The 54,543-nt window shown below is 48.2% G+C and overlaps 1 long non-coding RNA gene and 1 pseudogene across 2 annotated transcripts; one reads left to right on the forward strand and one right to left on the reverse strand.

Annotated features, from left to right (window-relative positions):
* Positions 1–4,769, forward strand: part of LOC119508854 — a 7,070-nt pseudogene extending 2,301 nt beyond the window's left edge.
* A 22,554-nt stretch (positions 4,770–27,323) lies between these two features.
* Positions 27,324–51,062, reverse strand: LOC119509224. Of its 2 annotated transcripts, XR_005211653.1 has the most exons (5): positions 50,660–51,062; positions 42,854–42,987; positions 41,585–41,644; positions 32,724–32,780; positions 27,324–29,557 (listed from the first exon to the last, which is right to left on the reverse strand). It is a non-coding gene; the product is annotated as an uncharacterized LOC119509224 (long non-coding RNA). The 2 variants fall into 2 exon arrangements; XR_005211652.1 differs by lacking the exons at positions 27,324–29,557; positions 32,724–32,780 and adding an exon at positions 37,226–38,012 and having other exon boundaries at positions 50,660–51,057.
* Positions 51,063–54,543: the final 3,481 nt, after the last annotated feature.

Raw genomic sequence — 54,543 nt, forward strand, 5'->3', positions numbered from 1 at the left:
ATAGAGCCTGGGGTAAATTAGAGGGTTCCAGAATGATAGAAAAATGAAGGGCTGTAATCAGAGGGTCTTATAAGCCATGTTAAAGAATTTGGGCTTTATCTTGAGGGCAAGGAGGAACCATAGGAAGGTGATGATATTGGCTCAGGTGGGGAATGAATCAGAAGAGAAGGGGTAGGCCCTTCTACCAGCCTGCAGTGACGTGGTAAGGGGAAGCACTGACGAGGATTCAGGGTCCTGCTTTGTGGGCTTGGGCCAGGACCTTGGATTCTTTTAAAATACCTATCTACTTGGGGAGGTGGTGAAGACTAAACAAGATGAGGTTTAAATGAAATGGGTTTGAAACTTCTCTGAGGGGTTCTGTATGAGGGTTGTCCTTTTGTGCATGAATGTTTGGGCTGCAGCTGCCTCCAGCACTAAAGTTTCTGGGTTGCATTTGGAATTCTGGAGGTGAGGAGGGGAAGGGGAAACCAAACCAGTTTCTGCCAGAGGACCGAACCCCAACCAGCCTATCAGAATAACCATTCCACCGGTTTCTTTCCCCATCCAGGCTGGTCAGAACGCCAGACAAGATGACTAGATAGCCAGGCTAGGACACGGGGAGACTGGGTATCAGTCTGAATACTTTTGGCTGTAAATAACAGAAAAACCCAATCGACTGGCTTTAGCACAAAAAACCACATCTCCCTTCACCATTTGCTCACTTCATCTCACTCTTGATCTAGGGACTCAAATGATATTGTCATCTCTTTTTTCAGCTTTTAGCTCCACTTCTGGCTTTGATCTATTCTCAAACAGCTCATCGGCCTCATACCCTCCCAAGTTTAAATCCGACAGAAAAGAACCCGCCTCTCTCAGCTGCCTCAACTTGAGCCTCACCACGTCTCCTTGTCTCTGATTGGGTCATCTGCCCCTTCTGAACAATTGCTGCAGCCGGGAAAACACCACCCTCTGGTTGGCCAGTTGGCCACCAGCCCCAACAAAGCTCAGGGAGCAAAGAAGAGGGGGATGAGACCCCCAAAATCAAAATCATAGTGCCCTGCCAGACAAAGGGGAATGGCCACTGGGAGGCAGAAGCCAAGGGCAGAGGTAGGGTGGGGGCTGTGGTTCAGTGCTCGTCCTTTCCTAACCCACACTCAGGCCCCTGGACATGCTGCCCTCGGCTGCAGCCCTATCCAGTTCCTAACTGGAACCCCACTGGCCCATGTGAATGGCACATACGCCTAGACCTGGTGCTGCCTTTGAGCTCTCAGAGAATGTTCCAGAAAAACATTGGGTCTGACTGCAACTACACGGGTAGCCTGGGTCCCCAGGAAACTCAGAGCTGGTCCTTTGGTCATTTTGATGGTTAAGTTCATGTGTCAACTTGGCTGGTAATGATGTCCAGTTGTCTACTCAAGCACTGGCCTGATTGTTACTGTGAGGGTATTTACTGGATTTAAATCATTAGTCAGTTCATGGCATCTACAGTTGGTTGATTATATTTACAATCAACTAAGGAGACTGCCTTCAGCAATGAGAGAAATCTCATCCAATTACTTGAAGGCATTCAAGAGAGAATTGATGATTTCAGCAGTCAGAAAAACTTCCATCTCTGCTTCAGTCAGCCAGTTTCTCCTGGGGAAGTCAAGGTGTTAATAATAGGCAGTGGTGGTGGTGGGGTGGGTGGTGTATATGGGAACTCTGTATTTTTTGCATGATTTTTCTGTAAACCTATAACTTCTCTAACAAAAAAAATTATATTAAAAACAAAACCCTACATTGGAGTTCCCAACCTACAGAATCTAGACTTGCCAATCCCCCCTGATGTGTGAGCCAATTTCTGTAATAAATATCATAATATCTGCATACATATATATCCCGTGGGTGCTGTTTCTCTGGAGAACCCTGACTAATACAGTCATCTTGAGCTCTGTGAGGACTTCCTGGCCTTTAGTCGACAGGACTGCACAGGCCAGCTCTGCCATATCCAGCCATGGGACTAGTCATTGAAGCTGGCTGAGCCTCAATTTTCTCATCTATTAAATGGGATTAATGATACCTCCCTCAGTGTTAAATGAAGTAACATGTGGAAGTGCTTAACACAGTTACTGGGGCTTAGACCAGTGCTTTTCAAACTATCAGCTGTGAAGAAGGAATGGGTTTTGTTTGTTTTTTCCCCCTAATCTGTCATGGACTGCCACTTGTATGAAATACAATAAAAATGAAGTATTAGGAAAATAAAAATTTAAAAAGACACAACATACAAGCCCCAATTTTTTACTATTAGATAAAATTATAATTATAAAATTATTATAAATAAAATTATTCAGTCAAATGGCTATGAAAGTTTCTAAATGCCCACTTTTATTTTATTTTTTTTTACAGTTCTCTCTTTTTTTATCTTCATTTTATTGAGATATATTCACATACCACACAGTCATACAAAACAAATCGTACTTTCGATTGTTTACAGTACCATTACATAGTTGTACATTCATCACCTAAATCAATCCCTGACACCTTCATTAGCACACACACAAAAATAACAAGAATAATAATTAGAGTGAAAAAGAGCAATTGTAAATGCCCACTTTTAAGTTTTGTATTTTTCTCATGGACAGCTGGTAACAGACCATTCCAAAACCAGCATCGATTTGTGGCTCACACTGTGAACAGCACTGACATAGAAGGCTCTGCACAAATGGCTGTGACTTTTCCATAATCAGCTCTTGTTAATGTGATCATTATCTGAAAATTGACTTTTCTCCTTCCCCTTTCACAATTCCAGGTTTCACTGGAGCATGGACTAGGCTTGTTGCCTAGCTGAACGGTATAAACAGGCAATTGTGTGCCAGGCCAGGAGGGGTTCAGCACTGCCTGCACCCAGGATCCTATGAGGAGCTGCAGCAGAAACACAGACTCTCTGATCTCACCAGGGTTTAATACCCTTTTGTGGCAGAGACTTCTAGTTGTTTTCCAACATCCATTCTTCCCTTCTTTCATAATAATAATAGAGTTTTAGCCAGGAACATGGTTGTCCATCTAAAGACTACATTTCCCAGCCTCCCTTGCAGCTATATGGGACCATGTGACCAAATTTGGCCAATGGAATATAAGCAGAAGTGATTTCCAGTCTCCTGATTGGGTGAGTGCTCTCCTGGCTCCCTTTCCATCCTCCCCAACACCTGGGAGATCCAGGGAGCTAAAGCAACTGCTTTGGAGCCAGATAGAAGCTGTGTGAGAACAGTGGAGTGAGTCACCATAAAAGCCCTAGATCACCTACCTGCGGGCAAATAAACTTCTATTTTGTCTAAGCCACTGTATTTGGAGGTTGTTCTGTTACAATAACCCCACCTGGATCCTAACCAATACTGAAATGAGCAGTGGCTGCAGATACCAGTGGCTCTCTGATTTCACCCTGATTCTGCTCCCTTTCCTAGGAAGGATCTTGTTCTCACAGTGACTAGGATGGTTATAAGGTCTAAAATGAGAGAGAAGTACAGAAATAATAAATACAATCCTCTAACATCCTTTAAGAACTAATGTGTCTGATACGATCGCATCCTCACAATTGCCCTCTGAAGGAGGGAGTTTCCATGCCCAGCCCCTGAGTTGTTCCCCAAGGTCTCCTCTGCCTGATGGGGAGCCAGGCCAAGTGGAACCTGGGATGGCTGTGGAAGTAGAACATCAGTAGAAAAATGGGATTGGGACACAGAGCTGGAGCCATTCACCTCACTCATACAGCAACTATTTATTGAGTGCCTACTGTTTGCCAGGCTCTGAGCAAGGCTCTGGAGATATGCTGTTGAGTAAAAAGATTAATGCCTGCCTCCTAAAGCTTGCTGCCTGTGTTGGGGGAGACCTAGGTTCAACATAGAATTACACAGGCAATAACTTAAAGTTGGAATAAAAGTTAGGAAGGCAAAGATGTCATAGCCAAAGTTCCCAAGATGGTTCAGGCACAGGGTAAGAAGTCCAGTAGGCAGGAGGGGTGTAACAGGGATGGGGGCTGGACTTCTCAGGGGTGGGGAGGTTGAGTTGGATCCCTCAACATGGGAGCTCAGCTGTCTCAGAGAAGGGGAAGCTGTCTGCATGTTTGTCATGACACACTGTAAACATGGCGCCTTTGCCCACAGCAGTCCCTACCCTCTGTCCCAAAAATCTGAGATAAAGAATCCCTCACTCCTCCTTGGTGTTATTCCAAGATCATTATTTTCAAAACGCGTTTTAAAAAGAAACATCCGTGACTTCAGCTATTAACGAAATAAAATTCCATATTTTTTCTCATGAAAAAAGTCACTCAACGGAAACGGAAGTGAGCAGTGGTTGGCTGAGTACCGGGGCTGAGAGGCGGAGCAGACAGCGGCTGAAGAAATGCCCGAGGACTTGCATCTCAGCTGAAGCACCGTATTCTGGTTACTGACCTTTCAGCAAGTGGTTCTTCTGAAGATCTTCTTTGGGAAGGATTTCCTTGTGTGAAAAAATGAACTTTTGCCCAGTCATCCTCTTGAATTCTCAGAGAAGAATTTCCAGCTCAACCAAGATAAAATGAATTTTTCCACGCTAAGAAACATCCAGGGTCTGTCTGCTCCACTAAAATTTCAGACGAATTCAAGGCAGTGCAGCAGGCTCAGTGGCTTCCATTTCTTCTGAGCCCAAACCTTTCACTGGAAATTTTGAGGGGTAATGATGAGACCACTGAATTTGAAGATATTCTTAGTGATCCATCACAAAGTGAAGTAATGGGAGAACCTCACTTGATGGTTGAATATAAACTTGGCTTACTGTAATACAGTTGTGCTGTTAATGAAAATAATGACTGCATCTTGTTTATAGTTGTCTTTCTACTATAATTTGATATACACATTAAAAGTACTGACACATGAGAATTTTTGCCTAAATAGTATCAATGATCCTTTGAAATTATTCGTTTCTTTGGTTTATGGCCACAAGACAACTAAAGGGAGATGAATTTTAAAGCTGGTTTATATTAAAAACCCGTGATCTTTAAAAAAATCATTGTTAATGAATATTATAAATCTGCCTGCAGGCTCCAACAAAACCCATTTTCTAGGTATTCTATACATTTTATTTTGAGTAGTCAGTATCAATATTTGAATGTTCAGCCTTCATAGTAGCATCTTTCAGAATAAATATTTGTCACTGATTTCACTGGCAACTTCAAATTAAGAATAAAATATGATTTTTATACTTTATCCTTTTTTCAGTATCAGCCATTAATAGTCATAAGAATATTTGCTTTATTGATACTACTTTAAGTTACAACCATTCTTTGATTCTTTCAAGTTGAAAACTTAAGTTCAGAGGTTTTGATTTGGGTCTTGTCTTTAAAGTGAAAAAATTTAAAGTAATCAGTAGAAGTACATTAACCTGTGGTTCTTCATAGATTTGATATTAATATATATTTAATATGTTACTAAGTAATACTGTTAAAGGAAAGTAAATCTCATCTTTCCTTGTTCTTGCTTTATATATCACAAGATGCCTAGATTTAAAAAATTACAACTTTCATACATACACAATAATCTCTTTAAAATTTTTTACCATGCTTGTTCTTTCTTATAAGGCATTCTTTATGAACCTGGTACACAAAAATTAAAGATTCTTAGAACATTTAAAAAAAAAAGTCACTCAGAGCTCACTTGTCAAACGGTTAAGGGAGTCAGAATTGGGAGTTGGACCCCTTTTCTTTGTGCCTATCCATCTAGCATAATGGGCTGAGAACTCACTGGAAATGAGTTCTCATTAGGGATGGATTTGTCTGGGAGTTTCCCACTGATAAATCTAACTCCTGAGGCCTGGCATGTTGTCTTCTCTTAGTTAGGGTTGCTATGCTTGTTTTTGCATTTTTCTTATTTAAAAGGGAATAAATAGCAGGGATCTGTATCTTATGAAAGGATTAGCTGTTTAAATGTTAAACCAGCAAGAATCAGTCTGTCCTGCTATCAGTTCAAGAGTGAACTGCCAGCTTTGGGGGCTTCTTCTGCATAACAGTTGTTAGCTGAGCCCTCGGGTTTGAGTCTCTGTAAAGGTATCACCTTCTGCCCTGTGTGTATAGTTCCAGGGAGCTGAGGGGCTGAGGTAAGGCTCCCCTTGTGGTTTCTCAGTGGGCACGTGCTGCCACTTTCCTCTTCCACAGATATCTGGCGTCCATACCTAGGCCTAGGGGAAGGGGCAGCACACCTGGAGCACACAGACCTGTCCGGCAGCTGTGGGTGAGGTGAGTGAGGCCGAGAGGGAGAAACGTCAGGTGGCTGAGGGAGAGAGGCTGCAGGAGTCACCTGGAGTGAGGTTCTGGGGACCCCCTAGGCACACTGTCTCTACTCTGCATAGAGCCACTGGGAAGTGGTTCCCGGGCTCCAGCCCCAGGGTTCCTCGCAGTCAGAGAGAATGGGCTAGTTGCCCGCGGATGGGAGCCAGCCTCAGGCCTGTCTGACTCCCTTTGGTCCAGGAACAGAGAAGCAAAGGCCTAGAGGGGAGACAGCGAGCTGGGGCAGAGCTCCAAATCCCGGCACCTCTAAGCCTCCTCACTGACTCCTCCCGGCTCTCCCCAGGCTGGCACCACCTCCAGTCTCCCGGCAGCCAAGACGATCAGAGGAGTCTCCAACTGAACCTGCCTAGGAGCTGCTCAGCCCCCAGGAAAACCAAGAACGTCTCACCAAGCAGCAGTACTGAGAGAACCACACCACCACAGTGCATGCGCGCGCGCACGCACACACACACAACCTGCACGCTGCAAAATAAGAGATCTAACCATTGCCTGAGGTGGGGAAACTTTCTTCATGGGTTGCTGACCCCTGAGGGGATTAACAGGGCACACACACATGAAATTTACTTGAGGGTTTGGGTCTTTCTTTTCTTTTAAGATTAATATAATAAATTCTACCCATGTGCTTTCAAAGCAGGGACTTAATAGCTGTTCAATAAATGTTTGTCAATTGCATAATACAAGTGTCAGCAGAAGAGAAGTAGTGGTCATTTCCCAGCTAAAGGAAAGGGAAGAGAGAATCCAAGAAGGGAAAAAAGAAAAGGGTCACTGTACCCTGGCCTCCTTTCTTATGATAACAGAGCACCTAGTATCTGTAGGCTCCTTCCTCCTGTCATTCATTTACACCTTCACAACAAACCTGGAAGGTAAATATGATTAGCCCCTTTTATGGAGGAAATCCCTGAGGCTCAGTGAGGTTAAATCACGCCAACAAGACCACACAGCCAGTGTGGATCCAGCCTGGAGGCCAGCTCTGCCTGCCCCCGCGCCTTTGCCCTCCGTCCCCAATCTCCCCTACCCCTGGCTCGGCTGTGAGTGCCTTAACGTCCTGTGTCTTACCTGGGTCTGAAATTCCCATTGCCTGTCAAAGTCCTCAGTAAGAGTGCACTGAATAAGAGAGCGGAGGGTGTGGAGGCATGGGGGGGTGCGGAGGGGTGGGTACTAAGATGGGAAGGAAAGGAAAGGAAAGCAGAGGAGACTGAGACAGGCACCCCACTTCCAGGCTGGGGTGGGTGAAACTGACCTTGTGCTGGCAACTTGGGTTAACACACAAATGTGGGTTACTCTCACACTTCTCAGCTTCTATGCAGACTTCATTGGAAACAAAGCACAGGAAGGAAATGGGGGTTGGGAAGGAGGCACAGCCGACGCAGGGGCCAGCCTGCACATGCGGGACCCAGCTGTGGTGGCAGCTGTGCCTCACCTCTGCCCACTGGCAGCTCTCTGGAATCACCTGGGGAGCTTTGAACACCACTGTAGCTTGGGCCCCACCCCCAGAGTTGCTGAGTTAATTGGCCTGGGGTGGGTGGGGTGGGGCCCTAAAGCTCCCCCAGGTGACTCTGATGTGCAGCAAAGTTGAGAAGCATGGCTGGCCCCACCTACCACTTAAGGGAGAAAGGAGACAACTAACCTTCCTCAAGCCCTTACTCTGGGCTGCTCACTGCCCCACGAGGTGGGCTTTCTATGCCCATCCTACAGATGGCAAATGGAGGCTCTGCAAGATTAGGACTTTTGTGAGCTATCACTAAAGGATGTAGCTGTGATGGGAATTCAGACATGACTTCAAAACTCAAGCTTTCCCCACCCAACAGAAGAGAAAGCCAGCCCAAGTTTGGGATGGCTCCTTACTGGGATTGTGTTTTAAAGGCTTTCGTTCTGGCTTCCTCAGTCCCCCTGAGTCCTCCTCTAGATTAAAAGGTGCCCCTGCCCTCCTTACCAGAGGGCCTAAACCTCTGATAAATGCGGGCTCCCCACCCAGAACTCTTCCCAGGGCCTCTAAGAGTTGGCACTATTCACGGAGAAGCTCTGATTCGTACAGCTATTAGCGCTTACTGAGGTTTTCCCACACATTAGCTCATTTGATCTTCATTCCTACACCACAGGGGGAGCTTGGAAAGAACGATCATTAAGTCCCCTTCACAGCAGAAGCAGCAAAAGCTCCGAGAAGCTAAGTGATTTGCCCAAGGTCATAGAGCTAATTTGTCGGCCCAGGGAAGACTCGAATCCAGCTGTCTGTAAGACCAGTGCCATTTTCTCCTTCATTCCTGATGAGCGTTTGGACAATCTGGCATTGCTAGAGGAAACCACAACTGGAGGCAAGACAGGCAACCGGCTTGGCACAGTCAGCGATGGAGCCGGCCTTTAAAGCCTAAAGCACTTAGAAAAGTGCCAGCATCTGAATGCTTACGTCAGCGTGGGTCATTATGGTTATTATTATTATGCTGCACAGAAGTTCTGTGGCGTCAAGAAGCTCCAAACTCTATCTAGTAAGTTCAAGTTTTTATGGCATAAAATATATAACTGAAATCAGCATTGAATTGGAGACCTGTCTGTGTTTATCAGTTTTGAAGCAACCCTCTCAAGCAGATGTCAGCGGCCGCCAAGAGCAGGCCTGTGCAGTGACCCCAGGGCCTTCCCACCTGGGGGAGAATGTTCTCTCTGACCTCCGGCGTGTCCAGTGACCTTGGCGAGACAAGTTCTGTCCTGTTGGAAGGAGTGTGGTTGGGAACTGGCTTGGGCTCTGCAGGTGAGCTCTCCGGACGAGGCTGGTGTTGGGCAGCAGTGACGCAGAGGGTGACTGCCACCCGCACAGGTCCCTGGGGACCTCTGACTCACCCTGTCTCCACCAGCTGGGATTATCAACAGGCCCAGAGAAAGAGGAAAAGTAAAGAGAGCCTGGTTGGGACAGAAGGAGGCAGATCCCCAGGACTTGGGAAGCAGCTCCCATGGTCCAACCTGGGGAAGTGCAAGGGGACCCCAGGGCCCCAGCATGTCTTCAGCTGACATCTGGGGCAGGCTGGCCCAGCCAGGAGCACAGGAGCACAGGCACAGGCTGGCCCCTCATCAGGGGCCCCAATTCTAGTCTTAACTGCTTGAATCCCTTGAGAGCTCAAGAGGAAGGAGAGCGACACGAGGGCAGGAGAAAGAGCTGAGCAGCCAACCACAGCCTTGTCCCCTCCTGGAGGGCTCTGAGCCCCACGCAGCCCCTGGGATCCCTCTGTCTGCATCTCCTCTCTTTGGTCTAAGCCAGAAGATTTTCCCAGTTTAAGAGGAGTATGGCCTGGAGGGAATTGGATCCATCCACTGGATTCAGTTTAATAAACTTTTATTGAGGGATTATGAGCTTGTTTGGGGTTGGGGGGAACAGAGGTGAGTATGACTCCACCTCTGCATCCGAGGCGCCCAGGCCCTCTGCCTTCTTCTGCTCCTTCTCTGCTTCTCCTCTGTGTGTGCCCCAGCCCCACACCAACTACTGAGGACGCCGCCCCACGGCCTGCCGAGGCCGTTTCAGCTGCTGTCCCAGAGGCTGGGCTGCTCTTCTGCCCTTCCCACCCCCACACCTGAAAGACACCCACACCTCAGGAAGGAGCACCACGAGTCATTCCTGTTAACCGAGGCCCTGCTCTGCACCAGGCTCCGTGCTAAGCACTGTCTGTGCGTTACTCCCTGTGAGGCGATACTTTGCAGACAAGGTAACGAAGGCTCACACGGCCTCTCTCACAGCTGGTAAGTATAAAAAGCAGGACCAGGCTCAAAACCTGGGCTCTTGACTTCATACCTGTGTCATTACCAAGCAGTCTCTGATGCCACCCAGGAGGTGACAAGTTCACTGCTCCCCAAGATGCAAGTAATTAATGGGCTCAAGCTCAGAATTTCCCCTGCCGCTCGTAAACACAGCAGTGCTGGTCCAGATCTCAGTCCTGTACAATTATTGTTCACAATTGTTTCTCCTCGCAGGACATGGACTTCTGCAGGGTTGGTGTTCTGCTTGATCGTTGGATTCCCAGGCATGATATACTCCATAAACGTTGACTAATGTTGAATGAATGACTGAAGATAAACAGATGACTGACAATAGACAAGTGAGAATGTGGCAAATACTAAAAGTGAAACCTGAGTAAAATGTGACAAAGTGTTCAGAGCAGGATGTGGTTGCCTCTGGGAGGGGAACCAGGAATGATTTTCTGAGGGAGGAAGGAGGTGGTGTCTGGTTTGAACCTTGCACATGGTTGGGTTTCAGGACTCTGTATGGGGCGGGAGGGAGGGAATCCAGCTGAGAGAACAGACAGACCAAGGCCTGGGGGAGTAGATTTGGGTGGGACACAGCAGCGTGCTGGGGAGCAGCTGGAGGAGAGGGTAGGTGGGGCCTACTGAGGAGGGTCTCCACTGCCCCGCTGCGGGTTTGGACCCTGGCAGCCGATGGGGAGACAGTGAACGCTTTTGAGCAGGGACTGTTCCACTCAGAAATGTGTCCCTCTGACTTACCACAAAGAAAGTAGATGATTCTCTGGAAAACTCAGTGACAGCCAGCTTGGCAACAGAGCCTGGCTAAAGGAAACTGCTCCATCATATGAATGGATCACTCACCTTTGACTCAGCCCTGCCCCAGGTGCTAAGAGTAAAAGTTATAGTGCCTGCATACCACTGCTCACAGCAGAGCTGAGGGGCAAGCAAATGTGCAGGAACAGCGGGCAGAGCATAGCTTAGCTGTGGCCTCTCAGAGACCCAGCATTCTGAGGAGTGGGCACCACCAGGGCTGGAGCAGGTGGGGTGGGTCATGGCAGCCGCAGACCTGCCCGGCTCTGTGTGTGTATGTGGGTGGGGTGGGGCTTGGGGAGTAGCTTATCAACTCAGCCTTTTTTGGTTCCAAACTACAAAATACAATCCTAACTTCAGCAACAACAAAAAGAAAAGAAACGAAAAAAGAGAGAGAGGAAGGAAGGAGGGAAAGAAAGAGGGAATGAATAAATGAATGAATGAATGAATTGGGGAATTATTGGATACACATAATCAATAAATATTGATTTATAGTGAATAAATTTTGAGTGAGTGGAGTTAAATTGGCAAATTATTCATAAGTCAGAAAATGACAAATACTAAAAGAAAGGAACAAAATGCTGCAAAGCAGGAAGTGGTCACATCTGTTGAGGGAATCAGGAACTGCCTCCTGAAGGAAACTCAGAAATGGAAGAAATGACTGCCCTGGGGAAGGTTAAAAGTAGGCAGCTCTCGTAATCCAATTAGGAACTCTGACGGTCTCCAGAGGGTGGCCATCCAATCAGTTCTAGAACCTTCTGAGTGTCTCCCTTCAAAAGTCACCTTCTCAGGAAGAAAACCTATTGGCTTCCCTTATGCCATGGCCCACCCCTGGGGGCAGGTGTCCTGTGATTGGCAGCTGTACTGGACCCTTGCAGAATGGGACTAGGTTCCCAAAGGAAAAGAAGAGGGGACCATTCCCCAGAGCAGGGTAGGGCAGTAAGGGATTCTAGAGAGGCAAGACACCAGGCATCCTGAGCAGGTAAGGAGGAAGGAGAGGGCTTGAAATTAGGGCTACACTCTCTGACTAAGGAAAAAGTTGGAATGAGTCATGAAGGAGACTCAGGCAGGGAGGAGACACGCCTGATTGGAGCCCAGGGCAGGTGACAGGGTAATGGACACCTATTGTTTCATCTGCCCGAAGTCACACTCTCCCCTCCTTCTGGGAACTGTCTCTCCCCCTGCATAGCTTTATGGTTCCCATGGAAGCTGATCTGACATCCTGTGCTAGCAGATCTGTACTGGGATGGCACAGGATGTGGGCTAAGACAACCATGGTTCTCAGCCCTTCCCTGCTAGGTCCTTAAGTGAGTTGGAATTGCATTTCTGTTGTTTGCAATTATCTAAAGAGTCCTATCTAATGCAAAGTTCCCCCCTTCAGGAGCTCAGAATAAAGCAGGGGAGGCAACGATTACAAAAATAGCTATGATATTGTTAACTCACACTTACTTGCTCTTGTAAGTAAATACATGAATGCACAGATAAATGCTAATACACGAGTACAAGTCATATGCATGCGTTTATGTACAAAGGGCATTGAAAATGGAGATGAGACTTCATAGGGGAGAGAAAACATCTTGAGCAAAGAATGGGGGTATGAAAGTGCTTGCCTGTTTTGGAGAATCTAGCCCAGGGTGATGGGAGCATAGGGTACACATGACGGGGAGTACATGGAGATGAGGCAGGCTGCTCGAGATGAGCTTCATATATGTTGTTAAAGAGTTCGGACTTCATTCTTAGGCCACAGGAGGAAATGGAGAGCCACCATGATTTTTACACCCATGAGCAACAGGGTGGGAACTGTGTTGTATGGACAGCACATTGGTGGTGATGTGAAGACAGAGAATCTGAAGTCTGGTGACCAAGTGGCCTTGCCTGTCAGGTAGATGCAGGGAGAACTCCAGAGCTAATGGACAAGTGTCTCAACAGCCAGAGGGCAGACACCGTGGTGGCATCTGGAGATGTTCAGGGAGTCAGAGCCAGTAGTTCCCAAACTTGGTCATCAGCCCGAGGGGCTGGTAAAAGGAGGTGGACAAGGAGCGGGGGACAAAACAGGGAGGGTGAGAGGGAGGTGAAGGTTTTAAGGAGCCAGGAATGCCAAAGGTAAGGAGTGGCAGAGCTGGCAGCTAGGAAGTGAGCAGAAATGATCTGGAGCCGTGGGGGACTCTTCATGGCTCTTCATGCCATCTTAAAGAGAGCCTGCAGGAGCTTGCCCGGTCCACTTAAAGGGGCCTGAGCTGGACAGGAGCAGACAGAGCAGCCAGGGGTTCTGAATAATTTAGGCAAGAGCTGACAAGGGCCTAGGGCAGTGGTGGTGGGGGTGCAGGGGAAGGGATGAGACAGAAGTATTTTTTTAATTTAATTTTTAATACAAAATACATTTTCATGGTTAAAAATTTTAAAAATAAAATAAAAAGGTATACCATGGAATGAGTCCCTTGCTCTCTCCCCTGTCCTCATCAACTCAGTTCCAAAACTCCTAGCAGTTTACCTTTATTATTAGTTTTTTGTGTGTTTTCCCAGTTTTTTTAAGCATAAATAAGCAAAAATGAGTATTCTTATTTTCCTCCTGTTTTATTTTTTACTCAATTCTACACACAAGATTTCATACATTGCTTTTTTTTCTCACTTAGCATTATATATTGGAGATCTTTACAATACATAGAAAACAGCAATGTCTTTTTTCATATTTGCACAATATTCCATTGGATGAATGTACAAAAACTATTTAACCAATCCCCTTTTAGTGAGTGGTTTCTGATCTATTTCTACTAGAGACACCACTGTAAAGAATAACTTGCAAATTTATCATTTCTCATGTGTGCAAGTATCTCTGTCAGATTTTGAGAGTTGGTGGTACTTTGATAGACTTGCCAAATTGTCCTACACATCGGTTGTACCAAGTTACACAACCACCAGCACTATATGAGTGTGCCTGTTTTCGCTGACTCACCGGTAGAGTATATTATCAAAGTTTTGGACTTTGCCAGCCTGATGGAGGAAAAAAATGTATTTCATAGTTCTAAATAGCATTTCTCTTATTATGAATGTGGTTGAGAAATTTCTTCATATATTTATGAGCCATTTTTATTTCCTTTTTGTGAACTATTTGTTCATTTTCTTTGCCTATTTTTCCTTGAATTGTTGGCCTTTTTATTTTTAATTCAATTTCAGCAGTTTTTGACACAGGGTACACATAAAATCTAGAGACATATGTGAATATATAGAATAATGGTTTGTTAATATTACGTTACAATATACATTATATTCAGTGACATTATATAATATGTTCAATGTGTTGTCCTTCATTAGCAATGCATAGTTAAATTGCTGTGCAAAATTGCAATGAATGTGATACACAAACACAGAATTTCTGCCAATTCCACAGAGGCTCATGCCTCTGATATGCACTGCCTCAGGTTATCTGTGTCTTTGATTTTCACTGAGTAAAGCTACACCTATAGCACACCACAGAGAACCACCAAGGAATTTTGTTTCCAGCCCTGTTAGAGTAACAGAGACAGATTTATCTTCCTGTTTTAAATGACCACAAATCTGAACAAAATATAAGAAACAATGGTATTAAGACATTGGACACCAGCTGGCATGGAGAAAGAAGACCAAGTGAACCCTGTGATTTCCTCATCTTTCTACCTGAAGAGAATTTTCAGGCTGCAGAACATAGAGGGGGTACCCAAACAGAGCATGGTGGGCTTCCTCAGTGGCAGAAACAGAGTTCAGGTTTGGAGAGGCCAAAATAGCTAGAATTTGTGGGGCATAGGACCAGAAAGGAGGGAGCTGCACAACAAGAAAGCTCCAGATTGCTGAGAGAGGCTCCCCTCAAGTCTCTAGCTGAGTACTGATCAGTGCATACATGTAAAGAAACTACTCAAGGCCTGGGAAAGTCCACTAGAAAGGATCAGCCAGAGCAATTCCCAGAGCTCACACAGGGGAGGAATAGTTCATGTTTCCACCAGCCAGGGTGAAAGACCTCTTAACACAAAAAACATCATGTAGAATCCTCAGAGGTAGGGCAAAGTTAGCCCTAGACTCAAGGCTGTTCTGGGCTCACCTAACAAAACTTAAAAGCAAGTCCGGAGAGGATCACCTATGTTCAAGTAAGTTAGCTCCAGCCAAGAACAAAGCCTAAAAATATTTAAAACAATACAAAAATCTCTAGCATCCAACAATTTAAAATTCACAATATCTAGCATCTAAAAAAATACCAGGCATGCAAGGAAGCAGAAAAATATGACCCCTAATATGTAAGGAAAAAAGTTGGACACAGAAATGACACAGTTGATAAGATTAGAAGACAAAGATGTTAAAACATCTAATAAACATATTTGCTCAAAGAAGGTAGAGGAAAGCAAGAGCATGATAGGAGAAAGAATGAAGATATTAAAAAGGCCCAAATCAAACTTCTAGAGATGAAAAATACAGTGTCTACGATGAAAAATACATTAGATTGGATTAACGGCATTAACTGCAGTAGAAAATATTAGTGAACTTGAAGAAATAGCAAATAGAAACTATCCAAAATGAAATGTAGTAAGACAAACAAAATGAACATCAGCATCAGTGAGCTGTGGGACAATAACAAGCAGTCAAATATGTGTGCAATTGGAGGCCCAGAAGGAGATGGAGGAAAGAACTGGGGCAGAAAAATATCTGAAGAAATAATGGTGAAAATTTTTCCAAATTTAATGAAAACTGTAAGCCCATAGATCCAAGAAGATTAACAAACCCTAAACAGAAGAAACCTGAAGGAATGCCAAGGAACATCATAATAGTGCCTAAAATCTGTGATAGAGAAAAGAATCTTAAAAGCTAAGCCACCTCAGCAGGTGATCTTGCTGCCCTCCCCTCTACATGGGACCTGACTCCCAGGGGTGTAAATCTCTCTGGCAACGCAGGATATGACTCCCAGGGATGAATCTGGACCCAGCATTGTGGAATTGAGGACATCTTCTTGACCAAAAGGGGATGTGAAATGAAACGAAATAAAGCTTCAGTGGCTGAGAGATTTCAAATGGAGTCGAGAGGTCACTCTGGTGGACATTCTTACACACTATATAGGTAACACTTTTTAGGTTTTAATGTACTGGAATACCTAGAAGTAAATACCTGAAACTCTCAAACTCCATCCCAGTGGCCTTGACTCTTGAAGACGGTTATATAACAGTGTAGCTTACAAGGGGTGACAGTGTGATTGTGAAAATGTTGTGGATCGCACTCCCTTTATCCAGTGTATGGATGGATGAGTAGAAGAATGGGGACAAAGACTGAATGAAAAATATGGTGAGATGGGGGGGGGCATGATTTGGGTGTTCTTTTTTACTTTCATTTCTTATTCTGATTCTGATTCTTTCTGGTGTAAGGAAAGGAATCAAAAATAGATTGGGGTGATGAAGGCATAACTATATCATGGTACCGTGAACAGCTGATTGTACACCATGGATGACTGTATGCTATGTGAATATATCTCAATTTTTAAAATGTACATAGGAAAAAAAAAACCAATGAGAGAAAAGAGAGACATTACCTAGAGAAACCAAGATAAGAATGACAACAGACATCTCATTAGAAACACAACAACCCAAAAAACAGCAAAGAAAAACCAAAAAAACCTGTCAACCTATACTCAGAGAAAATATATTTCAAAAATGAAGATGAAATAAAGACTTTTTTGGACACACAAAAGTTGAAAGAATTCATCACCAGCAAACTTGAACTACAAGAAGTGTTAAAGGAAGTCCTTCTGGCAGAAGGATAATGACAACTGGATGGAAATCTGCGTCTACATAGAGGAATAAAGAGCACTGGAAATGGTAAATATGCTGGTAGATATAAAAAATAAAACTTCCTTTTTCTTATTAAAAAACTTTTTAAAGAAATAATCAAAGGGGTTCAAACTGTAAAAAATAATATAGCCTATGTTTCAAGATGCTATTGCCTGTCTATGTATTAGGGAGATTAGTTCTTTGTCTTTAGTATTAGTTGTAATAGACTTTTCCCAATTAGTAGTTTATTAATGATGTTTGCTTGTTTGCTTGGTTTGGTTTGGTTTGGCTTGGTTTTATGGCATAACATAAAATAGTTTCTTTCTTTTTAAAGAAACTATTTTACAGAGTTGAATTTATCAATCTTTTCTTGCATGACTTCTGGATTTGGGGTCATAGTTAGTAAGACTTCCCCACGACAAGCTAAAAAGGAAATCTCCTAAGGATATCATGATATCTGAAAACACAGCAGGAGTAAGAGAGAATGAATCAGGTTGACTAAGGTCATTGGTTCAGATAGCATCAGAGCAGATGCTCACGCCACTGACTGAGTCAGGAAACTTGGAGCAGGAGCAGTTTGGGAATTAAAATAATGAGCTACATTTTGACAGGTTGAATGTGAAGTGCTACACAACAGTCGGGTGGAGATGTCCAGTGGGCATCTAGAAACACAAGTCTCGAGCTCCAAAGACAGGCTGGTCACGAGATGTATAACTGCGAGTCATCAACGTACTTTGATGCAGGAATGTGGTTGTGGATATATCTTGTCCACATAGAATGAAAATACAGGAAACATCAACATTTTCAAAATGGTAGGGGGAGGAAGAGGATCAAGGGATGGGTTCAAGTCTTAGCTCCCCCACTTGCTAACTAGTGATCTTGGGCAAGAAGCTTAACTTCTCTGTGCCTCAGTTTCCTCATCCGTATAAAGAGGGTGATAACAATGGGACCTACCTCCAGGGTGGTTGGAAGGATTAAATGATTTAGAATGTGTACAGAGTACAGGGCAGTGTCTGGAATATAGTGAATACTCAATATATGTCAGTGCTCCTGTCATTCTCTGAGTGTTGAGTGTATGTGTGTGCATAATCATGTGCTATGGAAGAGTATGAAATAAGATAATGCATGTAAAATTCTTTGAATGGTATACAGCAAAAAAGAAAGTGCTCAACAAGGTACAATTGTTTTTGGTCTTCATTGTTTAGCAGTATAGCCAATCAACTGGCCTGTGAGAATCAAAGGCCAGAGCTTCTACCTAGAATGATCCTGTATAGATGTGTGTTGAACAAATAAATGAATTAATTAATAAATGAATGAATCCATCACCTTATAGCCACAAGAATGGCTATAGGAATTCCAAGCTTCTTTTCCTGATATAAAAGTGTGCAAAAGTAGTATTTATAGATTGTCTTTGATAACTCAGTACCATTCCCTACTGTGCCAGTTTGACTGTATTATGTCCCCCAAAACGCCATTATCTTTGATGCAGTCTTGCATGGGCAGATGTATTGGTGTTGATTAGATTGTAATTCTTTGAGTGTTTCCATGGAGATGCGACCCACCCAACTTTAGGTGATAACTCTGATTGGATAGTTTCCATGGAGGTGTGGCCCTACCCATTCAGTGTGGGCCTTGATTAGTTTACTAGAGCACTATATAAGCTCAGACAGAAGGTGCAAACTTGCTACAGCCAAGAGGGACACTTTGAAGAATGCACAGGAGCTGAGAGAGTAGCGGCAGCTGAGACACATTTTGAAGACAGCCGTTGGAAGCTGTCACTAACATTTTGGAGAATGCCATTTTGAAATGCAACCTGGAAGCAAGCAGATGCCAGCCACATGCCTTCCCAGCTAACAGGTTTTCCAGACGCCATTGGCCATCCTCCAGTGAAGGTACCCGATTGTTGATGCACTGCCTTGAATATTTTATGGCTTTAAGACTATAACTGTGTAACCTAATAAACCCCCTTTATAAAAGCCAATCCATTTCTGGTATTTTGCATCCTGGCAGCGTTAGCAAACTGGAACACCTACCTTCTATGCATCCTCCCTTGCTAGCAAAGATTTGGGTTTGATTCTACCAACGAGAGGTACTTGTGTGAGATTTGGAAGGAGGCAGAGAAGAGCAATATTATTGCTCTTCTGGTAAAGGCAGGCAGATGTAAGGGCTTTGACAAACACAAGATTTTGCAGTGGCCTCTTTTGGTCATCTTTGGCAGACTCCTGCAGTTCCTGTACTTCTGGAAAGCTAGCAGCCAATCTGAGAGCTAGAGCTGGATTGTCTTCACTTTTGTTCTCCCCAGCCCTTTCAGAGGTGTTATAAACACTTAATTTCTTGTATTATATCCCCTCTTGCTTGAAACACCTAGAGTAGTTTCTGTCTTCCAGACTGAACTGTAACTAAACACTTTTTATCAGGAAAGAAAAATCTTTCCAGAAATCCACCAGCAGACTTTCACTTACATCTAATTGGCTAGAACTGGTCCTATGCCCACCACAAAACTCAACCAACTGACTAGGTAAATGGGATTATCATAACAAGCTTCAGCCAATCATGATTCATCCCTAGGCCTGGGCATATTGCTGCCTCATACCTGAACAAAATATGGGACAAGAAGAGGTAAATGACTGTCGTGTAGGCACCTATAGTTTCTACTCTCCAGTGCTGTGGAGGCCTCAGTCCACTTTGGAGGGTCCTAATGGGAAAAGTCGGACTGGAATGGGGCTTTGTTTTCTTTAGTGTCCGGCTGATGGTGGCAATGAATGTCTAAGGAAATCAGCTTCATGAGCAGGATGAGGGCCCATTAGGAAGAGAATCAACATGTTTCAATTGGTCTGGGGCAAGCATTTATAGTTCCTTCTCTGCAAGACTAGGCATTTTCAGGATGTATTAAAAAAACATTTAAAAACATATTTTAAAGTATAGTGAAGCAAAGCAGGACTAACAGTTGAATGTGTAATATGTCAGTTAATAATCATAAACACTTTCACAGCATTTACAGTGTGCCAGGCACTTTCTAAATGCTTTCTGCTTGTTAAGTCATTTAATCTTCACAATAACATAGTCCTATTTACAGACGAGGACACTGAGGCTCACAGAAGTTGCATAATTTGTCCAAGGTCACATGGCTTTAAGTGATAGAGCTGAGGTTTCAACCCAGTCAGACCAGGTCAGAGGTCATGCTCAGGATGATGTTGCTATACTGCTTCTCAAATATATGGAGCTGTTATGATTGACAAAATAGAAGTGAATAGCTGAATCCAAGGTGGCTTTTTGTCATTAGGTATACTGTTCATCAATAGGTGCTAAATTAAAAAACAATCATACCCACTGAATCGTATACTTGAAAGTAGTTAAAATGGGAAATTTTATGTTGTATCTGTTACCAGAACAAAATTAAACAACAACAACAAAAAAACACAACACAAAGAGTGAACCCTAATGTAAACTATGGTCTATAGTTAATAATACAATTCTAATAATATTGTTTCATCAATTATAACAAAGTACCACACTAATGCAAAATGTTAATAGGAGAAATTGTGGGGCGAGTGGTATATGGGGACTCTGCATGATTTTTCTGTAAACCTACAGCTGCTCTAATATTTTAAAAACTTATTACTAAAAAAATCACAGGAGGGGCCAAGACATTTCTTCCAGTTGGAAAGGGATCCTACCCCTGGAAAAGGAAGGGAAGAGCCCCTCTAGTACCATGAAACGATGACATGGATGGAACAAGACACAGGTCAGTATCGGGAAGACCTAGGCTGGCTTGTTTCCCGCCCTTCTCCAACTCCTCCCTTCCCATGGCTCAGGGCAGGGGTGGGTGGGATTCCTCAACTCTGAAGAGAGAAGCGGAGAAAGCCCTGAGAGGGAAAGCAGCTGTCTCCCACTGGCAGGACCCGCCCTGAGGAGACTTTCCAGGAGGGCTCTGTTTTCCCAGAGAAAAGGGAACAGAGGTATAGCATCCCAAACAACAAGTACTAAGCAAAAGCTCGGAAGACATCAAGAGCAGCTTTGAGTTCCTGAAGGCCGCGGGAGGCCCCTCATGGTTCAGTGAAAGAGAGCAGAAAGCCTGCAGCGGGAGGCTCAGGTGTGCAGGGTCAGTGTCACCCTCCAGGATTTGAGGAACGGGCTGAGATGGTCTGGAGCAGGATGCGCCGTTAGCATTGGGCGGCTTCCACAGAGCATGTCATCCGCGGGCGTGCGGCCGGGTCACTAGAGGATGAGTGGGTGGGGTGGGGAGGGGACCGGGAAGCTGTGCGTTGGGAGGGGTGGTGGACAGGCGGCTCCTGCTCCCTTTCTTCTGGACAAGCCCAGCCTTTCTTCTCTGCCTTATTCTCCTTAATAATGACCATTTAACACCCATCTTTTACAACAGGCATCAGGACCATGAGTAAGGCATTGGTTACCAGGAGGCACATGAACACAGAATGACCACAGTAGACAGGACGTTGCAATGTTGACTCTGCTTTCCTCACTCTCATTTGTATGTGGAAAATTTGGAAAAACAATTAGGCCTGTTGCCCTCCGCAGAGCACTTTCCCAGATCCCCCCTGGACTCGCACGCTGCAGAAAAGGTCATAATAAAGCTCTTGCAAACGGTTCCAGGTCCTGCGGCTGAAATGGGTCGCTGATGGCGGCGCTGCTGTTCCCGGAGGCGTTACTGAGTTTTTCTGGCCTGCCGGGAAGCTTCCTCTTCGCCGCCTGGACGAGCACAAACTCTGGCAAACACGAATTCAGGGCTGCAGGTCGTCTGCCAGCGCAGCTGGGGCCGGCAGCGCACAGCGGCCGGCTGCAGGGGGTTTATTTCCACAGCAGCCCTCCTCTGTCTTGACAATGGCAGCCTGGAGCCAGGCTCCGGGGTGACAGGTAAGGTCGGTGATTTGCCACCGTGGCTTCCGTCCCAGCCTCCCCCGAGCGCCCGCTGCGCGTGTGGCCCTGTGGTTCGGGAGTCCGAGCTGAGCCCTGCACCCCCCACGTGACTCGGAACCGGGGCGCTCAGAGCCTGCCCGGGCCGGGCGAGGGTGGGGAAGGCAGCCCTGGAGACCCGAGGCAGGGAAGAGAGCGCGGTTACAGAACGGGCTTCGAGAAAAGGCAGTGCTGCCAAGGCCAGAGTTGGCGCCCACTGTTCCTCACGCCAAGGAGGTCCCAAAGCTCCCTCTGACAGTTTCCTTCCCTGAAGGCCAGAACCCTGCGGGGAATACCCAGCTTACCCTCCCGAGGCAGGTGAGGGCAAGAGGGACCTAAAGGTGACGGAGACCACCTCACTTAATAGATGAGGAAAATGAGGCCCAGGGAGATTCAATGACATGCTGGAAATCAGACAATGGGCGGGTGGCAGGACTAGAATTAGGACGTGGAGCCCACCAAAGCAAAACCAGTAGAATTGTTCTTTGACTTCACACACACACACACACACACACACACACAGGATGCAGGTACACGCCTGTGATTTCCATTCCTGAACAACTGTACCCCTTAACCTGAGTACATCTGCACACCAGTGTGGGCTCAAGGGAAGCCTGGAACTCACTTAATAATAATTACAGTGGCCACGTTTTGCTGCCTAGCTATGTGCCAGGTACCGTGCCAAGCGCTTACCTGCATTATTAGCTCACGTCATCCTTACAAAGCCACAATGAAGCAGTGATTATCCACATCTTGCAGAGCAGGGGACTGGGTTGGGAAAAGTTCCTGCACTTGCCCAAGACCATTCAGCCAGAAAGAGACAGGTCTGCCTGCTCCTAGACTCATACTCTGACCCTTTAGGGAGGACCTGCTTCTATTTCTCCCTGTCAGAGACTTGCAGGTGACCTTGGGGTTCTCCCCTGGCCTCATCTCCAGATAGTAGGCATATTTTCTGGCAGAAGGGCAACTCTGAGAACTACCAATCCACATTCAAGTGTGTAAAGAGCCGCGGCCCAGCCCGGGGCCATGCAAAGCCTTCAGGTCACCTGGGCAAGGCCATGGCCCGGAGTACAGACCCAGGGTCTTGGGCCAGGGCCCAGGGAGACTTGGTCTGCAATATATATACCACCTCCTACCTTTTGAATTTAGTCCTGTGTACATATCTTGTCTTTTCAAAAAAAAAAAAAAAAAAAGTTTAAAAACATTACTCAAATGTATTCAGAAAGGGGTTATGATCCCAAACTGATCATACACAGTAGCCTCCTTGGCCAGCCAAGCACTTTATGCCTCGGGAATTTATTGTGATAAATAATAACCTGCCACCACCTTGGCAGAGCTGTACAAGTGGGTTCTCACATCTCCTGGCCCAGTTCACACTTTGACTCTCCTGCAAGTTCCACTCAGAAGTCCCCATGTTCTATACCCTCCTTCTTACTCATCCAGGAAGTTGGGGCAAAGGCGCAGGAGATCTGGTTGTCATCAGTCTCTACCTGAACCCCACCACCTCACCCTCACCTCCACTTCCCCCATCCCCCACATATCCCCAACTCACTTTTTTCATAGCACTTATCACCATCTGAAATGATCTCATTTGGTCATTTGTTCCCTGCTTAGTTCTCTCCCCAACAATCAAGCACCACAAGAGCAGGGACTTGGTAGCATTCCCCCAGACTTAGTGCTGGCACCTAGAACAGTGACTGGTACGTAGTGGGCACATGAGAAGCCTCTTTTGCATTAATGAATGAATGTGAGTGTGAACACAGACTCATAAATTGTCAGAGTAGAATTGAGTACCTGCTTTATACAACTGTACTGAGAGTTAATGAAGATAATCTATGATGCATGTGAAGCTCTTATGAATGGAAGTTTTGTGCCTAGTGCAGAGCCTTGCATAAGGGAGCTTAAGAGATATGTGTTGAATGAATGCATGAATGAATGAATGATGCTGAAAGGGACCTTCAAGATCAACTATCCCAATCCAAATATTTTACTGAAGACAAGAGAAGTTAAGTGGCCTTTGTTCATCTCAGCCTCCCTGATGTCTGCCCCATGTAATTATGGGCCAAATTTGGGAATCTCCTAAACAAACACCAAGCCTTGTCCCAGCCCCTGCCCCAGCCCAGTAGTCCACAAGAACATTTGGACCCCTGCAGACTGCCCCACCTCTCCCTGAGCACCACTAAAGCAAAGCAGAACATGAGTCTCTCTCTCTCCCCATTTGTCAGTGTGGTTTGGAAATATATTTTTCTGACACGATGCCTGAAGGCTGTTATGACTGGAGGGCCATGAGTCTCTCTCTATTCTAGGCATCCAAAAGAAGCAACCACGCTGCCCAGACAGCCCCCTTCTACTAGAGCATCTTGGGCTCCTGCTCCCCAATGATGGACCCCCAGGCGAGTCTGCTGGCCCTTACACCATCTCTACTTTAAGCATTGGACACTTGGACCCTGTCCTGCTCAAATGAGATCCACACTTGGAACTGGCTTGCAGCTCCCAGACTACTACTTGGATTTGGGTTGCAATCATCTAGCTCTTACCCTGAAACTGTCATTTCAGCCTCAGCGTTTGCCCCTCAATTTTGCTTGCTCTTCACCCTTAACCCTGCCCATCTTCCCTCCCAGCATGCCCAGGCCCAGCAGAATACCCCAGTGCCCTCCTGGAAGTGAGGGGCAGCAGAGCGAGAATGGGATAGAAGGACGTCATCCTACAGGGAGTTGTTGATTAAGCACTGCCCTTCCTGAAGGCCTCTGTCAGTTCCTATTTCTTACCCTCAGTGGTGTGCACATAGTAGGCTCTCTAGCAAATCCCCAATGAATTGAATTTCCTTCCATTCCTTCACTTCCCAGAAGTTCTCTTGTTCCTCTGATTCCGTAACCTGGATGTTGCAAGCACAAATATTTAATACAGGCCAAGTAACTGGATAAGTTGACAGTTAGAAAGAAACTGGAACAAACATCTTGAGAGATTGTATTTTCTGCTTGCTCCTGCATAAGCCAGCTTCACATCTGGTTTCTGGTGGGTACAGAGGCCCAGGCAGGGCTGGGCTGCTCTACTCAAGCCAACACAGAGAGAGATGGAGGGAGATGGAGGGAGGGGGAGGGAGGGGGAGGGAGGGGGAGGGAGGGGGTTGTCAAGATTCCAAAGGGAGGGAGGAAGTGTGTAAACAGCCTAAGTAGGCCAAAGGGCAGGGAGAGGGGCCATGTTGGCTACACCCTTCCGTGATGCTGGAACAGGACAGCCCAGCATTGGATGACAGACACCAAGAGCATGTTGAGGGGAAGACACTTCTGATTGGTATTTCTCAGCATGTTTGAGTGGCCTGGTGATTTCCTGCTCCTGAGGCCTGAGTACTTAGGAACAATTTACACAGAGGCAACCAGCAAAGGTTTTGTCTTGATTGAGACCCTTCCAATTTAAGTGACAGAAACTCCAACTGAAGTCAAAATAACAATCGCTAAATCACACAGTATTTACTGTGTGTCAGACCCTGTCAAGTCCTCTATACATTAACTGCATATTTCTTGCAACAACCCTAGGAGGAAGGAATTATTATCTCATCCCCATTTTACAAAATCACTGAGCAACCTGCCAAGGCCACACCACCTGGCAAGCCAGGGTTAAAACCCAGCACTGCAGCTCCTGCTAATCTCTACAGTACTCTACCGCCTCTTGAGATCAAACAGACAAAATGAGGCTGGTAGTGATGAGCTTGGGCGGGATGCAGGTCGACCTCAGAAAACAAGGAACAGGAACCGGGACCCCCTCTTGGTCTTCAGTCCCTGTTTTCCTGTAGGTTGGATCTCTTTTCATCTACTGCAGACTCATCTCCTCTACACATCAAGGGAAACCTTGCTTCTGCCAGCTCTAGGGCCACATTCAGCCACCATAGAGAAACTAACTGCCCTCTCTTTGTGCTCCTATGTTCAAAATTCCCAAAGGTGGGCTCTGATGGTCCCATTGGGTTGGTGCTTGCTCCTGACCAGTTTACAGTGGGCAAGGGGAGGGATATGTAAGAAGACAGTAGTTGTCACTCAGATTCTGGGTAAAATGGTGGAAGAAGCCATTTCCAAGAAGAAGGGGGTAGGGTGGCCTTTCTGGGCACACAGACCAGATGTTCACCAACTGTCCATTGCACAACTGGTGGGAATGAGAAAGGTTTCCATTTCCAGGCTTCCCCAAATATCAGGCACCACAATCCTCTCCCCAAAGTAGACAGTAGCAGGGTAGGGGCAAAGAGGAAACAGGAAGACAAAGAAGGGTGCCTCTAAGAAGAAATGAGGGTTGGAAGAGAAGGGAAAGTAAAGAATGGATTCTAGCAAGAAAAAGGTCCCTGATGCTGGCTGGGATGGGACAGGTGAGTATGAAGGATGAAACACTCTTGGATTCCTGGGTTAAGAGTGAGAAGTCAAAGGGGATCCCTGTTCTGCTCTGTTCTTTTTCAAAAGGAAGGTCCCCAAGGAACTTCAGGATATCTGCTGGAAAATTAGTCCTCATGCTTCCTCCCAGTTTGGACTGGATCTATCTTGGATAACAAATCACCCCAAAACTTAATGGCTTAAAACATTAGTGGTTTATCTCTTGACATTTCTGTGAGTCAGGAATTTGGGAGCTGCTTACCAGGGTGATTCTGGCTGGGGTCTCTCATGAGGCTGTGGTCCCACCATGGCTGTTGCTGGGTCACCACGAAGGCTTCTGCATTCACATGCCTGGTGCCGGCGCTGGCACAGCTGGGCTCCTCGGGCATCCCTCTACATTGCTTTATGGCCTCTCCACATGGCCTCCCCAGCATGACGGCTTCAGCGTCCCCAGACTTTTGACCTGCTGCCTCCATGCCCTCCCAGCTCATGTTCTGAGAGACGGACAAGTGGAAGCTGTGTTGACATTTATGATCCAGTCTCTTCAGAAGTCACACAGCATCACTTCACAGCGTTCTAATTGGTCAAGCAGCTTCAAAGGCCCACCCAGGTTCAAGAGTGTAGAACACAGACGTCCCCTCTCAACAAGGAGCATCGAGGTCACATTGTAACAAAGGTGTATGTGACGGGATACATATTGGTGTAGCCATCTTTGGAAAATATAAACCACCACCCCACTTGTTAGCCACAGTGTGATTCAGAAACAGGAAAAGAAAGAAGGCTGATGTTACCGTTTCATTCCAAGCTGCACCTCGTTTTGTGGTCATTTAAATATAGAAGAACATAAAGTAAAAAGTGAAAGTCCCTCTCTTATCCTGCTATCCAGAGAAACCAACCATAATAGTTTGATAGTTATCCCTCAAGATCCTTTTTCTAAGCATTTACAAATATATATATATATGCATTAATGTGCTGGAAATTTCCCACTGGCTGTCCGTGCCCACTCTCCAGACTTCTCTACCCTGCCCTGTGGTCTTTGAGGCTCACCTGCAATGGGTTCCTTTGCCTTCTGGCTTCCAGTTGTGTTTGGCACCCAACTGGCTGGAGACTGGAGGGAGGGAGAGAAGGCCCAGGGAGAGGGAATTCAGGGCGTTTATCTCCCCACCCTCCTCTCTGGATGTCAGTGGGTTGACTGCGTCCTCTACAGAGGTCTCAGCTCCCGTGAGGTAGCCCCTCCACAAGTTCTCTTTTTCTGCCTCTGGGTTCCAGCAAGTGGCAGTGGCACTCCCTGTGTTATATACCCCAAGGTACTTGTGGTTTCCCTGTGTCTTTCCCACAACTCTGTAAATATTCCTTTTATTAAATTCTCCTCCAATTACCCAGTACAAGTGTGCCATCCATTTCTTGCCTGGCTCTTGACTGTCTTGGTTTCCTGGGGCTGCTGTAATAAAGTACCACAATCCAAGAGGCTTAAAACATCAGAAGTTTATTGTCCCACAGTTGTGGAGGCCACAAGTCCAAAACCAAGGTGACAACAGGGCCCTGCTTCCTCTGAGTTCTGTAGGGTATGGTGGTGGCCTGCTAGCAATCCATGACATTCTTTGGCTTGTGTCATAACCAGTCTCTGTCCCTGTCCTATGGCCGTCTTCTCTCCATCTTCTGTCTATGTCTAGTTTCCTCTTACAAGGACATCAGTCATATTTGATTAGGGCCCACCTTAACCCAGTTTGGTTCATCAAAGGTCCCCATTTCCACATAGGGTCATATTGATGGGTGCAGGGGTTAGGACTTGAATATAACTTTTTGGGAGACATAGTTGAATCCATAAGAATAACATACCTTCATATTTAAAAATATGCTCTGCATATTATATAGTAACTTGCCTTTTTAAGTGATACATCATGTATAGCTTTCCACATCAAGCACAGATATGATCCACCTGGCTCCTTTTAATATCCATGTGTGCCACCTAGAATATAGGTGTCCTAACTCGTGTAACTTTTTTCTCTATTGATGGGACCTTTCAGTTGTTCCCAACTTTTTTCCCTTTACAGACATTGACACAAATGAACGTAAACACCGATTCTGTCTAAGCTCTGCATCGTTGGGGGAAGTGAACTTGATATAACAGAGCTTAAGGGTGTGGGTTCTGGAGCCACATCTCCCTGGGTTCAAACCCCGTTTCCTCTACCTAATGGCTGTGAGCCCATGGGTGTATTTAATGCCCCCCGACCCTTCAGTTCCCTCCTCTGTACAAAGGTGGCAATAGCTCCCCAAGGGGTGATCGGGAGGGGGAAATCTCACAGAGTTGGCAGGTGAGGCACTGACTCTTTCACTCTCTCTGGATTCAGTTTCCCCATCTGTAAACTCATGGAGTAGTGTTGTGGATTAAATCTCACAGGGTTGTAAAGATTAAATGAAATAATCCAAGTAAAGCACTTAGTATGGTGCCTGGCCTGTAGTAAGTGCCCCATAAATGTTAGCCCTTGTGATTATCACCCATAAGCTCTACTAAGCTTGATATTTTATTACAGGTATTAAAACTACTATACAGCTTTATAGCAGTTATATTTTACATTGATTATGGTTCTTAACAACTAAAAATATTTGCTGCGAGTAATCTAGGCAGAAGACTTTATTTAAATAGGCCTCTTAGGGATAGAAATGTACATAGAAACACAGTTTATTAATTTATTCCTTGTTATTTCCTGTTGGGGATATTAACCAACGTCTCTTCCTTAGCTGTTATATAAGTGAGTGTTTAGGGCTGCCAGGGTGAATAGAATGGATGTCTTTTGACGATCAGCCCCATAATGAGAAATCCAGTTTATATTTTCCCTCTATCTCGCTCTCTTTGCCAACATTCATATTTCTTCCTTCCATTTGCCTCACCATGATGAGAGCTGACAGGAGACACTGAGACGGAATGAGCCTGTTTGGAATTCTCAAACTATGGGAACCTGTAAATACTGGGTGGGAATACTAATCCCACAGAGCATTCCAAGTCGCCAGGTGAGGAGTCCATGGTGGTTTCAGAATAAACATCTACAGAGGCTGGCTGGGTCACAGCTGCCAAAGAGGAGACTGAAGATTTTCAGAACCGACAGCCCTGCCAGAGAACTGCTAGTTGTAACTGCAGTTGTGACAATTAAGAAAGAGACTTACAAACATGTTGCTTAACACCCAACTGTCAACACCCGGGCTGTGGCAGACCTACGGCTGCCCTCTGGGAGGACTTGACACCTCCATTTGGGCCGTCTCGCCAGCAAAGGGTTACCATTCAGGGAGGGTTCACCAGGAGGCAGGAGGCATCAGGGCTTGCTGTCGCGTTGCCCACTAGGGTAAAAGCCACTGGGCCGGGCGTCGAACCATGTGGGCTGTGCGGCGTCAGAGCCTGGCTGGTGGGAAGGGGCGTGCTCTTCCTGCAGAGCCGTCTCCGCCCTTCCCTGTTCCTGGCACACAGAGGAATGTGCCCTGGACGGCTCTTTGCCCTGAGAAACTGGGACAAGGCCACGGGGTGCTCCGTGCCCACACGAACAGGGAATGTGATCCAGCCTGCTCAGCCCTCCGCGGTGTGAGAGGCTGCTTTCCTCACGGCTCCAGTTTGTTGTTCCAGGGTCAGGGGGATGGAGGGAGAGAGGAGACTTGTTAAGAAGGCAGATTCCCCAGGTGCGCCTCCGGAAATTCTGACCCTGTAGACAAGACTCCACACCAGAGAAACATCGTCCATGAAAGAATCAGAAACGGGTGGCCAAAAGTGGCCACCAACACTACCACAGACAATGTCTTACAAATGTCAGTGCCAACATTTAAAACTTGAGAGATTTGCTGTAAAAACTGTATTTCCATTTAGATCACTGGCAGCCCCAGGCCTACATTACCACGAGGCAGTAAAGGCTGCATCTGCCCCTTGAGAGAGAGCTGGTGCCAGCCCCCCACACCCCACAGTGATGCACGTGCTCTCACCCCTCCAGCCCTCTCCTCTGAGCATTTGGGTTTGCAACCTCTGCTCAACGACAGGGCAAGGAGAAGTCAAAGAGGCCCAAAGAACTCTTTACTGAATCCCCAGCTGCTACCAAGTGGCATTAATGTCTCCCTGCTTAGTTTCCTAAATCCACTTTTCTATATTACCTCCCACGAGAGCTGGGGCTTTGTCTGTTTTGTCCTCTGCAGTATCCCCAGTGCCTAGCACAGCACCTGGCACCCAGTAGGGGTTCAAAAATGTGTGCCGAGCAAATCAAAACCTCAATGAGATACCACTTCACACCCACTTAGATAGCGATAATAATAATAATAAAAAGGAAAATAAGTGCTGGCAAGGATGTGGAGAATTTGTAACCTTTACACATTGGGAACGTAAAATGGTGCAACCACTTTGGAAAACAATCTGGCAGTTCCTCAAAAAGTTAAATATAGATTTCTCATATGACCTGGCAATTCCACTTCTAAGTATATATCCAAAAGAACTGAAAGTAGGTGTACAAACAGAAACAAATGTTCATTACAGCACTATTCATAGTAGGCAAAACGTGGAAACAACCCAAATGCCCGTCAGTTGACGAACGGATAAATGAAATGCATTATATCCATACAATAGAATATTACTCAGCCATAGAAAGGAATGAAGTAAGGATACATGCTATAACATGGATGAACCTTGAAACCATCTGCAAAATAAACAAAGCCAGACCCAAAAGGCCACATCTTGTATGATCCATTTGTGTGAAACAGGCAAACATGTAGAGGCAGAAAGTCTGAGGACAGGGGGAATGGGGAGTATAGCGTTTCCTCATGAGGTGATGAAAATGTCTCAAACTAGATAGTGGTGACGGTTGCACAACATTGTGAATGTACTAAATGCCTCTGAATTGTACACTCAAAATGGTTACAATGGTGAATTTTGTTACATGTATTTTACCACACACAAAAATATTGAATGAATGAATAAATGAATGAATCAGCCACTGCCATGGGTATCCCAGAGACTCTGGACTATCTCAGGAGGTCTGTCCCACCCACACCCACAGCCATACACACTGCTCTGGGAGGGCTAGGAAAATGGAATGGGAGTAACACCCCACTCCCATCTTTCAGGATTGTTGTGACAACTAAGAGATCATAACAGAAAGTTCTGGGCACATAGTAGGTCCATAGTAAGTGCTAGTTCCCTTCAGGTCCCCATTAATAGGCAAGTATGCTTTATATATATATATATAAATAAAAAAGGCCTGAAGGCAGAGGGGCTTCTGCACACTCAGCTCAGTCTCTGGCACATGGCGGACACACAGGAAGTACTTCCCGCTTGCTGAATGAAGGGATGAAAGCTATCGGATCCTGGCCGGAGTCTGGACACTTGGACAGAGGCTTTTCTGGGCAAGCTGACCACTGAGAGTGCCATCCCTCAAAGTTCAGTCCAGCAGGTATCCAGATTTGGAGGCCCCACAGTTCCCGTCACAGTGCTGAGCCCAATGTGAAGCCGTTACAACTTAATTTCTTGTGGTTCAATGATAGCAAGCCTAATTTCATGCAGGGGAAATCTCATTCCCAAAAGATGGTCCCTGCCACAAGCTGTGCCGTTCTTGAGTGATGGAGCTGGGATGGCGGAGCACAGTGAAATAGAAGTGGGGCAGCAAAGAGCTACGGTTGAGTAACAAAGGCGCTGGAGCTGCGGTGTAGAGTGGAGTAGCCGGGGTTCAGGAGCCATGGCGTACTCTGGAGTAGCCAAGAACCTGGAGCCGCAGGGTCAAGTGGAATGGCAGAAGCCACTAGATTGGAGTCCTAGCTCTGTCATTAACCTGGTGGCCTTGCAATTTGATTTCTCTGAGCCTCTGGAGGATTTTAAGGGGCCTCCTTTAAGTAAATCCTAAAGTGCCCAAAATAGTATTATCATGCCTCCTTATCTTCTGTATTACTATAACACGTGCTAAACCTAATGTGGGTGATGATGGCATATAAAATTTAGTAATCTAATGTTCTGCTCTTGTGGTATCAGAGCTGAATATAAATCAAAGTTCCACTCTGTCCCAGCTTTCAACACTTTAGGGAATCTTGGTCTTGACTGAGGGAAACCAGACAACTTTCTAGTAATTCCTCCACAATTTGAGTGTCTGTTCTATATCAGCCGCTCTGCTGGGCATCTTCTCCACGTCATCTCTTTGGTCCAATGCTCCCAGAAACCTTATGAGACAGATTCTTCCCCCTCTTTATAAATGAGGCTGAGAGGTTAAGTCACTTACACAAGATCACTTAACTAGAAGTGAAGGCAAGATTAGAACCTGAATCCATTTGACTCTAAAACCTGCCCCCATCCAGTCATTTATTCATTTATCCAACAAGATTTATTTGGAGATGATTCAGGGCCATCCAATGTGCTGGGCCCTGGAGAGGCAGAGGACTGAGATGTGGGCTTCATAGAAGGAGGTGTGTAGTAGGGCAGCAAGGAGACAGGTGGTTTCAGTGCAGAGGGGCTAGGAGTGACCCAGGTGAAAAGGGGGAAAGGGCTTTCCAGGAAGAGCAGGTGGCTTGTATAGAGGCAGGGGTGGGAGCCAGTCCTGGGGGTTTGGAAAACTGCAGAGAGTTTTGATCGGCTGGAGAGTAAGGGCAAGGCAGAGGTACCTCAATGGTGGTCAGGCCAGATTATAAAAGCTCTCACAAGTCATGCTGAGGAGCTCAGAACCCATCCCAGAGGCACTACGGAGCCATGGAAGGATTTTAAGCAAGGTAACAATATGATCAGATTTGCAAGTTTCATGTCATTTTGAAGCTACAAATGTTCCATGAGGTTCAAAAAACCACTTGTCATGCATCCCTACTTCACAACTCTCTGACCCTGTTCATTCTCAAAAATACACTTACATTAAGGGTAAGTACCTCTAAGACGGAGATTGACATGTGGGTGGCTTATTGGGGAGATCGCTGGAGCAGCACCTGGTGGGGAGTGAAGGAAGCAGGCTTGAGTACAGAGAGAAGCTGAACTGCAATAGAGACCTCAGCCGATCCCATGGGGAGCTCTGAAGTTGATCTGTCCCCAAGTAAGACAAGGGGCCCAGGCCTTTGATCCCTTCACCAAGGGATGGGGGCTGACAGCTCCGTCAGTTGAGGGCAGTTCCTGGAGCAGTCAGCAGGCCACACTCCCAGCAGCTGGGAGACTGGTTGCCTAGTCCCGAAGGCACCACAGCAGGCACACCACCTTCTTGGCTCGAAGCTGTATGCAGACAAGGCCTGATAGAGATACCTGTTCTGTTTCTTCACCTTACGTCCCGTCTGCTGCAGCAGGAGCCAGCCTCAATACATCTGGATGTCAGTAGGGACATAATTCCCATCATTTTTTCTCCTCTCCTTCTCCAGACCTCCTCTGCCAGGAACCACCCCATCCCTGGGGACTACCACTGTATCTGTCTGGATCCCCCTCCCACAGGGCACCCCCTGGCTGCTCATAGCTAGAAGCCACTAATAGCCACAGGGTCTTCTGTGGCAAAGGGCAGGGAGGGTCCCCTCCTTTTTGTGATACACACCACTAAAGGGGAATTCTAAACAAGTGTAGCCTGTGCCTGTTTAGATTGAGTTTAGACTGACTTTAGCTCACCTGTTTAGCCCCTGCTGGGTTAGGGAGTAAAAGTATCCAAAGCTGTGGGTATCAAACCTGGCTGCACAGAATTCCTGGGGAAGCTTTTGAGAAATATCAATGCCTGAGCCCCACCCCAGACCAATGGAATCAGACATTCTGAGGGTTGGGCCCAGGCATTGTGAGTTTATTTCAAAGTTCCCCTGGTGATGCTAATATGCAGAACCAGGGAACTCAGTTAGTACTTATGAAGATCTCTCAGGGAGTGCAGAGGACAGAGACAATTCAGCGGAGAGCTGGGAGGTCCTGGTCAGAAGAGATGATGGGAGTGGAAAAGAAGGGGCTAGAGGTCACAGAAGAAGGACAAACAAGGACACAATTTAGGTTAAGGCAGAGTAGGAGATAATTGGAGGAGAAGTTGCTCCAGGCTAGCGGTTGTCAACTTGTCTGCACAGTGGAACCTCCTGGGGGGCTTTAATAAAGGCTCACTGCTGGGCCCCATCCCCAGAGGTTCTGGTTTAATTGGTTCAGGGATAGCTGAGCATTGGGGTTCATAAAAGTGACCCAGTTGACTCTAATAGGCAGATAAGGCCAAGAGCCATGGCTCTGGGAATGACACCACTTCATGCCTGTTGGCCCCACCAAGCAGGTGTCCAATGTCTCCACCCAGGACTGGCAAGCCGGCCAAGTTTCTCACCACCTGAACCCCGGGATGGCGTCTTGAGCAACACCTTTTTCCATCCCATCTAGAGCCTAATGCTGACACACCCAACCTCCCTCCTGGAAAACCCTGACATGGAGCTCTTCTGCAGGACTAGGGCTGGACTGCTGGTGTAGCTTGTGTTCCTAAGGACTCAGTGTCCTGGGCTGTCTGCCCCTCCCATCAAACTGTACCAGCATGTGGATGCATGGCTTATCTAGTTTAGCATTTTCTTGTACAGTTTCTTTTTGTCTGAAAAGGAAATAGCTATTTTTTTCTAAAGACAAATGTAAAATATGATGGCTGTAAAAAAGTTTTCTTTTTTTTTCCAGAAGAACATGAAGTAGTAGAAGGTAAAAATCCCCTTAATCCCAAAACTCTGAGGTGATCCCCACTGAGTAAGAGCAAAGCAGCCCCTGACAGCGGGGAGCTGGCCTGGTGCTCACAGCTAAGGCCTCGATCTCCTGCTGAGCACAAACAATTTCATAGGCAAGATCACCGTGACTGCCATGATCAAGACAAAAGACAAGCCCACTCTGCAATCATGTCTGAACACAGACAAAAACAAGAACATTGTCCAAACCACAAAAATCACCAAACGTTTCCTACATTCCCAATCCTGGCTAATAGTAACAGGTGAATTATTCAGAGACCCAACCATAGAATTACCCCGTTCCTGGTGTTTTCCAACCAAGAGCAAAACTCTGCTCTCTTGAACCGTCCCCAAAAATACATAATCCAATACTAAATCCTTGCTAACGTCCTCTTACCGAGAAGCCCCGCAGTTCCCCGTGGTGTAACGCTCTCCCTCATTGCAACAAGCCAATAAACCTGACGACAGGAGTGCTCCTGGCTGCCTTCGGGCTGAGAGCATTGATGCTACAGAAGTTTTGGAATATATCTTTCCAGACATTTTTTCTATGCTTATAGATATATTTTTATTTTTTAAAAATGAGAAGACACCATCATATTTTGTGTCTTTTTTAAAAAAATTAATCTCGGGATTATCATTTTAAGTAGCTGCATGTTTCACTGTGTGGATGTTTTAGACTTGCTAATACCACTTTCTATTTCTGTGACGAGGAGTTTTGTTAAGTCCTTGGTGAGCAGGCACTTGTGGTTTTTTATATTAGCCATCGGCTGCAGCCCTCTTCAGCAGATTCTCAGGTGTGGGGAAGCCACAGGTGAGGGTGGGGACACTGCAGCTGTTCCCCACGAGGCAGGACACAAGGCCTCTCCCGAGGGGTGAGGAAAGTGGCCGCAGAGGCAGAGTCCAGCCGCAGAGCCCGCTGACCCTGAAGGGAGGCTCTTTCTCCCCACCCACCCACAATGTGTCACCCATACAAAAAGCGGGGATGTGCGACACACTGACCCTGGACTTTCCGAGCATCCACTGCAGCAGAGGTGATTCCATTTGGGATCATCAAGCTTGGAAACCATTTTGACAGATTTATGTTTCAGAGGAAGCTTCCCCAGGGCAGTGAAGCCAACAAAATTCTGAAACAGCAAGGTCAGTTGAGCTCTATTAACGAATTCAAGACAAGCCCATTAAATCAGCACCAGGTAACAGGCCTCGACTCAGCACTTCTCAGTCCTCACTGTGCCCCGGAATCACCTGGGGATCTGGTACTATGGATTCTTGGTTCCCTAGATCTGGGGTAGGCCTGGGATTCTGCACCTCTCAGGAGCTCCCAGGGATGCTGTGCTGTGATGCCACACGTGCCACTTGGCCCTCAGTGTCTGGCTGGGACTTACTGCTCCCTAAGGTAAAAGCAACAGGCAAATCCACCCTCGTTGTTTTCCAACAGGAGGGAGACTACAGTGATCACCAAAGGACATACTCAGCCTTGTTCCACCTCGGAGAAGGCTTCAGGTGCCTTCTAGGAGTGAAGCCACAGCTGGTTGGATGCCCTGTTCTCCAGTGGGTAAGATGGGAGCTTTGACCACGCACCTCCTGCTGTGTGCAGCTGCGTTCACGGGAGGTGGGGTGGCACAGGCTGGGAGGGTCCCTGACCTTCTGGGAGCAGAGTTGACTGGGAGCCTAAATAGACTTGCTCCCAAAGGGCTCACTTTCAAGAAGCTCATGGCCCCGAGGTCCAGGCGCCCCCAGGCTGGCACCCTCCTGCCCATCTCCATAATTACTTCCACATAAAAGTGTATTAGTAAAATTGAGAGGTGAAGACAAAAACAGGTTCAAATGAGTTCAGCTAACTAATGTCTGACAGATTCATAAAGGGCTAGTAAGGGGGGAAATCCAGGAGACGGGGGAAGGCTCTCTTACCTCGTCAGGTAAGCCTTTCTCTCTTCCTCCTTCTAGTGCTGGAACCTTAATCCAGTTGGACATTTCTCATTCTCTCTGACACTTCCTGCTGCCCCCACCGCCACCTTGGGTCCCTGTTCGACCCCCTCACCCCCACTCGATAAGGGTGCAATTGTAGAGGGGCCTTGGGACAATATTGAAGGAATGGTGTCTCTACTTCTGGGACTACTGTGAATTAAGCAGTCCTGAGAGCCCTTTTTTTTTTTGTCCAGGTGCATCCAATACAGCAGCCACCAGCCACATGTGTGGCCTATTTAAATTAACATTAATTAAAATTAAATAAATGTTAAAATTCTGGTCCTCGGTTGCCCAAGCCACATTTCAAGTGCTCAAGAGCCACATGTGGGTAGCAGCTACTCTGTTGGGTGGCACAGATAGATAACATTTTCATCCTCACATGAAGTTCCACTGGACAGCGCTGTCTAGATGTTTCTCACTAAAACCCAACAGGCCATAGGGTGCCTTTGTGTGTCTTAGGAACATGCACCCCTTTCTCAGGACACCTGACTGCCCCCTGCAGGAAAAATATAGCAATAAATACACAAATCTGCAACTATGCTGGGAATGGCACCCCCCACCCCCACCCCTACCTCAGGCTGTACCCAAACTGTACCACCATACACAGCGACCCTGAGGAAAGCCCTTCATCGATCCCTGTAACTTCACTTTTCCCTGTCTTCCCCACTTTGAGACCATGGCCACTTGTCTCTTCCTTTCTAGGGGGATTTTTGCAGCAGGTTCTTGTATCATTTTCCTGTGGCTGCCGAAACAAATTATCACAGACTGGATGGCTTAAAACAAGAGAAACTTATTGTCTCTCAGTCCCAGAGGGCAGACGACTGAACTCAGGATTTCTGCAGGGCCATGATCCCTCGGAAGGCTCCAGGGGAGAGTCCTTCCTTGCCCTTCCAGCTTCTGGTGAGTCCAGGCATTCCTTGGCTTGTGGTTGTGTAACTCCAGCCTGTCTCCATCTTCACCTGGTCTTCTCCTCTGCGTGTGTGTCTTCTTGTTTGTCCTTAATAACAATACTTGGCTATTGGATTTAGGACCCACCTGGATAATCCAGGATGATTTCCTCTCCAGATTCCTAACTTAATTTCACCTGAAAGACCTTTTTTCCAAGTAAGGTCACGTTTGCAGGTTCTGGTAGTTGGAATGTGGACATAGCCTTTGGGGGCTGCCATTCGATACATACGGTCCTGTCATGTGACTGTCCTAACTGTTCAGCCCCCATATGGACTCACCCAACAACCCCCCAACTGATTTTCCTCTGAACTGAGCTGTTTGGAGCTAAAGCAGAATCTGTCACCTCTAGGAGACAGGCTCCCTGCCTCAGGCACGGGGTTGTACAGGCCCCTCGTCCATTCCAGTACCTGGAGCTGGATGTGCTCCTCCTCACCTCAGAATCATCCCGGGGCACCCACATCACACAGAGTTCATTTCCGTGGGAGGGTGTGTGGCCTTCCCCCGCCCCCACTACTCCATCCAACTCCTCCCTCTTCACACCCCTAAGGAGGTTCTGCTCAGTCCGACTGACCGAGGCTGTGGAAAGACGGTGGGTTGATAGAGCTTGGACTGGAAACATGGTCAGAAAGGGAAGGAGAAAGAGAATAATAAGAACAGTGACAATAATGATAACTACTAACACTTGTATAGGGCCTGCTAGAAACCAGGTGCTATGTTACGTGTTTGTGGCTAACATGGTGGTCCGCACCTAGGAGGAAGGCGCTGTTATCCCCACTCAGAGATGAGGGATCTGAAGCAGGGAGGGGTTAAGTAACAGGCCCACGCCTGGCAAATCTCAGACCTAGGATTTGAATCCAGGTGGCCTGGCTCCAAAACCCACACTCGGACCAACAGAAGACATTGTGTGGCCCTGATAGTTCTGGAGTCTTAGAGCAGCTGCAAGAGGTGAGAAAGGTGCTTCTGAGAAGTGATACTGCGAGTTGCCAGCACAGGGGGTGTGAGGCTTGGAATTCCTTTTTAGTGACTTTTGGTTGATGAACAGACCTTGAGCAGAGACACTGGACTGTATGGATGGTGCCCAGCCTCCCTCCCCTCTGTGTTAGCCCATCAGCCAACATACATTCGTCATTCACCAAATAAACAAATACACGACTGAAGTTCATGATTAGAGGAAACAGAGCTCTCTCCCTTCCCAGTTCCCCCTCCTCAAGACTCCTCCACCCCCACTCCTCCCACCACACAGAACTGAAAGTTTCCTGTTATCTCACTTGCTCGAGAGGAAGCGAGAGGGAGGAATAGTGACCCAAGGTGGCCCGTCAGACAGCATGAGAAGGGCCCAAGGCCACAGGGGGAGATAAGGATGGCTTGACCTCTCTATCTGAGAAGGGCTAAGGGGACAGGGTCACATGCCTGGAATGGCGGGGAGTGGGGGTGGGGGAAACGCATCATGGAGACCCCTATTTGTATCCCTGAAGAATCGCTTCAGGCCAGAGGAAAAGGGGATCCTGGGTGTCGCTTGAATTATTGGCCCCACAGTTTTACCAAATTCAACCAATCACACAGGCCAGCTTTATGAGGCTGGTCACCAGGGAGTGTGGTTTCCAATTTGTCAGGAATTATCAAACGAGATGTCCAAGGGCAGGGACTGAGGACAATTCCCAGTGGGCTAAGACCACGGCTGTCTGGCCCATGCAGCCCTCACTCAGATCTGAGGGAAGAGGGTTGAGAGCCCAAGAGATGGAGTTCCCGGTGTGGTTGCAGAGGTGTACAGCTGTTTCCTTTTGGCATTATTTTCTACTGGAAATTTCACAGTCACAAGCCAACTCTTGGAGTTGGGGGAGGCAGGAACCTGATGGCCGTAGACTAATATGTAGGTATTTCCTCCTGAGCTGGATCAGAATTTTCCTGTGCAGCAAAGTGCAATAGCAAGGACCCAGGTTTTAGAGTCAGAATGGTCAAGGTGGGATTTTTGGTTTTGCCACTTACTGTGTGACCTGGGGAAAGTTTCATAACCTCTCTGGGTCTTGCTTTCGTCTTCTGTAAAAATGGGGCTAAACACTCATGGGCTGTTTGTTATTTCCGTCCTTCCTTCTTTTCTCAGCACTCCAGTGAATGTTCTGTCCCACATCTCAAACCAAAGTCTCCCAGGATGGCCCCAGGCCTTGCTGCTCCCTCCCTCCCTGCTCACCAGAACAGGACAGTAGAGCAGCCCCCCATGGTCCAGAGGGAAGGCCCTGGCAAGGGCCTGACCCTCTTCGGGGCCAGCACAGCAGGGGGCCTGTGAGGGTGGTGGGCCTGCAGCTTCCATGGGCTCAGGCAGGCAGGTGCCCTCATCTCACCCTTCCAGGGCACCTTCGGGCAGTGCACAAATAACTAGTTACACAGCCAATGCCCCCAGGCTGGTACATCAGCCTTCACAGGAAAGGCTCAGGGATATTCAATGACCTCAGCCCCAGAGAATGTGGGGGAATTTGGTGTGAGGCAGGGCCAGCTAGGCCTCAAGGGGAGGTCAGCGCCTGCTGGGGAATTTACCGAGTGAGCTGGGGCACCGCAGGGCGTTTACTACACCCCCTGGCATTTGATGTTAGGAAAGCCCCTCCAGCCCACGGAGGGACAGGACGGCAGGTGTCTGAGTTGCCTATCCTCTCCTGCACTGGCCACTGCCCTGAGACGCCTGGATTGTTTCCAGGTTTGTTTTCAAGGCTTCCGGCTGCAGCTGCTGGGTCTGCGTGTCCCCTGCTCAGAGGACTCGCCTCCCCGGGGTCCCTCATCCTCTGGCATAAGCCTGCCAGGCTCTTCACCAGAATTTGCTCCTCTGTCTTCCCCTCCTGGGGTGAATGTGAGACCCACCTAGGGTTACCAGATTAAACAAGCGAAAACACAGGATGGTCAGTTAAATTTGAATTTCAGCTAAACAAAATGAACCATTTTGTTTAGTATCTATGTCCCATGCATTATTTGGGACATACTTATACTAAGAAATTATTCATTGTTTATCTGAAATTCAAATTTAACCAGCCATCTTGAAGGTTATCTGGCAACCCTAGCCCCATCTCACTTTTTAAATTCTAAGAATGTCCCCCTTTTCTGCTTCTTATCTTTGGGATGACATGTGGAAATAAGGGCACAGAGTCCTTATTGCTTCCCATGTTATTGTGAATATTTGGTTCGAAAGCTTTGGAACACCACTTATGTTTGCAAGCATGTTTTAAACTGAAATTTTTATGAAGTATATATTTGACAGTCACCTATTGTAATAATCTCCAGTGGATAATTTTTTTTTCTTTTTCTTCCCCCCCCTTCTTTTTTCATTATTCATGTGTGTTTTGGAAATGCCCTGCTAGTATGTAGGAAACCACCCTACTCTTACTTTATTATCAGTGCTGTTGAGGGAAATATCCTTTCACTTCTCCCTTCTCCTTTGAAGACATGCCCAGCCACCAACGAGCACACTGCTGTGCAGCCTCTGGAAAGGGAAGCTTTTAGGCAGGCCCCAGCTTCCTCAAGAGGGGCTCAATGGTAAAGGGCCAACACCCCTGGTGTGTGCACTCTTGAAACTCGAGGCCAACTCTATGGGCCAGGACCAAGGGGGCATCTCCAGTTGGGTACATGTGGGGCAGGGGGAATGTGTCTCCTATATTTTTGCTCCCTTTTCCTTTCCCCACCTTTTCTCTAAGATAATAGACATTGCAATGTTCTAACATCCACAGGAGTAGGGATGGCCAGGACTCTTCTGGGGCAGACACAGCTTGGAAGGCCCCTCAGCTTGGAGGGTCTGCTGCAGCAGCCACCTAGGAAGGCCCAGCTGTTCCTCTGGGTCACCGTGAGACCAGCGCGGGGCCCTCCCTGCCCTTGCTGGGGAGCCAGCCTCTGGCCAACCCAGCTGAGTCCAGAAGTTCAGAAGGCAGTCCTCATCCTCCCGCAGGCAGAGCCTCCCTGGGCTGGCCCTGCAGCTCCCCAGATGCAGGTTCCCTCCTCCCTGCTGCCTCTCTGCCTCCTCCCACACCTCCCTCCCAGGATGCCTGAGGACTCTGTCAAGTCGCCTTAAGGAAGCCAGGTTGCTCCACACCAACATCACACCTAGCTAGGCTCAGAGGCTGTGAGAGCGGATGCATGCCACCCACGGGTAGCTCTGTCAAGTCCCAGGTCCACAGCAGGGGTAGCGGCTTAACGGCACTCACCTCCCTTCCCTGAACACTGGCTGGGAAGGTACTTCTTCCATTTTCCATCTCTTGTTCCATCTATGAGGAAGCAGAGGTAAGCTCTCAGTCTCAGACTCACATTGCTGGGTTCAAATCCTGGCTCCCCCACCTGCTAGCTGTGTGACCTTAGGCAAGTCACTTCATCTCTCTGTGTCTCCCAAAAGGATAATCATAGTCCCTATTTCATAAGGCTATTATGAGGATTAAATGAGGCAATGCATGTTAAAAGCTTAGAAAAACACCTGGCATGTGGTGAGTGGTTAATAAATGTTAGATGTTGGTTAATATCTAGACTGGCTGAGAGTTCTCTGTGGTCATCAGCATTCGGGCCCACAGTGTGCAGCACACAACACTGGGCACTAAAGGGGAGACAGGAGAAATTGAAGGGATGGTCTCATGCTCAGCTCTTGGGTTCCCTGGAATAAAACCTCAAAGCACCTGCTTGGTAGATTCCAGCTGTGCTCTGTGGCCCCCCAGAATCCCATGACTGCTCTTGCTGTGTTTGGGAAAATCCCACATTTGATGCCCATGCTCCCCTGAGGAAGGAGCCAGAGACTCAATTTCCCAGCCTCCCTCATGGTGGGAACAGGTACATGGCACAGGCTCTGCCCATCAGACGCTGTCAGGTGAGCCCTAGACTGGAGGCAGCAACATGAAGAAGCGGGAGACTTCAGGCACCCCAAAGGCAAAAGACTCCCCCCACACTTTCCTATACTTTTCTATAGAAGAGGAAGCTCCTGTGAGTTTGCATTGGACACAGTTCCTGAGAACAGGGGCTTTTGTCTGTTTTATTCACTTAGAAGGTGCCCAAGAGAAGTGAACGTGTTCTTCATAGTTCACAGTGCAAGACACAGGGGACAAAGAAAGGTCCTCTATTCAAAATCCCCACACTTCTCATCCATTGCCACCCGGCCTCAGCTGTGGCCCAGGGAGGGGCTGTCCTGCCCGGCCCCTGCAGGTGTCCGCAGAGCTACCTGATGCACGGGGGCCTCAGGGGCTGCAGCAGCAGCAGCAGCTTCTGGTGGACCGTCAGGCCCGGACTGGGAGCTGCAAGGGCCTTCGAAATCCTACTCCAACACGCTCATTTTAACAGACAAAGCCCCCAAGGCCCAGTTAGGATTTAAGTAATCCCCAGACCGGTCCCGTTCTACCCCACGGCACAGCCACGCCAGACGGAACGTCACGCGCAGATGAGATGATGCTTCAGTATGGACCACTTCAATAGATCTTCCACGCTATGTTGCTTACCTGAAGGTTTCTCTTTTCTTCTTTTCTTCCTTCCTTCCTCCCTCCCTCCTTTTCTTCCTTTCTTTCTTTCTTCCCCCCATGCTTAGCAGGGTCACACTGGGGAGGCACTTAGTGGCTGGGAAAGCCTGTGGGTTCTGAAGAGAAATAATAATTATGCCAGCAGTCAGTATGATGGTTCTTGTTACATACTTCCCAGACTGATTTCTTTCAGGCTTAGTCTTATTTCTCTGAGGCAGTGACTTGGAGCAGGAGGAAGGGTCTGTGCTGTATACTTGCTAGGCTAACAGTGGCTAGGTTGAGGCTTCTCATTTGCACTCAGGTTGAGTGTGCACATGTGTGTGTGAGGGTCTGTAGGAGAGTGCTTATGTGGGTGCATGTGTGTGTATGTGAGTGTGTGTCAGATTTAGGAAGGCTCTTTCCCAGAAGAGGCGGCTGCCCACATCCTGCAGGGTTAGCTGCCTGTCCTAGCCTTTCTCCATCTCCCTGTGATGCCCAGATGGTAAGGAGAACTAAAGCTGCCCAGCAGGGTCACTGGGAGTGCGAGGTGCAGCCTACAGCCCGGTCTGGAAAGGGGCCTCCTTTGTATTGAGAAACGTGAGCCTCCTGGATTCCACGCGGGGCGTGTCCCTCACAGAGAGCCCTTTGTGCCTGGGAGAGGGTTGGCCCCGTTTGTTCTGGCTGGTGTCCCAGCACTGCCCACCCCGCCCCGGGCTCCCCACCTTTCCTCTCCAGCTGCGCCTCCCTTCCTCACAGGATGCAGACACACCACTGCGGGCAGTGCTCATGCAAGGAGGCCTGGGCTTTGCCAGAAGCACGATCCTGGGAACTTGGGCCCGAGGCCAGGCAGCTCCAAGGACTGCTGTGATGGAGAGAAGCTGCCTGGGCGGCAGCTACTGAAGGCCCTCGGGGCTCAGGGTCAAGAAGAGGCCATCCGGGGCCGGGCAAGGGCCTATGGCTGGTGTTCCAAGGCAAAAGAGTCCTTCCAGGCCCATCCTGCCATGGTCGGGGGTGGGATTCTGCATGATCTGGCTGTTGCTGGGGAGGCGCCGTCACTGAAGGTCCCCGATTATAACTGCAACTGTTCAGGTTCCTTTAAAGTATTAAATTAAAACACACGCACATGTACACAGAAGCAATCGCAGGATTGTCAGAGTCTTCCTCCCCCGCTGTCGGCTCCCATTATGAATCTGTGGCATCTTCTGCTGAGAGTTAATTACATGTTGTGCAAAAGAGACAGGGCTTCCTTTTGCATTTTTTTCTTCCTGATGGGTTCTAACCTTTTTGGCTGCCTTCCTCTGCTTCCTCCCTGTGGAAGGAATCAGCTCCCGCCAGCCCTGCCCAGGCCCTCCCGGAACCAGTGAGCCGGTGGTGGCCCTTCTAATCCGGTCTCATGTCCTACCGCAGGGAGACTCGGCTCCTGCCAGAGAGCCAGGGTTATGACAAAGCACAAATGGAAGGTGTTGTTTAAGTGCCAGGCACTTGGCCCCTTGGGAGCAGATCTCCTTTTGCTCCCCCCACCCACCCACCCACACGCACACAGGGAAGGTAGGTGACGGAGGGTGGCCGTGGCTTCCTCAAGCCATCCAGTGTGAGGACTCAGAAAGGGAATTTGACCCCTCTGGAGATTAGAGGCAGAATTTCACAGTTGCTGGCTTATTCTCGGTTCGTTTTTTTCTGATTGCTCCCACACATAGACGGATATTTTCATTCTAGGGATGGCTCATCTATTCTCCTAAAAGGCTATGACCAACTCCTGAAGCAACAAGTGTGGACTAATAATCTTGAATTATTGCCTCTGTAGGCAGTGTTGAATTCCACCTGCTTATGAGAAGGTTAAGTCACAGCTGTTTGGCGCTCTCAGCATGTTACAACTCCCCTTTGTCTTGACAAGTCACAGCATCTCAGAGCTGGAAGGGCCTCTCGACCAGGGCACACCTTAAACTGGAGAATATTCTACTGGCCTCAAATATTACTCCCCTAAGTCAGCCAGTAAAGGAAACCTCAGGGTTGTGAGTTAAAAGCAATCTTGTCTATAATTACAGCTCTACACATGGAATACCCACTTTTTAATGGGCAAAACGTTAATCGCCAGCTGATATTTTCCTGCACCTACCTTTTTTTAAATTCGAAACCAGCTAGTGTAGAGTCTAGGAATGCTAAGTCACTTTAAGTTTTAGCCTAACAAATTAAGAAGAGCAAGCTGCTGCCACTGGATTCTAAAATAGAATACAATTATGAATTTTCTATTGTTTTGAATATTGTGCTTTACACCTTCCCACCTTATATGACCAAGAGATGACCTTATAATAAGAATCACGTCTCCGACTATTTGGCTTTTTCCGTCAAAGCACAGTGTAGAGCACTGAAACAGCTGAGGCGGCATAAACATCTGGTTGAACACACTGGATTACTGGTCAATGGGCTGTCCACAGCCCCGGTGGCAGGAAGGTCATAAACTCAAATGTGCAGAGCCTGTTAAAATGCAGATTCCTGGGCCTGGAACCCAGAGATTCTGATTTATTAGGTCTGAGGCAGGGCCCCAAATTCTGCATTTTTAAACAAGCATCACGGGTAATTCTGATGCAAGCACCCTCATGATTACATGTTGAGAAATTCCAGTAGGGGTCACGGCTGTACCTTATAAGGACACCAGCAGCTGATGCTCTCTTCCCAGCCAGAACTTCCCTGGAATGTCAGTGTGATGGCTTGAAGTTGTACGACCCCCAGAAAAGCATGTTCTTAAAGTCAATCCATTCCTGGGGGTGTGGACCCATTTTAAGTAGGATCTTTTGGTGAGTAGGATCTTAAGATGTGGACCACCTCATTCAGGGTGGATCTTATTCCGCTTACTGGAGTCCTTTATAAGAAAATGAAATTCAGAGAGAGAGAAAGCCGGGAAGCAAGAAGCTGAAAGCGACGAAACCCGGAAGACAAGGGAAAGACCAGCAGATACAGCCATGTGTCTTGCCATGTGACAGAGGAGTCCAGGATCACTGGCAGCCAATCTTCCAGAAGAAAGCATTGCCTGATGATGCCTTGCTTTGGACATTTTTCTCAGCCTCAAAACTGTAAGCTTGTTAGTTAATAAATTCCCATTGTTAAAGCCAACCCATTTCATGGCATCTGCACTTCGGCAGCCTAGCAAACTGGAACAACCAGGAAATTGTGTTTATAGATTTAAACATACCAGTTTTTTCTTCTCCCTAAAGCTAATGCAGAGAACTTAAATAATGCCATAATAAAAAATAATAATAAAAAGCACTCATGGTCCCTCCATGGGAGGGAGGCTGTTTAACATTATGGTGCTTCCTTTTCTTCCTTGCATGCTTTTTATAAAGTTGACAATATATTGAATATATAATTTTGCATCCTTTTAAAACATCACATTTCATTTTCTCTCATGTGATTAATTTTTTTTTTTCTTGAAAGGTAGTTTCTAAAGGCTGCATAGTATCCCCATCAAGTGGATGTGCCCTATTTTAATAACCTCTCCCTAACTATTGGCCATTAATTATAAAAAAATATTGCGATGAATGTTTTTGTGCACGATGTTTTATCAACATTTTCAATGACTTTCTTTAGCTAGATTCCTAGAAGAGGGTTATTGGAATAAAGGATGTATTGTTGTGGCACCTGATACAGATATTGCCACCTTTCCCAATCTACCCTCACCAGCATACAGTGGAATACCTCTGTGATCACCACACCCTCAGACTGCAGTTTTTTAAGGCTTTGGATATCACTCTAACCAGATGTCCCCTGAGCTGGTGTCAGCTGAGTCATAAGGAGCTAAGGTGCAGAAGGCAGTGTTTGCTCTTGCCCAGAAGGGTGCCCAATCCAGCCTGCTAGTCTGTCCTTCCGGGAACATTTCTCGCCCCTGTTCACCAGGACCTGTCCCAGGACCAGTGAGGCACTCTAGGTCCTATGGCCCATTAGAGAGGGGTCTGGCTTAGTATTTTCCTCAAGGTCACACCTCACAGGATAGAAGGGCATTTTTCTCCAAACTCTCAGAGTTGACTTTCTGGAATAACTGTTCATTGTCTCTTTCAGCACCTCCTGGATTAAAGCCAGGCAAAGCCTCATTTGGTGGCTCAAACATGCCTAGTGTCAGGGCAAAAGTCATCTTTTTCACTGACTGGGCCTCAGACTGATTCATTATCAGGGTTCTCTTAGGCCTAAGCCTTGATCAGATGACAGTTTGTGCTACTACTAAATTCCTTACCTCGCCTAGAAATGTCAGCCATTTCTCCAGTGGCTTCTGAAAAAGGGACATAGTTGGGGAAATAAAAAAGACTCCTCACTGCTCTCTCAAGTTGACTTTCTTGACCCTGGACAGAACCTGATCTGAAGAATGTCATACGGTAAAGATTAAATACACTTAAGGAAGTTGTTACCCCAACAGTTACAAAGTTTAGAACATTTTAAGCTACACTTTACTGAGTGCTCACCAGTGTCACTTGCTCTGATCCACTTAGGAGTCCTAACAGGTAGGTATAATGATCTCTGTTTTACAGGTAAAGAAAGTGAGACCCAAAAAGGTCAGCAGGTGGCCCAAGGTGACAGACCTAGGGCACAGTAGAACCAGAAGTGGGGCCAAGACTTTCTAATGCAGAGTCCATTGCTCTCTTGTCACATGATGCAGTTGAGAATGGTTTGGGGAATCAGCACAAGCAGCTTCTAGTGAGATGATAAATGCTAACAAGGGAGGCCAGACATTTGGAAGGTCTCTGTCAAACCTTTTGAGGCAGTTGCTCCTAGTTCAGCTCGGGTTCATTGCCAGCTTTTCTGGTATCTGCAGTAATACAAAATTTGGTTATCATAAGGCCTCTGAAAATGGTCTAATTCCTGTTAATTCATCTCCTGATTGTATACCTGACTTTAATACATCTGTTCCCAAAAAGTAGTGAGAAAGTCAGCCCTCTAAACACCTACAAGGAATCTTATATTTAATAGAATCCTCAGGAAAGAAGTTTGGTGAAGAAAAGTGGTTCCTAACTTATTTTTTTGTATGAATGTAAATTTACACACAACAGGATGAGCTTTAGTGAGGTTCAACTGTGTTTCTGCATGCAGATTTACACACTACAGCTAGCATTAGTGAAGTACACTGAATTCCATGGACCCTCTGGCTTAGTTCCAATTGCCAGGAGAAGGAGCTAAGCCTCTTCCTGCTAGAGGGCTAGAGGGGGTCAGTCAGGATCATGAGCCAGGGTGAGAAAGGCTGGGCTGAACGCTCAGGCAAACAGCTGGGTCAAAAACCATGAAGCTCTGGTAGAAGCACGCACAGCAAACAGGAAGTGTATCAAACACAAAGGAAGCCTATAAGGGCCAAACATGGGGGCAGAAGAGGGCAGAGTTGCCCTGGGAGAGCCCCCCAGGAGGGAGCTACAAGAACAAAGTTCTTGGCTTCCCAGTGGGCCTCTGGATGGAAATGGAAGCTGAATACAACCAAAACATCTCAGGTCAAGCAAAGCATGGTAAGGGCTGCAGAATATGTGCGAGGGCCAAGTGAGCACAGAGGGTGAAATGGAAGAGAGCAGCTTCACAGAGAAGGTAGCAATTGAGCTGGGCCCAAGTCAGGAACACAAGAAATCAGAATTAGAAATAGTGAAGGGGGTAACTCCTACGAAGAGAGTTTGGGTTCTCAGTCTGGAAAAAAAGTGTGCAGGTGGGGGTGGCAGTGTATGTGGCTTCAACATCCGGCCACAGCCCCCTCCTCCACCTGATCTTAGCTCCCAGGACAACCTCCATTGGTGCAGCCCATGAACTTCCCCGCAGGGCAACCACATATGGCCTGGGACCTTCCACCACTAACTAACACTTTCCATACCTACCCCTGGCCACTATTTCTGCCCTCTGATGTCACAAGACTCTGCATCTTGTCCCATCTCAGCAAATTAGACCCCTTGGTTTCCCAAAAGCTGTCATTTTTAACTCTTTTGTACAGAGGCCTGGAGCACAAGGCTTCCCAGAAGTCTGGTTCAATGCTATTTTCAGCTAGATTGGAAGGGCAGAAACAAACCACCCACTGGCACATTGGGGGAAGGCTACCCAGTGAGAAGTGGGCGGGAGCTCTTCCTCTGTGGGAGTTTGAATGAGGGTGAACAAGGGTTGTTCAGGGCAAGGAGTTAGTCACATGGTCGCAGTCAAGGCTGTGCTGACAAACAGCTGTGGACAGATCCGGATGGGTTTTGTTCTCACAGCTGTCAGCTACTTCTGTCTGCAAGATGAGACACCGACAACCCCCTCCCCGGGTTGGCATCACTTGTTGAGCGATGGCTTTTGGCTTTAGAACGGTCAGCAAGTCAGATCCCAGAGAGAGGCTGAGAATTCATTCCAGCTGGAGGCCCACCAAGTGATAGTTGTGTCTTGCTCATCCTGGGGTGAGGTGGGATGGGGTGGGAGGGGAGAAAACCCAAGCATCTGTGGATGTTTGCTGCCTCTCTCTGTCCTCCCGGCTCCTCTTCACCTTTCCTGTCCAGGTTAAAGAAGTTTCCAGAGGCCACTTGGTCGACTGCAGGCAGATGCCTTTTTAGGGATCCTTTGCCCTCCTTGAACGTACTGGCACCACAGGATGTGGCTACTGAACAAGGACTCAATGGCAGACCTGATTCACTCAGCCCCTCAGGCCATGTTACACAGAGGAGGTAACCCAGCCTTTCACAAGGCCTTTTCCCTTCTTTTTCATCTTTCCTTTAGGCTGTGGCCTAAATTCTCCTGTAGCAGGAAACTCAGCTTTTCAAGGACTCCAGGTACATCCTCTGCAGGCTCTCAAAATTCTACCCTATTAGTAGGGGGGTATATGGAAACTCTGAATTTTCTGTATGGTTTTTTTTTGTAAACCTAAAACTTCTCAACTATTTTAAAAAAGAAATTTTAAAAAGTTACTGTTAACAAAAAAAAATTCTGCCCTTATATGCTTTTTTCATTCTTCATACAACGCTCCCCCCACCCCACTTCAATTTCACTGGATTGCCACCCACCCTCCGTTTACTGGGGTTCTTAAATTATTTAACTCTTGGATGCGCGGTCCATGGAAGGAATTGGGTTAGGTTGGTGGAATTCTTCGGGCCCAACCCCACGCAGGCAGGGTTAGTCCCCAGAAAAAGCTAGAGCACAGGTCTCCCACAGAAGGGAGCCGGGTCCGTTTATCCAGACACAAACGTCTCTGATATCCTGGGGTCGAGGGTGTGCACCAACGGTTATTTTCCTCCCCCAGAAACTTGGCCTGGGGCCTTTCCCAGCCAGGGCCTCCCACCCCTGGATCCTCCCCCCAAGCCGCTCTGGGGCGGGTCCGGGGCCCGCTTCAGCACGTGGTCGGGAGGCGGCGAGTTTCCTCCCCGCCCCCGCAGCTCTCCAGGGTGGTTTTCACCTCCCTTCCTCCCTCTCCCCCTCCCCCCTGACTTCTGGTAAAAGGCTCCGCTCCACCGACCCCCCTCCGCCCTCCCACCTGCCCAGCCGGCGACTGCCCGCCTCCCCCGGAGGCAGCGCTTTCTCCCCGCCCCTGGCAGCGGGCGCCGCTTCGGAAACTGTTGACTCAGAGGGTGGCCGGGCGGCCAGCGTCTGATGTCAGCTTGGAAGTGGGCCAGGGAGGTGGAGGAGGAAGGTGCTGGAGGTGGGCGGGCGGGGAGGGAAAGGGGGCGGGAGGCGCAGCGGCCGCGGGAGGAAGCCCGGGCGGGGTGCGCAGAGAAGGGGCCCCAGCCCGGTGGGCGCCCGGCGCGGGAGCAGGCGCGGGGGCTGCGCTCGAGGCTCCCTGCCCCGCTGCGCACTCGGGCGGCTGCGGCTGCCTGGGCGCCCGTGACTCACTCTGCGTCACCGGAGCAGATGCCCTGGGCGGCTGGAGGCTCCCGGGCTCCCGCTGACTCATCAGAAAGCCCGGCTGCGCTGCCGAGGAGGGCAGGGGGCGGCGCGGCCCGCGGAGGGTGGGGGTGGGAGAGGGACCCGGGCAGGCGGCGGCCGAGGTCGCCTGAGGCGCTCGGTGCCGGAAAACCCCAATAAGGCGGCTGCGGCGGGGGGCGGAGAAAGCGGGGACCGCTGGCGTCTTGCCGTCCGGGTCACTCGCGGCGCGGGAGGGCGCCAGGAGACAGAGTGGGGGCGCAAGCCCCACCCCCAGCAGCCGGCCGGCCGCGTCGGGGGCTACTTCCCTTTGCCCCCAGCCCGGGCACGAGAGGCACCCCTCGGGTGTCACGCGCGCCCTGCTATGGGGGCGAGGGGGAGGGGCGGCAGCAGGCGGTTCCTAGTCACCAGGGCTGGCTTCGGTGGCAACCGAGGTCATTGAGTTTTTCCCTAATCCCTGAGGACTTTAGGTCTGACTGTGGGAAGAGACTGCACCAGCATCAGGGGCTGGGAGCTTTCACTCCTGGCTTCACTCTTTCTACCCCGTCCCCCTCTAGGGGAAGCTGCGCTGGCGCTGGCGGCGACCCAGATGGGGCTCAACACCATAGGCTGGCCTCAGCTCTTTCCTGTCACTGACAGCTAACCGGCTAACCGCAAGGCCCTGTTGCCTCAGGAAATGGAGCAGAGGGGCCAGAGAACTATCAGGATGTCGTGTGGGCAGAGAGAAGTTCTGGAACAGGGACAAAGTAATAGCATTTAAGAGCTATGTGAGCCTCCTCTATGCAAGGTGCCTCACCCTCCGCAGTGACAGGGATAGGTCTTCATCCACCTCCCCCATTTACACAGTCTGTCCTGGGAAATAACCCTGGGAGAAACAGCAGTGACGGAGGTACTGGAGCATGCAGAAGCTGGGTGGTGGCCAGACTCGAAGGCTTCATGGTGGAACTGGCATTTGGGCAGGGACTTTGAAGAGGAATGATTTGAACACATGGGGAAAGGACATTCTAGACACTCTGGAACCAAAACCCAGAGGCAGGACAGAGCAAGTTGAGTTCTTGGAATGGCAAGCAGTCTATTTTGACTGCACCAGATGTACAGATGGTGGACCTCAGTAATAAGGACGTGGTCCAGAGGGATCTGGAGCCATGGGTTCCTGCCCTCTGCCCCTGGGCACTGAGGCATGCCAGTTCCCAGACACATGGATTCCTTCCAGGAATTCTACCACCCTGCTCGGTCACAGCTGCAGGAACCTTCTGCCTTGGACAGCTTTTATTTGGTGTCTAATTCAAATCTTTTTGTCATATTTCAAATACTTTTCCTATTCTGCCTTTTGATCACTATCCATTTGTATTATCTACATCAGTATTTCTCAACCCTGACGGCACACTGGAATTATCTGGAGATGCTTTAGAAAACACAGGTGTTCATACATGGGGCCCCCTCCTAGAGATTCTGATTTCATTGGTCTGGGGTGAGGCCCAGACATCCACATTCTTTTGCAGGGCAGCCAGAGGTGAGACCCACAGATATAGTTGGTCACCGTTGAGAATGTCCGGGTCAGGCCAAGCCTCTTGGCCTTCAGACTTCCAACTCGCTAAGAGTGGCCTTGGCAGATGTCCAGTCTGGGAGTTGAAATGCCTTTCCCAGGCTTTGCTCTGAGGGCTGAGGCCAAAGTTTCCAACAGGAAGGGAGGGTGAGGCCTCTGTTTCCCAAGAGCCAACTGACCTTTCAAATCAGTGATAACCATGAGGAACCTCACTGATGGGGGAACAAGGCTGTCAGAAGGAAGTGCAGCCATTTCCCATCAACGCTGCAGACCTGGAAGGGGCCCAGGCGGAGGTGGCACCATCTCCTGCAACAGTGGCCCTCACAGGTGGAGGGGGACCCGGCTGAGGACAGAGACTGGGGGCCTGGGAAACGGGTCCTCCACTTTCGTACAATCACAATGTTGGTGATGGTTCCTTCCTCCAAGAGTCTTGAGATAACAAGTCTCCCAGCACAACGTTCAGCAGGAGGATAGTTTTCAGTAAGTGTTCCCTCCCTCCTGTTTTGCTAGTAATTCTTTTCACTCTTTCCACATCTGAGCCTCAGGACTCCTCTCTCAGCATTTGCCCACCCCCCAATCTACAGACTTTGGGAAAGAGCATCTGAGAGACTGTCTAAGGAAAGTCAGGCTGAGGAACTTGGCAGTGGCCTCCGTGCTGCAAGGGAAATTACATCATTTACCAAGGGGGTGATCAGACTTCTCCTAGGACTGGAAAACAGTAATAGGGCCATGAGTCTGAGGAGGGTCCAGGAAAACTAAGGAAGTTTCCTGACAATGACTGTGTTATCTGAGGAACTTGTGGGGATCTGTGAAAGTAGGAAACTCATCAGATTGTGATCTTTACTCTTAAGAAATGGAAAGGAAATCCACATTTTCAGAGCACCAGGTTCCAGGACCACCGAGCAGTGTTCCCATTTGATAGCTGGGGAAACTGAGGCTGAGAGGCATTCAATAACTAGTTGAAATGGCCACAACAAGCAAGTGGTAGACCTAGGGCTGGAATCTGAAAAGAAAAGCAGTTTTAAAAATGGGGAAGCCCTCCCTACCTTTGCTCTCTAGGATCCCAGGTTTTGCGTTTCTCAGCTCAAGCCTTGTAATCATAGCCCTAGAAAAACCGCACCTGATCCTAACGATGGGCATGAACTCCAAGGGGAGCCCCTGTTACTGAAACCCCATCGCTGAAGAGAAAACTCTAGGAGGGGTAAATGGTGTTTATTGGAGGGTCTTTGCTGGCATAAATGAGAACAAACAAGAGATTGTCAAGGCCTTGGGAAATGTAGAAGAGGGGCCACGAGGCGGTCCCTTCTTGGGTTTAGGGATGGACAAATCTGCCCCTTCCTTCTGGCAGTTATACCCTTGGGAATCTCCCCGGCACCTCTCCGGCATCACAAGCGTCTCGTTGTAAAAGCCTGTGTCCTTGGTGTGCTAGGTTGTGGGTATTCGTTTTCTTACTACGGATTAGGAAATTGAGGCTGGACAGAGGCACCGCCGGGATTCGATCTGGGTGGATCTGACCCCATAAATTCTTCCTCTCCGTCCCCGAGGAAGGCCCTGACAACCGACCGCCTCCCTCCCCGGCCAGGCTCTCCCTGCTGCAAAGTAGCGCAGGAGAAAGGGACCCGGGACGGTCTCTGTGCGCACACTCCGAGGCCCGGGGCAGGTCCTCGAGTGGCTGGGCGGAGCCTTTTTCCCTACCCCCGGGTTCCCCCTTCCCCCTCCCCTGGGAACCCGACGCCGAGACCCGGCCAGGCGGCTGCCCGCCCTCTAGGCGCCCTGGCCGCCAGGTGCCCAGAGGCCCGACCTCCTTTTCCGCCCCCTGCCCGCCTGTTCCCGGCCCAGCCCGCGTCTCGGCGGACACGTCGCCCCATCCGGCTCCAAAGTACTAGTCAGCCGCTGTCCGACAGACCCCGCAGGAGGGCGGGAGGGCGTGGAGGAGAGGGGAATGGAAGGCCGCCCCGTACGGGCGGCGCCGCGCGCTCGGCCCCCTCCTCCCTCTTGCTGCGCCAGGGACGGCCCTGCCCCCAGGGCGAGGCGCGGGCGAGTCCCCAGCGCGGCGCTTGGCGGGCGGCGGGCGGGGCCGGGAGGGGCCCGGCGGTGGAAGCCGCGAGGCCGCGCTTTTCGAGCGCCGCGCGGGCGAGTGTTGCTGGGGAGAAAAGCGCCGCCGCGGCCCCGCCCGGGGCTCCGCTTCGCCCTTTGCTGGAGGTGCTTCGGACCTGCACCAGGATCCACCCGGACCTACAGCGACGACCCGACTGGAGAGGGCGGGTAGGGGTTGGGTCTGGTTAGTAGAAATTATTGGTTAACGAAA

The sequence above is a fragment of the Choloepus didactylus genome, chromosome 14 (genome assembly GCF_015220235.1).
Source record: "Choloepus didactylus isolate mChoDid1 chromosome 14, mChoDid1.pri, whole genome shotgun sequence".
NCBI lineage: Eukaryota > Metazoa > Chordata > Mammalia > Pilosa > Megalonychidae > Choloepus > Choloepus didactylus.